General features: G+C 38.2%; 1 long non-coding RNA gene across 1 annotated transcript; it reads left to right on the top strand.

Moving 5' to 3' along the window:
* The first annotated feature begins 18,093 nt into the window (after positions 1–18,093).
* On the top strand, positions 18,094–60,039 carry LOC145522838 (uncharacterized). The gene is made up of 4 exons (XR_014066187.1): positions 18,094–18,151; positions 39,003–39,085; positions 58,601–58,689; positions 59,422–60,039. It is a non-coding gene; the product is annotated as an uncharacterized LOC145522838 (long non-coding RNA).
* The last annotated feature ends 12,050 nt before the right edge of the window (positions 60,040–72,089 follow it).

The raw sequence follows: 72,089 nt of genomic DNA, 5'->3' as shown, positions 1-72,089 counted from the left end.
AGGGAGTAGTCAACAGTGTTGGAGGGTCATGGAGAGATCAAGCCATATAATCAATGGAAAGGCTTTGAGATTTTCTACTTCAATATATATGAGAATCTAGGAAGTAGATTCAGAGATTAGAAAACAGAATTTTCTCAGAACTGAATGTGTCAGCTCAATTCAATCCATATCAGACAGCCCTGTATTCAAATCCAGTTTTGTCACCTTCAGTGTATGACATTGGTCAAATTCACTGAACCTCTGAAAGCCTTAGAGTTTCTCATCTGTGAAGTGGAGGTAACAGTACCTGCCCCCACAATGTTTAGGGAAGAATTAAATATGATACTTAGTACAATGTCTTTCACATTGTATAAATGCCAAATATAGCATTGAGGAGGAGGACAGTGGTGACAGCCATCCAATGGTGACAAACCATCCTGTGTTTATGAGGGCCAGGAAAATAGAAGAGAAAAGAGGAAAAGAGATTTTGATTCAACATAGAGATGACATTTTAAAAGACCAAGTTGTCTAGATGGAGAGGTGAACTGTAGGAAGGGTAAATTTCCCATCACGAGAAGGAAGGATTAGATGTTCATTTGGTGGCAAGCTGACAATGAAGTTTCAAGCATGAGATATAAGTTGACATTCTAGATCTATGACTTTATTATATCTCTATATTCTGTCAGATCAAATTGCCAACATCCGTTGGATCATTGAAAAAGCAAGAGAAAGTTCCAGAAAAACATCTACTTCTGCTTTTTTGACTATGCCAAAGCCTTTGACTGTATGGATCACAACAAACTGGAAAATGCTTCAAGAGATGGGAATACCAGACCACCTTACCTGCCTCCTGAGAAATCTGTATGCAGGTCAAGAAGAAACTGAACCAGACATGGAACAATGGACTGGTTCCAAATTGGGAAAGGAGTACGTCAAGGCTGTATATTGTCACCATGCTTATTTAACTTATATGCAGAGTACATCATGTGAAATGCTGAGCTGGATGGGGCATAAGCTGAAATCAAGGTTGCTGGGAGAAATATAAAAAAACCTCAAATATGCCACCCTTATGGCAGAAAGCAAAGAACTAAAGAGCCTCTTGATGAAAGTGAAAGAGGAGAGGGAAAAAGTTGGCTTAAAGCTCAACATTCAGAAAACTAAGATCATGGCATCCAGTCCTATCACTTCATGGCAGATAGATGGGGAAACAGTTGGAAACAGTAGCTGACTTTATTTTTCTGGGCTCCAAAATCACTGCAGATGGTAACTGCAGCCATGAAATTAAGAGACGTTTGCTCCTTGGTAGAAAAACTATGACCAACCTACACAGAGTATTAAAAAGCAGAGGTATTCTTTGCCGACAGAGGTCCGTCTAGTCATAGCTATGGTCTTTCCAGTAGTCATGTACTGATGTGAGAGTTGGACCATAAAGAGAGCTGAGCACCGAAGAATTAATGCTTTTGAACAGTGGTGTTGGAAAAGACTCTTTGAGAGACCCATGGACAGCAAGGAGATCCAACGAGTCAATTCTAAAGGAAATCATTCCTGAATATTCATTGGAAGGACTGATTCTGAAGCTGAAACTCCAATACTTTGGTCACCTGATGCGAAGAACTGACTTATTGGAAAAGACCCTGATGCTGGGAAAGATTGAGAGCAGGAGGAGAAGGGGACGACAGAGGATGAGATGGTTGGATGGCATCACCAACTCAATGGACATGAGTTTGAGTAAGCTCCGGGAGTTGGTGATGGACAGGGAAGCCTGGCGTGCTGCAGTCTATGGGGTTACAAAGAGTCAGACATGACTGAGTGACTGAACTGAACTGAATCTGTTTGCTCTATGATTATATTGGTTCCAAAGGAATAGGACATGTAGTGGGCATAATTTGGGGGGAGAGGGGAAAACAGACAACTTTCTTATCAGATTAATAGAAAAGTTGATATGTTATTTCACCAAAAAATCAAATCATCCCCCAGCTGGATAATGACAATTTTGTTCTCAAAAGCAGAGTGGAAACTATTACAGTTGACCCTTGAACAATGCATGGGTCAAGGGCACCCGAACTGCCCAGTGGAAAATCCTAGGATAACTTACAATTGGCTTACTATATCCGTGGTTACTCTGTATCCAAGTCTCCAAATCTACAGATTCAAGCAACTATGAATCATGTGGCACTGCAGTGTTTACTCTTGAAAAAATCCATATATAAGTGGATGTGTGTGTGTGTGGATGTGTGTGTGTGTGTGTCTGAAAGTCGCTCAGTCATGTCGGCTCTTTGTAACCCCATGGACTGTGGCAAGAATACTGGAGTGGGTAGCCTATCCCTTCTCCAGGGGATCTTCCCAACCCAGGGATCGAACCCGGGTCTCCCACATTGCAGGTAGATTCTTTACCATCTGAGCCACCAAGGAAGCCCCATAAGTCAATCTATGCAGTTCAAACCTGATGTTGTTCAAGGGTCAACTGTGTACTCAAACACATCCTTATGCCACTTCTGCCCACACCTTCAGTTTAACTAATAGCAGCCTCATTTCTTTCACTGTAATGTCAAAACTTTAGGAAAAATAAAAAGAATTTTATCTTCAAAAAATGTTAGGACCCCAGATTTGTGGAAATAACAGTATGTATTTTCCTAAAAATAAAACCCTGGATTTTGAAAACAGGCTCTTCGGTGGGTGATTAGTAGCATTACCCAAGATTTATTCAATTAAGAAAATCATTACCTAGAGAAATCTTTTAAGTGGCAACTCTCCAAAAGCATTTCACTTTACTCTAAATGCGTGAACTCCACATAGGATGAAATGCTTATTAATGTAGCCATTTATGAAGACTGTGTTCTTTTTGTTGTTTTTAGAGTATGGTCATGAGTGATGAAGCCATCCTCACTTGTTCTTGTGACGGTTCATATTTACTCTCAAGAAGACTGACTAGGACTACAACTATAAATTCTAGCTCAAAGCCTAAATGACAGTCACAATCCTGGACTCACTCTCACAAGCTCAAACAAAGAACTCAGGGACTCTAAACATTAGGATAAGATTTAACATGACATTATCCTTCTGAGGAAAGTATTTCAGGTAAATCTTCCTAGTCTCTAGGTGACAGAGAATATAGGCTGCTTTGTGCAATAATCCCTCAGAGGAGAAACTTTGAAGGAGTCCTATTTTTCCTTAGGGCATATGGAATCTGAACGTGTGAATTGTTCTTATACACACATCAGCTCTAAATTCTCCAGGGTAAGAGCTCTTTCTAGTTTTAAACATACTAAAGAGACCCGTTCTGGATCTGATTCTCTCCCAGGCTAGCCGACTTAGATATAAAGTGGATTTATAGTTCACTCGCATACATCCTGAGTGCAGTGTTATATGGAGGACAACACTCCTTTGTTCTGAATAAGAAATAAAATCACCAGGATAGCTAGGGTCTTCTAGGGTTATCTCAATCACACCCTGTATCTTGAGTCGTAATTATGAGAAATGCATCCAAGCAACTCCTCATTTGTGTATGGATGAAGAGAAGGAACAGGTCTCTTTTATCCTTGAAGAGTAAATAAGAGGTATAGAGCAACATGTAAGCAGTTTGGCATTCTTGGATTTCACAGTCATGGTTCTACCTAATCTTTTGTGATATTATTAGACCCTGACTGGCAGTGTTTTATACTTCTACTGAGGCATAAATGTCACTTGAACATGCAGCAAGGCCAGAAAGTTTGGATTAGCTAGTGAGCAAATTGTTTGCTGTTGTTTAGTCGCTAAGCCGTGTCTCTTTGCAACATCATAGACTGTAGCCCATCAGTCTCCTTGCTCTATCCATGGGATTTCCCAGGCAAGAATCCTGGAATGAGTTGTCATTTCCTTCTCCAGGGCATCTTCCCGACCCAGGGATTGAACCCACGTCTCCTGCGTTGGCAGGCAGATTGTTTACCACGGAGCCAACAGTGAGAAATGGATGAGTCCAATTGACTACTCAGCATCCACATCTCAAGGCACCTTTGTTGTCTTCCTTCTGGGACATATTTACAATAACTGGAATAAAGTTATTTTATAATAAACCTTTGTTACTTATGAAATCTGGTCATGAAGTAGGAAAGGAGACAGTTGAACTTGAAACTGTGTATAATGCATGCTCACTGTAATGGAAGCATGATTGGATCACATTTTGAATTTTGTCCAAACTTTTTTCAGGCTTCCCTTGTGGCTCAGCTGTAAAGAATCCACCTGCCATTTTTTTTCATACCTATGAATTTAGGGGATTCCCAGGCCTACATTTTCAGAAATATCTTTCATGGAAGCAAGGAGTTAACTGTATCTATAAAAAAGGTGTGAAATATATCAAGGCACGTAGAAAGACATTTGCAGATAAGAAATAAAATTTAATTTCTGCCTTTCAGGAAAAGGCTTCAAAGCAATCTCTCCTTTTTCCAACGTTTGATCTCTTAAAAGATTTATTTGGAGGACATAAAAATTATAAAAAAATATTTTGTAGGATCATCTTAAATGTTACCCTTGTTGTTGTTCAGTCACCAAGTCATGTCTGACTCTTTGCGACCCCAAGGACTGTAGCATGCCAGGCTTCCCTGTCCCTCACCAACTCCAGGGGTTTGCCTAAGTTCATGTCCATTGAGTCAGTGATGCCACCCAACCATCTCATCCTCTGTCCCCTTCTCCTCCTGCCTTCATTCTTTCCCAGTGTCAGTGTCTTTTCTAATGAGTCAGTTCTTCACGTCAGGTGGCCAAAGTATTGGAGCTTTAGCTTCAGCATCAGTCCTTCAAAAAGAGTACCTTGCAGAGAGAAAATATCTAAAACAATTCCCCATTTCAGTCAATAAAACTCAGTTAAATTTAGTAATATAAATTCATCCTGAAGATTCATTTCTAATAAAAATTTTAGTATAAAATACAGATATCATTTGACAAATAATTATTTTACCACTTCATAATATAGAAAATATAATAAATTTTTCCTATGAAAGTAACTTCTGATTTGTTGTGAAATCCTTTGGTGGTTCCTCATTGTCTTCAGGATAAAGTCTGTATTCCTTCACTTGGTCCATCAGCCCCTTTATTGCCAACCAAAGGAGCCTCACCTTGAACCACACACCCCAACTTATATTTCTCCAAGCACCAGTCACACTGAACTATTTGCACTTCCTGGACCTTTTGGGCCTTTGTTTATGATGCCTTCTCTGTCTGAAACTCTATCCTCAGTCTTTTGACCTTTACAACTTGTCTCGGGAACATGTCTTCTAAAAGGCCCAAGAACTTCCCAGTCTGCCCTCAGTGTCCATCAAACCCTTTCCCAAGGACCCCGTGTTTCTGTGTATCAGAGCAGTATTGATACTACATCCTAATTGTCTACTTGTCAGTTTTTATCATTCATTCATTCAAGCATTGCACAAATATTGAATGAATATTAACCACACGACAATCACTCTTTGAGGCACTGAGGACAAACAATGAACAGGAAAACTACCAGCTATCATGGAACTTAGCTTCTAGTGGGGACACAAAAAACAATAACACATAAACATACAATAAAATGCCAGGCAATCTTAAATGCTATGGAAAAAAAAAAACAACTCAACAGGGTAAGGTAAACAGGGAGTAAGTTAGTTCTGGTGAGGAAAGTAGTTGCTTTTACAAACAAAGTGGTTTATTTTTAGAAAGATTGTCCTGAGGGTCCCTTTAATGAGATGGCAGGGTTTTTTTTATTGTTTATTTTTTACATAGATTTGAAGTAAGCAAGAAAGCAAGCAATGCTGCTGCTGCTGCTGCTGCTGCTAAGTCACTTCAGTCGTGGCCGACTCTGTGCGACCCCATAGACGGAAGCCCACCAGGCTCCCCCGTCCCTGGGATTCTCCAGGCAAGAACACTGGAATGGGTTGCCATTTCCTTCTCCAATGCATGAAAATGAAAAGTGAAAGTGAAGTCGCTCAGTCGTGTCCGACTCTCAGCGACCCCATGGACTGCAGCCTACCAGGCTCCTCCGTCCATGGGATTTTCCAGGCAAGAAAAAATTGGAGTGGGGTGCCATTACTGGCGTTTAAATGAAGCTGTGTTCTAGGCAGAGGCAGAGCTGTGAAACAAAAATATTCCTGGCACATTTGGGGGAATAGCAAGGAGGACAGAATGGCTATCGTACATACACTCTGTGAGGGAGAGAGGAGTAGAAGATGACATTAGAGAAGTGTCATAGGATGTTCAAGTAGAACAATGGTTCTCAATAAGGCTGTACTTTAGAGACAACTGGTGAACTTTAAAAAATGTAGGACAGCCCAGTCTCATCCCAAAAGAGTGTAAATTTGATAACTTGGAGTAGAGCCCAGGCATTGATATTTGTTGTTGTTGGTTTCTCTATCATTTTTTTTCAAGGTTTAATAAACTTTTAATTTTAGAATAGTTAGGGGGTGGATTTAAGGTCCACGTTTTGGAGGGGATGGGCACAGATAGTTTTAAACAGATCCTGTGATAATTCTAATGTATAGTTTATTTGGGGCATTTTAGGGCAATTTAGGATTTTGACCAGCATTCTGACTAAGATGGGAAGGCATTGAAGAACTGTGAACAACTGAGTAATATGATCTGACTTGTGATTTCAAAGACTTTCTCTAGCTTTTTAGTGGACTAGGAGGGAAAGGACAGGAGCAGTGAGATCAGTTGAGAGATTCTTACCGTAATTCAGGTGAAGAGTCTGTGGATTTTGGGACCAGGGCTGGCTATGTGCTACCTGTATGGAAAAGGATCATGATTTCTTTATATTTTCAGAGCCTAGTACATATAACAGATGCCCAATCAATATTGCCTGAATGATTGTGAAACAGATGGTTTATATATTGCTCTTTGGGAGACAGCACAGCTCAAAGGGTAATAAGATAAGAAATCTGGGAAGGTTCTAGGCCATAACATGGCCTGGATCGTTTACAACCAATTGAACAACTGAAAACTTATATTTGTTATCTATAAAATGGGAATAACAATCCTTCATGGGGTTGTTAGTAGACTAATAAAAAGAGTCAAATATACGGAGTAAGTTTATACTGCTAGCAATCTGCCATAATTACTCAAACCTTACATACACCTTGTGATACAGCAGTGATAAAGAGTGTGAGATCTGGGGTCCTACAGACTTGGTTCTTATCCCAGCCTTAGTACTTATTACTTTGGCCAAATGATATCACCTCTGTAAGTCTCATTTCTTCGCCTTGGAAATGAAGATAATAGTTCCTATCTCATAAGCTGCTGTGAACATCAAAAAATACCATATTAAAAGTACTTTGATTCCTGGCATATAATAAGCTCTCAACATGTAAGCTACTACTATTGCTATATCATCTCTAGAGTATGTGTTATATGTTCTCAAAACATTTTCTCATTTAATAACAGTGTGCTGGATACTCTCTGTTTGCCCCTCCAGATCCATTCTCCATGCTGCTCTGAGCCTGGGCAGCTGACCTTTATGGGCTATGTGAGGATAGTGCCCAGTTGAAAGGCAATCAGAGGACATCATAGGGTAAAAGGAGAATGATGGTAGAATATCAGTCCCCCTCAGAAACCTCCCCCCTGATATCGAGTTGATGTTGGCTATGTTTTCCTGTGGTAACCCTCAGCTCTGGGCCAGAAGCCCTCTCTACACTCTCCACTTCCATAAATCATTGTCTTTTCTGCCCTTGAAGGCCATGAGGTGGCAAAGGGTCTCCCTTATTCCTAGCCAAGGTACTGTCCCTTTTTCTATGTGTGTACTCACCCTCTAGTAAATAGTCCCTTTATTGGAATCTTCAATTATTTAATTTGGGTGTATATCAGTTTCCTGTTGAAATCCTGACTAATACATCTGGAAATATGTGTCATTCCCATTTTGAAGGTGATGATACTGAATCTTTAAAAGATAATACTCAAGATAGTGAAAACAGAAGAAATTTCAAATTAGATAGCCATGAGTTCAAATACTGTGGGAATTTGAGCAAATTACTTGAACTCTTTTGTTGCTATGTAAATCATGTAAACTTATTTTTAGCTGTGTGAGTTTGGCCAAGTTATCTAAACTCTCCAAGCTTAGTGTTTCCTACTACCACATAGAATTTCTGTATTATAAGTAATACTGCTTTTAAAATAATTATCATAGTATCAACCAGAGTGGTTAATAAAAAAAAAACATGTTAGGTTTATGTCCCAAGAAGTCCCTACAAGTCATAGTCTTTGGCAACTCCTCTGTCCATGGCATTTTCCAGGCGAGAATACTGGAGTGGGTTACCATTGCCTCCTCCAGGGGATTTTTCTGACCCAGGGATCGAACCCACATCTCCTGCATTGGCAGATAGATTCTTTACCTCTAGCACCACTTGTTGTTGTTCAGTTGCTCAGACATGTCCAACTCTTTGGAACCCCATGGACTGCAGCACACCAGGTTTCCCTGTCCTTCACCATCTCCTAGAATTTGCTCAAACTCATGTCCGTTGAGTCAGCGAGGCCATCCAACCATCTCATCCTCTGTCGTCTCCTTCTCCTCCTGCCTTCAATCTTTCCCAGCATCAGGGTCTTTTCTAATAAGTCTGCTCTTTGCAATCAGGTGGCCAAAGTATTGGAACTTCAGTTTCAGCATCAGTCCTTCCAATGGATATTCAGGATTGATTTCCTTTTGGTTTGATTTCCTTGCAGTCCAAGGGATTCTCAAGAGTTTTCTCCAACACCACAGTTCAAAAGCATCAATTCTTTGGGTCCAGCTGTCACATCCATACATGACTACTGGAAAAACCATAGCTTTGACTAGATGGACCTTTGTTGGCAAAGTAATGTCTCTGCTTTTTAATATGCTATCTATGTTTGTCATAGCTTTTCTACTAAGGAGCAAGCGTCTTTTAATTTCATGACTGCAGTTACCATCTGCAGTGATTTTGAAGCTTTACTTGGAAAGATCATAAAATTTTGGATATAGTTTGGTAATTTCTGATTCAATATCAGTGGTCTCTTTGAAGGCTAATTTTTCTCTTTGTATTATCTTGTAAGTACAGCTGTGGATGTAAAAAGTGTCTTGGCCTAGTGTAGAAAGTTTTCATCAAAATGACATTTACTAATGATAGCAATCATCAATACCAAATCTCCCTTTTAGATATTAGCTTTTTCCTATTGGTGTATTTGATAGTTGCTTATCTTACACAGTGGGACAGATTTAATTCAAAGCTATTTCTGAAAGCTTCTCAGGAGATGGAAAACAACTTTTTTCAACAGCATTTGGCTTAGAATAACTGTTTCCACATTGGGGATTTTCAGTGATTATCAGAAATCATTTACAATCCTATTGGCAATGCAGTGGCATTGAACGGCTTTATTGAATCTGATGTTTTGTCCAACAGGTATGTTGACTGGAATATGTCAGCTCTAGGCATATTACCACTTTGTAACACAATGTAGCTGTCACTTGGAAATTTCATTATAGAGTGGTGCACTGGGCTTGATCCTACCAGGAAAAATATAAATTGCTTATTAAAAAAAATTAGGCTCTCAGACTGCCAATTCAAAAAAAGAAGTCTTTTTATTTTAAAGAATTCATTCCCATGGATTTTAGAGGTGAAAAATAGGGCAGAAAGCAAACTAATTGGCTATCCATGTGCACCAAATACGCTTCATAATTTATTTAAACATCCCAACAGTCTTGCAAGGCAGGAATTACCTCCAGTTCACTGAAGTTCAGACGGGTGTCTAACCATGAATAATCCATCTTGGAAGTGATGGATGTGGGTCTCAAGTGTAGACTTTTCTGATTTCCATGCTCAACCCACCCCATCTAATGACCTATGTTGTCAGTACAGAAATTTATTAGAAAATAGCTCTTTAAAAATTACTAAAAATCTCATTTTACTTGATATTTAGGTAATTTTCTCAACTAACTAATCTCAAAGCTTTCCCTCCCATTCTATTGCTCCATTCTCAAGTTAAGACCTCTTAACTGGATTGCTATAATATCATTTTAACTTATTTTCCTGAGTATTGTTTTGTCCACCCCAGTACATTATTTATATTAATATTTTAAGCACAGAGACCTGATTATTAATTCCTATTGATACCTTTCTATGACTCCTGCCTACAGTTCAGGAGACCTGGGTTCAATCCCTGGGCTGGAAAGATCCCCTGGAGGAGGACATGGCAACTCACTCCAGTATTCTTGCCTGGAAGATCCTATGACAGAGGAGCCTGGTGGGCTAAAGTCCATAGGGTCGCAAAGAGTCAGACACAACTGAGCAACTAATACTTTCATGGCTCCTTATCACCAATGAGGTAAAGTCAGGATTCCTCAGTACCATGTTTGGCATTCCTGACTACGTGTTCAGCAATCAGGGTAACTTTTCATATGACCCTTAGTTCCAAGAATATGGAATTTTCCTAAATCTACCACACTTTTCCATGCCTCCCAGTTTGGACATGTTTCCCTCAATACTCACCCCCACCTTACCTAGAGAACGTTTATTTATCTTTTAAGAATTTGGTCAAAATTCCCCTTTCAATGAAGTCTTCCCTGTCCTTTCTGAATGATTTTATGCCCATATTATTATTTCTCTTTGTAAGAACAACACTCTGCTGAAGGCTTTTTGTTATGATTTGTTGTTTCCTTTTTGCCATTTTGTTTCCTCCTAGCAAATTTCGAGCTCTTTGCAAGCAGGGACTATGTCTAGATGTTCAATAATTATTTGGGAATTAACAAATCTGTTGAAAACTTTAGAGTTAGTTTCATGCTTTCAAGCAAATATCTTTCAAAATAGCAACTTCAGGGACCTAATTCATTATATTGATGCTTCTGAGAGAGTTCCAACAGACTTGACTCTTGAAATCTAAATGGGCCCCGGGTATGCCTAGAAAGTGATAACTCCTCACACTGTTAAAAGTTGGGAGGAGGGCTCAAGAAGAAAGAGAAAGATAATGTAAGAAGCAGAGAGCAAAAAGAAAAAGCAGCACCCAGAGAATAACCTGGATGTCACAGAATTGAAAGAGATAGAAGCTGCATTAAAAAGTACAATCTATAGATTCAGTGCAATCCCTATCAAGCTACCAACAGTATTTTTCAGAGAACTAGAGCAAATAATTTCACAATTTGTATGGAAATACAAAAAAAACTCAAATAGCCAAAGCAATCTTGAGAAAGAAGAATGGAACTGGAGGAATCAACCTGCCTGACCTTAGACTATACTACAAAGCTACAGTCATCAAGAGAGTATGGTACTGGCACAAAGACAGAAATATAGATCAACGGAACAAAATAGAAAGCCCAGAGATAAATCCATGCACCTATAGACACCTTATCTTTGACAAAGGAGACAAGAATATACAATGGAGAAAAGACAATCTCTTCAAAAAGTGGTGCTGGGAAAACTGGTCAACCACTTGTAAAAGAATGAAACTAGAACACTTTCTAACACTATACACAAAAATAAACTCAAAATGGATTAAAGATCTAAACGTAAGACCAGAAATTATAAAACTCCTAGAGGAAAACATAGGCAAAACACTCTCTGACATAAACCACAGCAAGATCCTCTATGACCCACCTCCCAGAGTAATGGAAATAAAAGCAAAAATAAACAAGTGGAACCTAATTAAACTTAAAAGCTTTTGCACAACAAAGGAAACTGTAAACAAGGTGAAAAGACAGCCTTCAGAATGGGAGAAAATAATAGCAAATGAAGCAACAGACAAAGAATTAATCTCAAAAATATACAAGCAGCTCCTACAGCTCAATTCCAAAAAAAGGAAACAACCCAATCAAAAATGGGTGAAAAAACTAAACAGACATTTCTCCAAAGAAGACATACAGATGACTGACAAACACACGAAAAGATGCTCAACATCACTCATTATCAGAGAAATGCAAATCAAAACCACAATGAAGTACCATCTCACACACCAGTCAGAATGGCTGCTATCAAAAAGTCTACAAATAATAAATGTTGGAGAGGGTGCAGAGAAAAGGGAACCCTCTCACATTATTGGTGGGAATGCAAACTAGTACAGCCACTATGGAGAACAGTGTGGAGATTCCTTAAAAAACTGGAACTAGAACTGCCATATGACCCAGCAATCCTACTGCTGGGCATATACACCGAGGAAACCAGAATTGAAAGAGACACGTGTCCTCCAATATTCATCGCAGCACTGTTTACAATAGCTAGAACATTGAAGCAACCTAGATGTCCATCGGCAGATGAATGGATAAGAAAGCTGTGGTATATATACACAATGGAATATTACTCAGCCATTAAAAAGAACACATTTGAATCCGTTTGAATGAGGTGGATGAAACTGGAGCCTATTATACAGAGTGAAGTAAGTCGGAAAGAAAAACACCAATACAGTACATTAACGCATATATATGGAATTTAGAAAGATGGTAATGATGACCCTATATGCAAGACAGCAAAAGAGACACAGATGTAAGGAATAGACTTTTGAACTCTGTGGGAGAAGGCAAGGGTGGGATGATTTGAGAGAATAGCATTGAAACATGTATATTACCATATGTGAAATAGATCGTCAGTCCAGGTTCAATGCATGAGACAAGGTGCTCAGGGCCAGTGCGCTGGGATGATCCTGAGGGATGGGATGGGGAGGGAAGTGGGAAGGGGGTTCAGGATGGGGAACACATGTACACCCATGGCTGATTCATGTCAGTGTATGCCAAAAGCCACCACAATATTGTAAAGTAGTTAGCCTCCAATTAAAATAAATAAATTAATTTTTTTTTAAAAGTACAGATGTAGCTTCAGAGTAACTCAGATGGGTTGTGGCTTCCTGAGCATGGAGTAGTCAAGGAAGGGTTATGAAATAAGAAAGGGGAACAATAGGCTGGGCTAAATAAGCCAGAGCAAAAGTTACAGCCTGCTGAGGCTCACAACCATGTTCTTCCATCTCTCCATCCAGTATTGGGAAGCTAAACAAACCCTACTAATTATAATCAAGGGCATATCACTCCCATCTTACCTGTCACTTGTGTAAACAGATTACTTGTAAAAGGAAAAAATAATGAATTTTGGGAGCAAGAGACATCTGTAATTGACTGTATAAACCCAAACAAAAAGTTCAGATAGACAAATAATATCTTTTTTCCTTTACCAGTTAGATCCCTTGTGACAAAACTTGGTCTTTGTTGATACTCTGGCAAGTGATAGTGACAGGCCAAGGAACATCAATAGCAAAATGGAAAGGAAAGAAAAGCAAGCAATGGGCATAAGCGTTAGAAGGGATAATTAGATCCTTTATAGTTGAAAGTGGAATGTAGGCACAATTAAACAATCATTAACAAATTTCTTTATTCAACAGAAAATTGGATTGCCTGGTTTTTTTTTCCCCTGAGCGCATATGAAAATGGTGTGAGAACTAACATGATGTATGACAGTGTCATACCCACAGGTGCAACCAAAGCATCCTCTGGCTGCTGATTGCTCCTAACTAGTCTTAGCCTCCAAGCTTGTATTATCTAATGTAATTGCTGTACGTGTGGCAGTTTAAATGTAAATTAATTAAAATCATAAAAAATAAAAAGTTCAGCTTCTCTGTCGCAGCAGCCACATTTCAAGTGCTCAGTAGCCACATGTGCCTAATGTATTGAACAGTGCAGATGCAGGACATTTCCATCATTACAAAAGTTTTTATGGGAAAGCTCTGCAAGCTTCCCAGTTTACCCTAAACATCCCCACTAAGCTAAGACTACTCATGCATAATTTTAACATATCACTTCCTGGCTCATAAACTTCTGATGGATTTCTTACTGCCACCAGGACAGTGCTTCTCAACATAAAATGCACATTCGTATTATCTGGAGATCTTGTTAAAACGCAGTGTCTGATTCAGTAAGACTGCAGTGATCCCATGGTTCTGCATTTCAACTCAGCTACCAGGAGACACTGATGGTGTTCCTTCAACTATATTTTATCACCTTGCATTCCAAGTTCTCTATTCCCTCACCAGCCATACCTGATATCCATCAGGTTCTAGAAATGGCCCTTCTTTGCTCCAGGGGTTAAGTTTATCAACAGTTCCTTCTGATGACAGTATTCACTCATGCTCCCTTCCTAGGTTCCTCCAATTTCTTCGTCTTTAGGGAGGTTGTCCCCAGTGACTCAAGCCAGCTCAATCACCTCTACAGAAATGGCTTTCAAACTTCAGTGTGCATAGAGATCACCTCAAGGAAGCTTGAGAACTTATGCTACTCAGGTCCTGTGTACTTGGTCACTTCAGTCGTGTCTGACTCTTTGTGACCCCATGGACTTCCAGGCTCCTCTGTCCATGGGATTCTCCAGGCAAGAATACTGGAGTGGGTAGCCATTCCTTTTTCCAGGGGATCTGCCTGACCCAGGGATCAAACCTGGGTCTCCTGCATTGCAGGCAGATTTTTTTTTTTTTTTTTTACATCCAAGCCACCAGGGAAGCCTGTTCTCAGGCCCTGCCTCGGGAGAATCTAGTCCTTAGGTTTGAGATGAGACCCAGAACCCACTTGATTCAGACTGTAGGTGATTCTAAGGGTTTCCCTAACCAAATTCTGAGAAATACTGTCCTTAGTTTACTTCCTAGCTATATAACTGATTTTGATACTTAAAAAACTTATACATAACCTTATACTGATATTCCACTGCTTGTAGTATTTTTTTTATCTATTGTGAGATTAAGTATAAACAATGTTGGAATCCCTTGACGAAGATTTTAAGAGCCTTCATTCAGAGGCCCCATCCCCAGAGACTGATTTAATTGGTAAGGAACTCATCATTGTCAGTGTGTGAGCTCAGTTGTATCCAACTCTTTGTGACCCCATGGACTGTAGCCCACCAGGCTCCTCTGGCCATGGGATTTCCCAGGCAAGAATACTGGAGGGGGTTGTCATTTCCTCCTCCAGGAGATCTTCCTGGCCCAGGGATTGAACCTACATCTCTTACGTCTCTATCTCCTGTATTCACAGGAAGATTCTTTACCACTAGTGCCACCTGGTAAGACTCTGATAAGGGAATATATTTTTGTTTGTTTTCTAAAGCTCTGTAATTCCTTTCCTGTGGCTGCCATAACAGAGTACTATAAATTTGGTGACTTAAGATGACAGATATTCCTTCTCTCAGTGTCCTGGAGGTTAGAAATATGCAATCAAGGGGCTGGCAGGGCCATGCTTCCTCTGAGGGCTCTGGGAGAGAATCTGTTGCATGCTTCTCTCCTAACCTCTGCCGGTTGCAGGTTATTATTGACATTTCCTGGCTGTTAGCTTCATCTCTCTAATTTCTGCCTCTTCCCTTGCATAGCCTTCTCTCCTGTGTCCATGTCTCCAAATCCCACTCTTCTCATACAGACTGGTCATAGGATTTGTTTGTGTGTGAATGTGTGTGTGCTCAGTCGTGTCCGACTCTGCGACCCCATGGACTGTAGCCCGCCAGGCTCCTCTGTCCTTGGGATTCTCCAGGCAAGAATACTGGAGTGGGTTGCTTTTTCCTCCTCCAGGGGATCTTCATGACCCAGGAATGGAACCTGTGTCTAAGTCTCCTACATTGGCAAGCGAATTCTTTACCACTGAGCCACCTGGGAAGCCCCCATGGGATTTGGGACCCACACATATCAAGTCTGACCTCATCTTAACTTGATTCCATCTGCAAAGACTATCTCCAAATAAGGTCATAGTGAGGGGTATCTTGGGCTAGGACCTCAGTCTCTCTTTTTTTGTGGGAAACAATTCAACCTGAAAGCTCCTCAAGTGATTCTAATACACAGGCCAGTTTTAAGAACAATGGTTCCGAAACTTGAGCATACAACAGAATCACCTTGGGGCTCGAAAACTGAAAGCTTGCTGAATCCAAACTCAGATTTGGATTCTTGGGCCTAAGAATTTGCATTTTTTCACAACTTTGAAAACCACTGGTGTAGGGGAATGGAAAGTAAAATGAATGTACATTTTGACCCTTAAACAAAGCAGGTTTGAACTGGGTCCACTTCTATGAGATTTTTTCAATAGTAAGTACTACCATACTATACAACTTGTGGTTGGTTAAATCCACAGAATCACAGATGTAGAGGAACCTCATGAGCAAAGGGCCGAGAATAACTTATACACACAGAGTTTTGACTGTGCAGAGGGTTGACACCGGCAACCCCTTTGCTGTTCAAGAGTCAACTTTCTTTCTTTCCTACCCTTGGAGGAACAATGTAGGTATCACCTGGGAGCTGAGGAGAAATGCAGAACTTTGAGCACACTCCAGATTCCTGAATCCAAGACTATATTTTAACAAGATTCCCAAGTAATTTGCACTTCCATTAAATTTTTAAAAGCATTGTTGTATACTATTCAAAATAAAGTTGATTTTAAATCACTGGTTGAATTAGTTAGTAAAGGGATGGCTGGATAAAGAAATAAATGTGTGCTAAGTTGTTTCAGTCATGTCCAACTCTTTGCTACCCTGTGGACTGTAGCTCCCAGGCTTCTCTTCCATGGGATTCTCTAGGCAAGAATACTGGAATGGGTTGTCATACCCTTCACCAGGGGATCTTCCTGACCCAGGGTCAAACCCGCAGCTCTTATGTCTCCTGCGTTGGCAGGCGGGTTCTTTAATATTAGGGCAGCCTATGAATGAATAATCAAAAAGATTCCCTAACTGCCTTTCTCCCAGGAGACAGAAAAGGGGTCCTTCTAAATCCATTGATCAAGTTGTCTCAGCACCTGTGAAGACAGTGGCTCATCATCACAGTGGATCCAAGGGAATCTGTCTGCTGGTTCTTCAGCAATGGAGTATTCTTGCTTATTTGGCCTTTCTCAGGCTTTAACCAAGAAATCCCATACCTTCCTCTCCCTGCCTCTTCCCAATGACCTCATCTTAACATTTTGTGGCTTCTCTATCAGCACTTTGTCATTTGTGCCAAAATCTGAAATAGGAGGCTGGCTGGAATACAGAGAAGTAGAGCACAATGTAGATTTAGTGATGAACTGGCTTTGGGCCAGAAGGGTAGCAGGTAGGTTTCAGAGTTTCAGCTGAAGAAGAAAGAAAAGCTTTTAGAAAGCTTAGAGCCAAGTCAAAACATGCCATATATGATTTTTTTTTTTTTTGGCAGATATGGTGTAAAATAAGAGTAGACCAAATTCCCCAGGTAATAGTAATTGACCTATAAATGTCATTATTGATAGATTGTGTTTCTGGAAACATTGTTCTAGAGCTAATGTACTCATGTGAATCTCAAAAAGGAATTTAGAGACAAGCTTTGAAAGTCTTTCTTTTCCTCTCTCCACTACTGATTTCCATTTTCCTCTTGGAGAGCTGTGCTTTTTTTTTCTCTCTTAAGCAAGCCACACACCCAAGCTGTCACAAACAGTTGTCTTCTCGAAGGCCAATGTTTTCTTGGAAAAAAAAGTTGTTTTTCAAAGGCCATTACCTTTCATTCCTTCATGGAGCCATTTCACATCGACAATGAATCATTTAATAGAAAGATTGATAGAGTTCACATTAAAGTTTGCTTTTTTTAACTTGACAGTTTGAGGAAGAGTTGATATTTCATTTTAATAAAATGGGTATTGTCTGGAGAGGCACAGTCTGATTTCAGGAAGCCGTGCTATACATGCGGCACCTCCTGTCACATCACTTAAGGAGTATTCCTTTAATGTTTTGTTGCTTCCTCTTCCTCTTCTGTAAAACAGGATCAACAAAGTTACCAGATGTCTGTTAGAAATAAAGAGAACACACATCTCATAACTAAGAAAAAAATCTCTCATATCTTTAGCCATATAATATAAGTACATTTCTGAAATCACCACTTAATTTAACTTCAATTTTCTTTTCTTTTTGGTATGAGCTTATAAAAATCAGCTTCCACATTCTAAATGTTCAGTTAAAGCATATGAGGTTTTTTTCTTTTTTTTCTTGTCTGAAATTAACCAGTTATACACATTAGCAGCTTTGAAATAAAGAGCACATTAACAACTCTAGATATTTCTTTATTTGTCCACAATGAGAAATGTTGCCTACCTAAATCCAGGATGAAAAAATCCTCCTTCTTCTCTCTGTCATATATTCTGCTAGTAAATTGCTGAATCACTGTGTGTGGCAGCCGAGTTCAGCTCTTGGGCATGCCTCTTAGAGAACTGTCAGGGGCACCCAAGGTCCCTCTGCTATTTCTAGATGACAGGAATAGCAAAGCAGCCTGATGCCATACTCTCAGCAGCTATGTGAGTATGTGTGTGTATGAGAGAGAAATTATTTCCTTCCTCTTTATTAAAGCTGGTAGAGACTGTATCCCTGCATGTTTATGCAAATCAAAGTTTGTACAATTTGAGCATAAGGTAAGGATCTTAAGAAATCTTGTAATATGACTCTAAATGGTAGTGTGGTAAAATGTAGGCAGCCCTGGACAGGAGTCAGGGGAGTTGGGTCCTGTCTCAATGAGGTACATAAACTATACGTCACTTTCCAAGACTAAGGTGAATAAAAATTTGATACTTAAAATTTTCCTTCTCTCACTGTAAAAATAAACCACAATCTGCAGGTTAACTCTACTTTTAAAAATTCTTGTTGGGAGTAGTACAACATTCTGGTAATAATGTTTTATTGATTTCTAGTTCTATTACCATTTTTGTCTTCTTCAAATTGAAACAAGTCTCTTTAATCCATCCTTGAAAAAGTCTCCTGTAACCCCTTAATTATTATCCTTTAGAGCGAGACATAATAACATAGTAAAGAGCTGATGAGCACTCAATAAAACTATAGATTATTTTATAGGTCAAGAGTATTAGCTCTACAAGAGAAGAAACCAACTTAAATACTGGAAAAGGCCTGCCTGGATTTGACCAAATATTTTACTAGTAATGTGATACTGAGCATGTTACATAAACTCTTGGAGTATTAGTTTCCTCTTCCCTAATAGACCCTACACTACAGGGTCACTGTGAGAATGAAATGTTATAAAACATGTAAAGTTTTTAGCATAGTGCTTGATCTGTAGTAAATGTTTGTGACTTACACTGAAATATTATCTAATTAAATATTTCTTAAAATGTTTGCCAGCTGGGTCCTAAAATCTCTGGATTATACAGAAAATTATTTTTTGTATTTTATTTGTTATGATGGATTTTATTAACACCTATTTGAATTTACAGTATTGGGTTCTATTTTAGTTGCTGTTTAGTACTGACTGATTCTTTCAAATAATGTGTTACAATCCTTAAGCCTTTTTAGTTTCACTGATATGTCATCAACCTTCCCCAATCCTCCAATTCTTTGTCAGAAGATATGACTGGTTTTTTTTTTAAACACAAAATTATCTTAAAAAATTTTTTAAAGATTTATTTATATATATATATTTTTTGGCAATGCTGAGTCTTCATTGCTACACATGGGCTTTCTCTAGTTGCAGAGAGTGTGGGCTACTCTTTGTTGCGGTGTGTGGTCATCTCATTGCAGTGGCTTCTCTTCTTGCAGAGCAGGGAGTCTAGGGCCTGTGGGCTTCAGTAGCTGTAACACATAGGCTTCAGTAGTTGCAACACTTGGGCTCAGCAGTTGTGGCTCCTGGGCTCTAGAGCACAGGCTTGATAGTTGTGGTGCATGGGCTTAGTTGCTCTATAGCATGTGGCATCTTCCTGGAGCAGGGATCCAACTCATGTCCCCTGCATTGTCAGGCAGACTCTCAACTACTGGACCACCAGGGAGGCCCATGACTGCTTTTGAAAAAACAAATTCCAGAAGAAGGTCTATTTCTAACAATCAACCCTTCTAGCTGAGTAAATAGAATTCAGATGTGGAAAATTCATTTTTAAAAAAGATAAGAGAACATTGTAAGAAAAGTTTCACAGTAGGAAGACAAGGCAATTTTCTGAATTATTTAGGGAGAAAATCTACTTTTTATTAAGTTATATGAAGATGTCATGTTTAAATACCCTTCATCTGATGGCTTTGAATATCCAATTTACTTACTGAATTAAAAAGAAAATATTCTTTGATGATGGGGAAATTTTGCAAATGCTAGAACAATTGAAAGACATGTTCTCATTATTTTCTGTTTTCTTCTGCTGTCTCTATAGAGTATATCTCAATACGCTATGGTTAGTTATCTAGAATATCTCTTAAAATCTCCAGAGGCTGTTGTAGATAATGGGCTGATTATGTATTGTGAAAATTCATAGGTTTTTTTTTTTTTTATCTTTGGAAGGAATTATTGTTTCCGTTAATCCGAACTGCAGTTTATAATCTAAAAACATAGTCTTGCTACTTATATACTCTAAGATGGGCTTCTCTGGTGGCTCAGACATAAAGAATCTGCCTGCAGTGCAGGAGAGACCCAGGGTCAGTCCCTGGGTTGGGAAGATCCCCTGGAGAAGGGAATGGCTACCCATTCCAGTATTCTTGCCTGGAGAATTCCATGGACAGAGGAGCCTGGTGGGCTACAGTCCATGGGGTCACAAAGAATTGGACACGACTGAGTGACCAACACTTTCACTTTCATACTCTGAAATGAATAAAAATTTATTATTTTCATGATAATGGTAACTGTTAAGCTATTAAAACTCAAGAATAACACACGTGGAAAATTAATAAGGTTTTTCATTATGGGGTTTCAAAGCATTTGTTGAAATAAGAAGAAACAACTTTTCATATCTAGAATTTAAATGGAAAATTCCTAATTCAAGTTAAATCTATAATGATTTTCAAGATAGTATGATGATTGCAGAGAAAAATTGAAGATGACTACAACAGGAAACTTAAACCAGGATGACCACTCGTGATGTAATGCCTCTAAATAAAACTTATTAGAAACAGTAAAATGGAGAAAAAAAAGGAACAGTAAAATGGAAGACTGATGGAAAATAGACAAATGAATTTATCATTAGGAGTATAACTGTCAAAGGGACTAGATATTTGTTTTGTCTGGGTAATTTTTTTCTTTTCTAATACAAGGATTTAATGCTGTAAATGTCCTCAGCTCTGATTTAGCTGCATTCCATGAATTTTGGTATGTTTCATACTCGCTTTCATTCAGTTCTACGTGTTTTTAAGTTTCCTTGGAGATTTCTTTTCTGACCTATGGGTTGTTGAGAACCATGTTGTTTAATTTCCAAGTGTTTGTTAAGAGGGCAGATCTCATGTCAAGTGTTCTTAACACACACACACACACACACACACACACACACACACACACACACACACGCACACAGCCAAAGGAACACAAGGAAACTTAGGGAGGTGTTGGATATGTCCTTTACCTTGATTGTAGTGGTGGTGTCAGGGGTCTTTGCCTATGTGAAACTTATCAAACTGAGCACATTAAATTGGTATAATTCTTTGTATATGAATTATACTTTAATAAAGCTATTAAAACGATTTCATTTGAGTCTAATCTACTCCATTCTGTAATGATTCTACTAATTAGTTTCATTTTGATGTTGTTTTACATAATCTTATTTGCTCATCAGCAATACTGGCATAGTAAAAAATGACAAAAAATTAAAAGAGCACAACTATTTCTAGGTATTAAACTGACAGATTAATATTAAAGACAAGAGCATTTGCTTCAGATTACTTATAGGAATAATAGATTTAAGTGATTAGATTTGTTGTTATGCCAAAAAACAGGAAAAATTATTGTTCCAATAATATAGCTCTGCCAACTTTTACTTGTTCACCCTTCAGATTAGTTTAACTATTAAGACCATTATTGATTACAGAACAACTTGACCAAATAATTTATTCAGTAAATATCAATTCAACAAATATTGACAGATACCCGGCCACTCAATAGGTTCTAATCTGCTGTAAGAAAAATTCCTTTTTATGGAATGAATCTTACTATCTGCATTGTTTTTCTGAATCGCTTTCTGATTTGTTCCATTAGTAGAGTAATAGCCCATGTAGCCTCAGTCAAGCCTCTATAGACTATGAGATCTCAGTTTCTTTCCTGGCAGAAAACTGAAGTCTACTGTCATAGCATTGGTGCCAAAGTGGCAGGTATGTGATCAGGAAGCCTCCCTGACAGCTGGAAGAGCTGTGGGTAATAAACACAGTCAAGCCTTCCCTCTTGAGATCAATGAATTAAGGAAGCTGGAGGGTGTATCATAACAATTACCCAGCCACACCAGCATTTATGCATTGTTATTTCATTACCATGCCCCTCAGCCTCTTAAACTTTACCTAAAGCAATTATTATTTAATCTGAATTATTACTTATACAATTGACAAGATTAATTTTTCAGAGGCAGCATCCATACTTGTATTATATTTATGAGAAAGTTCTAAGGGTGGCTTTAAAATACCACGCATTTCTTAACATTGGGGAACCTTGTTCAATTGAAATACAGTTGCCTTTAATGTATTTAAAAACAGTCCAGATTTTTACATCTATTTGATACAGAAATTTTATAGTTACTATATAATAGATCATTATACAGTATTTATCCCTGGAGTGGGGCATGGTAACCCACTCCAATATTCTTGCCTGGAGAATCCCATGGACAGAGGATCCTGGTGGGCTATGGTTCATAGGGTTGCAAAAAGTTGGACAAGACTGAAGTGACTTAGGACAGCACAGCACAGTATTCATATTTCAAAAAGTGGAACTGATTGGAGGTGGAGGAATTACTTATCAGTCCAGATGCAAATGTCATAGGTTTAATAAATCTCTCAGACTATCTGAAGCTGGAGAATTCTGGAACCCTAACAAACTATTTCATTTTGTTCTCTTGTGGCTCATAAACCAAGACTGGCGTCTCTTTGGGAAGGTTTTGGAATACTATGCAATCAGAGCTTCACAAGGACAACACACTGAACTTCATACTGTGGCAGCCCTGGCACCCAAGGGTGGCCCTTGATTGCCAGTGTCCAAGCTGATTCTTTAGGTCCAGGGTTCTAAGGAAAAACTTGGCCCAATTAATTGCATCTATATTTCTCATTTCTTTCTTTCTCACTGCCCTTAAACTCAACCAGTCCTGCTGTTGGAGGTTGATTCCAACCACAATAGGGAACCCAAGATTTACTCCCTACTAGGTCTATCCACAAGAAGCTAAGGACTTGAGGTAAGCCATCATTGAGCTTAGACCTTAGTGCATAATGAATGAATGGGTTAGAAACTGACAAGCTGTGTTGTGGTGTAGACTGTGGACATTGATCTTCTATTAGCATTCATCTACATAGATTACTTTTCTTTCTATGCTCCTCTAAGATTCTTTAAGTAGGTCAGCCACTCTCCTATTGGGAGATAGTGCCAAGAAGTGGGAGGATTTCAGCTGTTCATAAACTTTTGATGAGCCAAAACCTAGAAAACTCAGAGACTTACAGGAACCAGCCAGATAATTACTGTGCTCTGGTAGTGACTCTGGTGAACCCCAAACCACACTGCATCAATCTAAAAAGAGTGGCTCCTCCTAGGGTTTCCAACAGGCTTTATAGATTAAGGGAGTTTTCAAGATGTGGGATTCTCAGTACTAAAACTGGAAATTCCTGGGCAACTGGCATGAGTTGGCCACCCTAGCTTCTACTCAACATAGCCAGCTGTTACTATATTTGAACTTCCTTCTTTCTAATTTTCCTTTCTTCATTATGCAAAATCTTCTAATGTTGGGAATTAAATCTGAACAATAACCTATGGATAAAAACAATGACCAAACTCGGTCCAGGAACCTCCCAGTTTGTAATCTCTGAGGGAGGGAGAGTTAAGTAGATGACTTTGGTTTGCTTTTAGTCTGTATCTTAAACCAGAGTCAAAAATTAATCATTGTGGCTCACGTATCCATAATATCTTACTAACCCTGGGGCTTACCTGGTGGCTCAGACGGTAAAGAATCTGCCTGCCAATGCAGGAGACCTGGGTTTGATCCATGGGTCAGGAAGATCCCCTGGAGAAGGGAATGGCTACACACTCCAGTATTCTTGCCTAGAGAATTTTATGGACAGAGGAGCCTGGCAGACTACAGTCCATGGAGTCCCAAAGAGCCAGACAAGACTGAGCGACTATAAATGTTCCATGTAAGCCTTAAGGCTGAAACCTAAACTAGTTATAAATTGTGTCATTTTAATCTTTTTTTTTTTAATCCTTGTATCTGTATATACCCTCTTTGGGAATCCACCAGAGGTATCAGTGAGAAAACAGAATTCAGAGACTCTGTTTATGCCCAAGACTATCATCACAACTAATATTCTAATTATCACAATGCTCTGCATGTTCTTCTGTCCTTTCACCACTGACCCTGTCACTCTTTTCTTTTTGCCATTTTTAATTTGCTTATTTCATCAAAAACAAACACCTTTACATCCTCAGCTTTTTCTTTTTCATAGATCATCCCCTCCGCCCACTAGACATAAATAATAAATGTAAAAATACTTAGAGCAGTGCCTAGAATATAATGTGTCAATAAACATTTTAATCACAATCACAATAATTATTAACTGAAACCTGCCTCTGCTGAGAGGACACACTATTTTGCAATTCTCTCAAAGGGAAGCTTCCTGTTTTCTATAATGCCTCAGGTGTCCTCACAGGGACAAAATGATTGTATTCTCCCAGCTACCCACTGTTGTTGATAGATCATTATTTTTCTTTCTTCCTGTGAAAACTTATGTTTTCAGATTCTTACCATTGACCCAAACGCTGTTTTCCTCATCTTTGTCGCTTAATCACAACCCTATTGTCACTGAGGACTGGTGATGCCTCTGCATTTTCCTCCACCCTGAATCCTGTCAGAATCTCAACAGACTTCATGTCCATGTGAACGAGCCATGCATTATAGCTTCCTGCTTTCTGTGCCTTCATTTTTACTGTGTGCCTCTTCAGTGTCATCAAGAGGAGCTCTGAAATCCTAAGTGTCAATATACCACTCTCAGACTACATCCTCCTTTAAAAACCTCTTTTATAGAAGGCACTAGAGCCTTTGCCTTTGCAGTACCACCCCCTTTCTCAGCATCATCCTTCATAGAAGAAACAAAAACTACCATGTGGAAATAGCCTTACTTCCCCTCCATTGAACTGTGACAGTTAGGTATCTGTCTTTCTACTACCTGACTCAGAGGAAAAGGACCCTGGCACCATCTTGATCAAGCTAAACTTGCCACTTGTGTTTTTAATCTAATCCACGCTGTCTAGAACATTTCCAGATCACTTCTCTCTATCCTTTCATTCTGTGTTAGTTCTGGATCCTTGCTGCTTGCCTGTCAATCCATTTAAGTCTCTTAAGTCTTGCATCTTAAAAAAAAAAACCAAAACCCAACAGAAACACCTCTCTTTATCCTCCAGCTATTACCCCACCTCTTCTCATTCCTTCATACATTAAGTTTTCAAATGCTCTTGTCCAGCATCTTTACTTCCCACACCCTCTTAAGCATTTCACACCTGGGCATTTTCCAGTCACTCTAATGAATAACTTCTGTTTAGCTCACTTAACACACTTGACCCTAGGAGAATCATTTTATTTTCTAATGCACTTGCTACTAAGGAGTATTTGACTAACCTTCATTCACTTTTTCCTCCATTACTTTATGTAGAGAATTTCATGTGTGTGCATGAGTTTTTGTCATTTTTCTGGCCATTTTTCAGCATCCCTCATTGTATCCTCCATGATTTTTCTCAGTTTTATACTTCTCATACTAACCAATATCCTTGTTATTCTCATTCATAACTACAGCACAGACCACCACTGACACATGATAACTCTCAAACCTATACCTGTGTCTCTGACCTCTCTTCTGAATTCTTGACTCATAATATGCAGTTCTCTGCAGGGCTTCCCAGGTCGCACCAGTGGTAAAAAGGAAATCCACCTGCTAATGCAGGAGATGCAAGAGACATGGGTTCGATCTCTGGGTCAGGAAGATCCCCTGGAGGAGGAAATGTCAACCTACTCCAGTAGTTTTGCCTGGAGCCTAGCAGGAAGCAGTCCATGAAGTTGCAAATAGTCACACACAACTGAGCACAGAGGTGGGAGTGTGGGAAATCTGTCCCTCAGTGTCCTAGGATCCTGCAAGACAACATATACAAAACTGACCTGGTGTTTCCCAGACTCTCATCATAGTCCTTATAATTGTCACCAGAATTGATTATTTTTTTCTACTATTGACCTGAGAATCCTTTAGAATCTGCCTCTTCCAATTTCCCTACATTTAATTAGTGCTATGTTACTGTGAACTAGGAGTCTTGCCCTCTATAGGAATGGCCTGCATGGGTGGCCCAGCCAAGCTCATTCATTGGTTGGGAGCAGCCCATGGGAAGCACGACCTTGTCATGAATAAAGTGGTGGACCTAGTGGGATGGACACTGGGGCCATTATACTCTACACACTGCAGGAGATCTGAGAAATACATTTTCATGGCTGCCATTTTCCAAAGCTTCTCCATTTAACCTCCTAATTATCTACATACATCTTTCTGATCCATTCATCTGAACATGGCCCCATCATCTTTTGGGGGGGGGGGGTTGGAACACTAACTCTTCTCTCTGCCACCACTCTTGCCTGCTTTTCTCTCTAGTCCATTCTCCAAGGTTCTGACAAAATGCTCCTTTACATATACAAATCCAACTTGGTAACTCCCAGCAACTAGATTATAATATTCCAGTGGACACTCAGGGATAAAAGCCAAGCCTCTTAGCATGGGAACAGTTCAGTTCAGTTCAGTCACTCAGTTGTGTCTGACTCTTTGCGACCCCATGAACCGCAGCACGCCAGGCCTCCCTGTCCATCACTAACTCCCGGAGTCTACCCAAACCCATGTCCATCAAGTCAGTGATGCCATCCAACCATCTCATCCTCTGTCGTCCCCTTCTCCTCCTGCCCTCAATCCTTCCCAGCATTAGGGTCTTTTCCAATGAGTCAACTCTTCGCATGAGGTGGCCAGAGTATTGGAGTTTCAGCTTCAACATCAGTCCTTCCAATGAATACCCAGGATTGATCTCCTTTAGGATGGATTGATTGGATCTCCTTGCAGTCCAAGGGACTCTCAAGAGTCTTCTCCAACACCACAGTTCAAAAGCATCAATTCTTCGGCGCTCAGCTTTCTTCACCGTCCAACTCTCACATCCATACATGACCACTGGAAAAACCATAGCCTTGACTAGACGGACCTTTGTTGGCAAAGTAATGTCTCTGCTTTTAAATATGCTATCTAGGTTGGCCATAACCTTCCTTCCAAGGAGTAAGCGTCTTTTAATTTCATGGCTGCAATCACCATCAGCAGTGATTTTGGAGCCCAAAAAAATAAAGTCTGACACTGTTTCCACTGTTTCCCCATCTATTTCCCATGAAGCATGGGAACAAGGATGTACCAAAATTCTACTGGGCTGGTCCAACTGCATCTGTCAATGTGACTTCTCCAGAAATTCATGGTACAATCCACTAACTGAATTTGTAGTCCCTCCAAAGCATTTTCCTCAGTTCCATGCCTCACGCCTTTACACACACAGTTTCTGCCTAGTGTCAACTCTTCACTCTCCTGCCTCCCCCCGCCTCACGGCCTCGTTATTCACTGGCACATGGCTTAGTATATTCTTCTAAGCTCACAGTTCTTGCCTTGGCTGTGCAACGGCTGGAAAGCTTTCAAAGTAAAACAAAACTGAGGCATAAGTACCTAAGATTCTTATTTAGTTAGCCTGGCTTCTTTTCCTCAGCAGAGCATTTTTGAGATTCATCCATGTTTTATGTATTAGTAGGCTGCTTAAGTAATTACTGAATTGGTGGTAACTGAAGAGACATGATTTTTTTGAATGATTAGTGAACATATATGCTGTTGAGTTAGAGTAGTTGCTAGAGTTCTTTTGCCAATGACCTTACATTGAAAACAATTTGAAAATTAAGTATTTAGATGGATCATTTGAAATAAAAATTTGGCAGCTGTTTAGTGGATAAAGCTGGTTGTTTGAATTCAACTAATTTTTTTAAAAAGCTGATTGTTTCTCTGAAATTTTTTTTTCAAAACATTTTGGAAATTTCTGTGAAAAGGTCATGTACACAAGACAACTAATGACTACTGATTCTATTTCCTTCACAAAGGGAAAAAGAAATAAACCATATATTGGCGAAAGTTGACTCTTAGGAGTGTCTGAATTCTTGTTCTGAATAAGAAAGTTCTGACGCAGTAGACTTGGCTTTGCCTCCCAGGGGCCTGCTTTCAGCTAGATTTGGGCACTGGAACCAAGAAAAAGATGGCAAACAAGGTGGCCCCTCCAGCAGAATGTAGGCAGCCTGCTTCACTGAAGCATAGGTTGCCAGGGCCTAAGCAGAGAGTCAGGACCAGGTATGTTTGTGAGGAAAGGGAGAGCAGCATAAGCCATGTCAGAATGGAGGAAAAAGGAGAGCCCCTGGGGCCATGGCTACAGGCTCTTCATAGACAACTGTGTTTTGACTGTGAATGGGTTGTGAGTTGGGCATAGCTTCAAACCGGTTCAGCTATTCCTGTGGAAATAATTTTTTAAAAACTGAAATGGTAGCGACAACCAAAAACATAACTAAATGTCACTTTCTTGACTTGAACACAAGGACTACTCATATCTGAAACGTTTAGTAGACCATCAGAGAAATGTTTGAACCACAAGGGGAAGTAGTCTTAAAAGCAGCCACAGAGAAAATGCAGGTTACCTGCAAAAGAAAGAAACTATCCTGCTTCAGTTTTCTCTTTGTAAAAATGAAGGGCAACAGGAACAGAGCAGCATCCACGTCATCGTGAAGGAAGAGGCTGTACCCAGCACAGTTCTTGTTTATGTATGACACCAGGAGAGATTTTCAAATATGCAAAGATTCCAGAAACATTTCACTCACTTATACTAATGCAAAGAAAATTACTTGAAGATGCATGTAGCCAACTGAAAGATGTCTCAAATGTAAAACTTTCTGAGAAAGTTATGCTATAAAAGATTGATGATAAGCATCAGTGTCAGTTAAATATAGAAGTAGGTCAACAAATCTATAGTAGACCACACAAGAAGAGATAATTTGTATAGGTTACACCCTTTCTACAGTGCAAAAAATCAAGCCATAACAAAAAATCTTTGCATAAAGAGCCTCCCCTGCAATGTGTCAAATGCCTTATAAAAATGACATCCTATCACCCAATAATCCTTTCCCTGAGCTAGCCTAAGAAACGATCTGAGATACAGACGATATATACACAAGGATGTTCCTCACATCGTTACTTATTATAGTGAAAATCTGAAATGAAATAGTCAGCTGTCATTGAATGGATACCCAATTACATGTGCATTTGAAATAAGTAGAGAAAAACTTAGAAGGCAGAGTATGGTGCGATTTAGGCAGGCATTAGGTCACAAAGGATATTGACAGTGGATATTTCCAGGCTTGCAAACTGCTGAGCCAGCTTACATGCTTCCCTGGGCAAGGCCACCCCTCTTTCATACCTAAACTCTCTACTCTGGAAAGGAGTATGCAACAATCATTTCTGTTTTTCCTAATGGTTAATTTAAACCCTACTTGTAAAGTTCTCCCCCAAAATGAATTCAGATTTGTTCCAGTGCTCATTATTTTCCACCCAGTTATATACATCCAATCCATCTGGAAGGAAATCCAAAGAAATTGTTATGAGTTCTTCAATCCCAAAGTTTTCACAGAGAGTTCCAGAAACAAGGGATGGAAGAGTGCTGGCACATAAGTATTTATTTATGTCCAAAAAAGTATTTATTGAAAATTATTTGAATATATCTGATGAAGAGAATGCAGTGTCAGTAAAGTTTTGAGAAGTTCCAGAACTGGTATGGAAAACTAAATGATTGTTCAGCAAATGTTCACTCACTGCCTAGTGCTCCCACCTCTTTTGGGAGGAATGTCTTCTCTGTACTGGGGATAATGGGTTTGGCTGTGTAACATGTTTTGGCTGATTGGATGTTGGTGAGATGACTGGCAGAGATTTGAAATATGCTTGTGAGAATGGCTGTAGCCTTTTGACTTTTGCCACAAAAATACAATGCTTGGGTAGCAGCCCAGGAGAAATGAGAGATCCATAAAGTAGATCTGGATCAATCCTATAGTTTGGCACCCAGCACAGCGAACCCAGTCCAGACCAACAAAATTCTAACAACTTGAAGATATGTGAGCAGAAAATACACACTTGTTGCTGTAGGTCACTGAATTTTGGAACTCAGTGATTTCTTATGCAGCATACAGTGGCAGCAGCAAACTGATAAAGTTCTGTCTGTAAATTTGGAGACAAATCAGGGAATTAAACAATATGTTGTGAAAAATGTTAGTACTTGTCAAAGGTGAATGTAAAATATGAAAGACTGTAATGTTACTCAGGAAAAAAAATACAAAAGTAATAGTTAAGTATATTCAGAAGCTAAGCTCATGAGAGAAGGAGAATAGAGGAAATTAAAAAAAAAGAGAGATTATTCAGAATCTTAGAACCATCAGCAGCTGAGGGCTAAAACACTTGGACCAAAACCTTCTAAAAATTGGAAGGAAGTGAAGTAATACACATGGTCTATATTTTGACCCAGTTATTTAATTTATTTGGGCCTCTGCTTTATCTTCTAGAAAAGAAGAGAATAGCAGTGGGTAAGCTGTTTCAGCATTAAAGCTTGATAAGCCTTTGAGATCATTTTAAATCTCTTTAGCAAAATAAGCTTAGAAAAGTATGCATCAGAGATTTTAAGGAAATTAAATTTTCATTATTTTGGTAAACCTGACTTTTTATAGTTATTCCTTATTCAGATTATTAAATGGGGCACTCATAATTCAACAAGAAATCAATTCAATAAGTAAATAACATTCCAGCTTAATGTAAAAACTGATTTGAACAGATTGCAGTTTTTGAGTTAGCTATGTTTAATGCAGTCACATCCATTTTCTTTTAATTTACTTCTCTGCTAAATGTTATTTCAATATTTTAAGATACCTTTTACATATTTCTAATTTCCCATATTAAGGAAACAATTTCTCTTTCAACATTCTCTAAGTGAAAATACACTCTATAAGACATTTTCATTCTGAAAAATCATAAAAGCAGCTGAGAAACAAATTTTTATCAGTTTTTATCCAAATGATCACTCAGTCACAAATTTTTGTTAATTTTGTGCTGGTACACAAGTAAGGGGGTTTCCCTTGTGGATCAGCTGGTAAAGAATCTGCCTGCAATGCGGAAGATCTGGGTTCGACCCCTGGGTTGGGAAGATCTCCTGGAGAAGGGAAAGGCTACCCACTCCAGTATTCTGGCCTGGAGAATTCCATGGACTGTATAGTCATGGGCTCACAAAGAGTTGGACATGACTGAGCAACTTTCACTTTCACGCAAGTAAGAGTTTAGGGATAATAAAGATTCTAACAGATTTGGAAAGTCACCTAGTTGATAAGACTGAAACTATCTAATCTATTGAAGAGTAGTATCAATATAAGCTTGAGAAATTTATAACACAACATAAATCATATTCAGTTCAGTTAAGTTCAGTTCAGTCACTCAGTCCTGTCCGACTCTTTGCGACCCCATGAAGAGCAGCACGCCAGTCCTCCCTGTCCATCACCAAATCCCTGAGTCCACCCAAACCCATGTCCATCGAGTCGGTGATGCCATCCAGCCATCTCATCCTCTGTCATCCCCTTCTCCTCCTGCCCTCAATCTTTCCCAGCATCAGGGTCTTTTCCAACGAGTCAGCTCTTCACATCAAGTGGCCAAAGTATTGGAGTTTCAGCTTCGACATCAGTCCTTCCAATGAGCACCCAGGACTGATCTCCTTTAGGACAGACTGGTTGGATCTCCTTGCAGTCCAGGGGACTCCCAAGAGTCTTCTCCAGCACCACAGTTCAAAAGCATCAATTCTTTGATGCTCAGCTTTCTTTATAGTCCAACTCTCACATCCATATGTGACTACTGGAAAAACCATAGCCTTGACTAGATGGACCTTTGTTGACAAAGTAATGTCTCTGCTTTAATATGCTGTCTAGTTTGGTCATAACTTTCCTTCCAAGGGATAAGCATCTTTTAATTTCATGACTGCAATCACCATCTGCAGTCATTTTAGAGACCAGAAAAATAAAGTCAGCCACTGTTTCCAACTGTTTCCCCATCTATCTGCCATGAAGTGATGGGACTGGATGCCATGATCTTAGTTTTCTGAATGTTATCTTTAAGCCAACTTTTTCACTCTCCTCTTTCACTTTCATCAAGAGGCTCTTTAGTTCTTCTTCACTTTCTGCCATAAGGGTGGTGCCATATGCATATTTGAGGTTATTGATATTTCTCCCGGCAATCTTGATTCCAGCTTGTGTTTCTTCCAGCCCAGCATTTCTCATGATGTACTCTGCATATAAGTTAAATAAGCAGGATGACAAAATACACCCTTGACATGCTCCTTTTCCTATTTGGAACCAGTCTGTTGTTCCATGTCCAGTTCTAACTGTTGCTTCCTGACCTGCATACAGGTTTCTCAAGAGACAGGTCAGATGGTCTGGTATCCCGTCTCTTTCAGAATTTTCCACAGTTTACTGTGATCCACACAGTCAAAGGCTTTGGCATAGTCAATAAAGCAGAAATAGATGTTTTTCTGGAGCTCTCTTGCTTTTTCGATGATCCAGCGGATATTGGCAATTTGATCTCTGGTTCCTCTGCCTTTTCTAAAACCAGCTTGAACATCTGGAAGTTCATGGTTCATGTATTGTTGAAGCCTGGCTTGGAGAATTTTGAGCATTACTTTACTAGCGTGTGAGATGAGTGCAAGTGTGTGGTAGTTTGAGCATTCTTTGGCATTGCCTTTCTTTGGCATTGGAATGAAAACTGGCCTTTTCCAGTCCTGTGGCCACTGCTGAGTTTTTCAGATTTGCTGGCATATTAAGTGCAGCACTTTCACAGCATCATCTTTCAGGATTTGAAATAGCTCAACTGGAATTCCATCACCTCTACTAGGTTTGTTCGTAGTGATGCTTTCTAAGGCCCACTTGACTTCACATTCCAGGATGTCTGGCTCACATCATCATGATTATCTGGGTCGTGAAGTTCTTTTTTGTACCGGTCTTCTGTGTATTCTTGCCACCTCTTCTTAATATCTTCTGCTTCTGTTAGGTCCATACCATTTCTGTCCTTTATCGAGCCCATCTTTGCATGAAATGTTCCCTTGGTATCTCTAATTTTCTTGAAGACATTTCTAGTTTTTCCCATTCTGTTGTTTTCCTTTATTTCTTTGCATTGATCACTGAGGAAGGCTTTCTTATGTCTCCTTGCTATTCTTTGGAACTCTGCATTCAAATGGGAATATCTTTCCTTTTCTCCTTTGCTTTTCACTTCTCTTCATTCACAGCTATTTGTAAGGCCTCTTCAGAGAGCCATTTTGCTTTTTTGCATTTCCTTTTCTTGGGGATGGTCTTGATTCCTGTCTCCTGTACAATGTCACAAACCTCCATCCATAGTTCATCAGGCATTCTGTCTATCAGATCTAGTCTTTTAAATCTATTTCTGACTTCTACTGTATAGTCATGAGGGATTTGATTTAGGTCATACCTGAATGGTCTATTGGTTTTCTCCACTTTCTTCAATTTCAGTCTGAATTTGGCAATAAGGAGTTCGACAAAAGTGCCTTGCATTCTAATAGCCATTTGCTTTCAAATGCTACCTGATAGATGGATAGGGCTTTCTCCATATGCAATTACCTGTTGTGAAGAATACGTACGAGAAATGCAAAGCCCAAGTAAGACAGATCTATGAACCATTAATTGGATTTTACAAAAGTACTGATAAACATCAAAGTTTATTACATTCTGCTGAGATTAAAATTTAATTAACAATGATAAATAATTTTAAGTATTTAAGTATTGCCCAAACCCCAAACTAAAATTCTTGTTTGATGTTTAAGTGTATTTTTCATAGCAGAGAATATCAGATAGATCATTGAACTCATCCAATGATGCTTATCCATAACTTCAATCTTATTCATAGCCTCACACTATTTCTGTTTTGCTGACCTATGTATAAGAAACATGACTTTTAATTTTTATTTCTATAAGCATAATTTTCATTTTTTAAAACATTTGGTTAATCCCATTTACTCTTTATATTTAAAGAGGTTCATCAGTTACAAACTATTTTGTGGTTATTGTATTTCACAGTTTATTTATGTACTGTTCCAAGACGGAAAACCAAGAATAATTTTTAATCATAAATTAGGAAAAAAAGTATTCAACACAGTTTCATGATTCAGAATCACTTGGTATTTTAAAGAGAAAAATGATGACTTTAGTGTGGGCAATACAAATGAGATCTATGCATTTACATAATAGAAATTAAAATTGTAAAATAAAATTTAGAAGGAAAAACAAAACTCATGGCTAGGCAAAGAACTCTATTTCACCAAAAATCTTTCAACAAGTAAGTTTTATATGGGTGAACAGCAGACAGTTGTTAGCAGTTACATAGGAAAACTAAATAAAACCACATGAAGTATGCTCTCCTCTCAAGTCTTAAGGAGCTAAAATTGTAGCTCTAATGTCAGAGCATTGTAATCTATGGGAATGTAAAATGATATACCATGTGTTTTAGCAATGTTCACAACATTATTTTTAAAGAAAACTAAAATTTTATTTGTTTTGTTCTCAATCCTCCAGGGGATATTTGACTTCATAGAAAATTATCGCAAAGTAAGCATGGGAGAAGAAAAGCAGCAAGATAGTTGCTCTTCTTAAGTGTATATTGATTGCTTAGTATTTGGGGAAGAGAGGAAGGAGAATAAAAAATGTATATAAGTAACTACAATAAAAGACTAGTAAAATGTGCCATCAGAATCAAAAATAATTCCATCCATGTTAAAAAGGGGGAAGGAGTGGGGAGGAGAAAGAGGATAGATAAATTCACTGATTAAGTATTTATTGATAGTCTCCCATATACCAGATGTTGTGCAAGGCTCTTAACCAACCGTAAAGATAAAGAAATACAATTTCTGCTTCTCAGGGCTCAAAATCCAGAAGGAACGATAAGATAGGAAATGTGCCCACAGCAGTCTGTGAGTTCAAGAATGGCAGGGACTGTATTTTGTTTGTTGCGGCATTCTAAGCAGTGAGTGAATGCTCACTGGATGCTTAATTCACATTTCTAAAGAATCAGTTAGTCATCTGCACACACACAACTTAAAGCTAAGCATGACATTTTTTTTTTCCTATTTAATCCTCACAACTCTGAGGAAGCAACTGTCAAATGATGAAAATGAGGGTTGGAGAAGCTAGGGAAGTTGCCCAAAGTTACACAGCTAGTATATGGTAGTGTGTATCTAGAAGGCTTTTAATCATTTATTTTCTTATTATCTTATTGAGTGATACAAGTTGTATAAAGATATAGCTAAATTGTTGTATGGGTTAAAGAAGGAATTATTCCAACTAGGGAAATCAATAGAGGTATGAGAGTATAGATGGTTGCCCTGGACACCGTGGAATGGAGAGAATTCTGAGAGATGGTAGCAAAATCCAGACCCACATTTTCTGGCAACCATGAAAACATGAGAAAATTTAAATTTAAATTCATTAGCATCAAATAAAATTAAGAATTCAGTTCCTCAGTTGCACTAGCCACATGCCAAGGGTTCCATAACTACGTGTGGCTTCTAGCTATCATATTCGTCAGCACAGACTTATAGAGCATTTCTATTCTTACAGAAAGTTCTATTAAAGAGAGCTAGATGCAGAGAAAGCGTTTAACAAAATTCAACATCCATTTATGATAAAAACCCTCCAAAAAGCCGGAATAGAAGGAACATACCTCAACATAATAAAAGCTATATATGACAAACCCACAGCAAACATTATCCTAAATGGCGAAAAATTGAAAGCATTTCCCCTAAAAGTCAGGAACAAGACAAGGGTGCCCACTCTCACCACTACTATTCAACATAGTTTTGGAAGTTTTGGCCACAGCAATCAGAGCAGAAAAAGAAATAAAATGAATCCAGATTGGAGAAGAAGTAAAACTCTCACTGTTTGCAGATGACATGATCTTCTACATAGAAAACCCTAAAGACTCCACCAGAAAATTACTAGAGCTAATCAAGAATATAGTAAAGTTGCAGGATATAAAATCAACACACAGAAATCCCTTGCATTCCTACACACTAACAATGAGAAAACAGAAAGAGAAATTAAGGAAACAATTCAATTCACCATCGCAACGAAAAGAATAAAATACTTAGAAATATATCTACATAAAGAAACAAAAGACCTATATATAGAAAACTATAAAACACTGGTGAAAGAAATCAAGAGGACACAAATAGATGGAGAAATATACCATGTTCATGGATCAGAAGAATCAATATAGTGAAAATGAGTATACTACCCAAAGCAATCTATAGATTCAGTGCAATCTCTATCAAGCTACCAACAGTATTTTTCAGGGAACTGGAACAAATAATTTCACAATTTGTATGGAAATACAAAAAACCTCGAATAGCCAAAGCAATCTTGAGAAAGAAGAATGGAACTGGAAGAATCAACCTGCCTGACTTCAGGCTCTACTACAAAGGCACAGTCATCAAGACAGTATGGTACTGGCACAAAGGCAGAAATGAAGATCAGTGGAACAAAATAGAAAGCCCAGAGATAAATCCACGCACCTATGGACACCTCATCTTTGACAAAGGAGGCAAGAATATACAATGGAGAAAAGACAATCTCTTTAAAAAGTGGTGCTGGGAAAACTGGTCAACCATTTGTAAAAGAATGAAACTAGAACACTTTCTAACACCATACGCAAAAATAAACTCAAAATGGATTGAAGATCTAAATGTAAGACCAGAAACTTTAAAACTCTTGGAGGAAAACATAGGCAAAACACTCTCCAACATCAACCACAGCAGGATCCTCTATGACCCACCTCCCGGAATATTGGAAATAAAAGCAAAAATAAACAAATGGGACCTAATTAAAATCAAAAGCCTCTGCACAACAAAGAAAACTATAAGCAATGTGAAAAGACAGCCTTCAGAATGGGAGAAAATAATAGCAAACGAAGCAACTGACAAAGAATTAATCTCAAAAATATACAAGCAACTCCTACAGCTCAATTCCAGAAAAATAAATGACCCACTCAAAAAGTGGGCCAAAGAACTAAACAGACATTTCTCCAAAGAAGACATACAGATGGCTAACAAACACGTGAAAAGATGCTCAACATCAGAGAAATGCAAATCAAAACCACAATGAGGTACCACTTCATGCCAGTCAAAATGGCTGCTATCCAAAAGTCTACAAGCAATAAATGCTGGAGAGGGTGTGGAGAAAAGGGAACCCTCTTACACTGTGGTGGGAATGCAAACTAGTACAGCCACTATGGAGAACAGTGTGGAGATTCCTCAAAAAACTGGAAATAGAACTTCCATATGATCCAGCAATCCCACTGCTGGGCATACACACTGAGGAAACCAGAATTGAAAGAGACACATGTACCCCAATGTTCATCGCAGCACTGTTTCTAATAGCCAGGACATGGAAGCAACCAAGATGTCCATCAGCAGACAAATGGATAAGGAATCTGTGGTGCATATACACAATGGAATATTACTCAGCCATTAAAAAGAATACATTTGAATCAGTTCTAATGAGGTGAATGAAACTGGAGCCTATTATACAGAGTAAGCCAGAAAGAAAAACACCAATACAGTATACTAATGCATATATATGGAATTTAGTAAATCGGTAAAGATAACCGTGTATGCGAGACAGCAAAAGAGACACAGATGTATAGAACTGTATTTTGGAGTCTATTGGAGAGGGTGAGGGCGGGATGATATGGGAGAATGGCACTGAAGCATGTAAATTATCATATGTGAAACGAATCACCAGTCCAGGTTTGATGCATGATTCAGGGTGCTCAGGGCTGGTGCACCGGGATGACCCAGAGGGATGGGATGGGGAGGGAGTTGGGAGGGGAGTTCTGGAAGGAGAACACATGTACACCCATGGGAGATTCATGTCACTGTATGGCAAAAACAATACAATATTGTAAAGTAAAAAAATAGATAAATAAATTTTTTAAAAATAAAAAAAATAATAAAGAGAGCTATTCTGGACAGAGTAAGTAAGTAAGTGTTAGTCGCCCAGTCGTGCCCAACTCTGCAACCCCATGGACTACAGTCCGCCAAGCTCTTCTGTCCATGAGATTTTCCAGGCGAGGATACTGGAGTGGGTTGCCATTTCCTTCTCCAGGGGATCTTCCAGACCCAGAGATCGAACCCAGATCTCCTGCACTGCAGGCAGATTCTTTACCAACTGAGCTACAAGGGAAACCATTCTGAACAGAAGGGACAATGAAAACAGGGAAAGCAGCAAGGAAACAAAGTTCAGGTCTGTTCAGAGAAGATCAGGGTGTTGAACTTGGTGATAGCATAAAGTCCTTGTTACTATGTAGGACATGATAAGTAAGTGCCAGATATATTTTTGATGATGTTAAATGCCAGCAAGTAGAATTTATGTGAACATGGAATGCATTGAGAAACATAGAGGGTTTCTCATTAAGGAATTATGTTGTTGGATGGGCTTCCCAGGTGGTGCTAGTGGTAAAGAACATGTCTGCCAATGCAGGAGGCATAAGAGATGGTGGTTTGATCCTTCCCCTGGAGGAGGGCATGGCAACCCACTCCACTATTCTTGCCTGGAGAATCCCATGGACAGAGGAGCCTGGAGGGCTACAGTCCATGGGCTTGCAAAGAATCGGACACAACTGATGCGGCAGCACCCATGCGCCATCTGTTCTGGAAGTCGTTCACAGGACTAATGAAATAGTGAGAGATAATGGTGGGAAAGCTGGCCATGAGGTTGTTGAGCTTGGGAAAGGAAAAGCTGAAAAGGATGTGAGAAATTCAAGTTAGAACCTCTATGACTTGATATCCTGAGGAGAAAGAGAAAAAGAATGTTGAATAACTAGGAGAATGGTGTCATAACTGGGAGAATAGTGTCAGAATGGGAGAATATTGTCAGAAATGCAGAAGTCAGGAGAAGGATGGGATTTGTTTCAAAGGGAAAAAAATAAGTGTAGTTTTGAACATGTTGAATTTAAGGTTCTTTTGAGACATTTATTTGGAAACTTCCATGAAGCACTAGAGAAATTTTCCAAATCCTTTCTTTATTTTCACAGAAAAATCAATGGCTGGTCTGTGATGATGAGATAGATGGGGAGACAAGGAAGTCATCACCAGCAAGAGGACCAACATCCAGAAGGTGAGGAGTGAAGTCCAAAAAGGTGCCAAAGTCAAGAATAGCAGATATGAAAGTTGAAGTAAAGGGCCAAGAGTTGGGGCTATGACTGATGTAGTCTAATTTGTCTCTTACAGCTTTGGAATATTGTACACTTTCTTAGCCCTATTGGTTTTACATCATCCCCCAGAGAGACTACTACTAGAAAAGTTCCTGAAAGTTTCAATTTCACATTGTTTGCTAACATCTTAGATGTTTATGATAGTATGACAGTGACTTTGCTGTATATGAAATGTTATCAGAAATTTGTGTGGTATTCTAAATTTTTTCTATGGACTTTCATACATAATACAAACTGTGGTTGTGTTTCATTGAAGCAGAAAGCCTTGTAAGAGTTGTAAACTATCAATCCTGTTGTTTAAATATCACAGAGAATCGTGAGGATTTCTTTCACCTTAATATTAATAGATTCCAAGATCCCGGGAGTGATTCTCTTTCACAAGAATTTTTCTATTCACCATTTAGATTGTGTTAGTGTAATTGGTGGTAGAAGGAAAGAAGCAGCTGTGTAATTTAAAAGGGAAAACAGAACACAGATGGTAAGATAAAGTTCTAGGTATTTGTCTAACTTCATGAATAGAGACAGGAAGAGATAAAGATCTTTATATCTTTCAAAAGATAATTAAGTCTTTGTCACAAACGAAGACAAGGTACTTTTGACAACCAAGATTTCAGGGAAAAAATAATGTAACATAAAAGGATGGGTACTAACCCGGAATTTTGAAGTTTTACACAGTGGATTCCTGAACATAAGGCAAGTGCTCTACCAGACCTCACTGTGTATCACTGAATACATAAATGCTGATTTTGTTCATTGAGTTAGTTGTTTAAAAAGGTTAAATGCTTGTAATTTGTATACTTCCCAAGGCTGAAATTACTAAAAAGTCATTGAAAGTCCTTCAGTTAGGGAATTTTTAATGAGTTAATGCTTGATTCTCCTTGAGATATCTTGAATTCAAAAGGAAGCATGCAGGTGCAAGAAACCACGAGAGAGGTGAACTGAATAACCTCTAGCAGAATCACTATTGAAATGCAGACCTCCCAAATCTCAGTGGTGGTGTACATTAGTCAGAAAAGCAAGGTGGACTTGACAGCAAAGGGAAGAGAATTAATATGAAGAGGAAACTGTGATGGTGTTGAGAAGTTAGTCATTAGCTATAGCAATTAACTGCAATTACCATTACTTACAAAAGCATAAGATATTTTACCCAAGCAAATATTATTCAGTAAAAGATAATTATTTCTCATGATTATGGTTGTGTGACAGGTTGTGTGCCATAGATCAGCTAAGACAAAGTGAGAGTAATTGTCTCAGCAGCTGTATTTCAAAACACATACCTTCTGCCTCAAGACTAATGTTGACAGCATCTATCCAATCCCAAACATCCAAAGGAAAAGTGAATGCATTTTACGCTCATCCCAATATGCTGCATACACAATGTCAAAGATATAGGTGTCTGAAAAGACTGTTTTTCACTTAAATAATGGAGAAACTGGAATTCTACCATTAATATTTTGATCTGAATTTGGATTTTTCACTTCTAACCTTAATTCTAGCAATACAGTTAAGACAGGAAACAAGAACTTACAGAATTTCTCTAATGTGAACTGTATTTTTCCATTAGCACATGTATTTGAAAGTTTTTCTTAACTGCATATGGTTACCTTTGAATATGCCGTAAAAGCAAAGATGAACAAAACAATAGCAAGGTGGAGTTAGTTGAGAGTTTCTGTGTGATGTAGCAAATTATGGAGAATATATTGCAAGCTTTCTACAAAAAAATTCAGAAACAATTTTTGGACTTGTATTATCTATTTTACCTGCTTTAAGTAAATAAGTGAATTATGCATCAATTGACACATCTTAAAATGCTTGTACAGAATTTTGTGTACTTTGTTGAAAGGTAATCAGGTAAATCAACTTTGAGTTCTTCTGATTTATGATTTCAGCTGTTTACAAATTAAAATTCATTAGAATGGGATGAATTTGTGTATTGTACAATCAGATTTAACTCTCTAAATGCCAGTTGCATAATATTAATCTTTATAAAAGACTTGTCTGGTGGTGAAGAGAACATTATTTGGAAGAAGGCTGTCTGGGTTTGAATCCCTGCTCCTCTTATATTAACAGTGTAATCTTGGCCAAGTCATGCCTAATATGCCTCTGCTTTTTCCATCTGTAAAATGAGCATATTAAAAGTACTTGCTTCACAAAATATTGTACCAAATAGTTAATGTATGTAAGACCCTTAAAACAGTACCCATTACAAGGTAAGAGCTATAAAGTCTCACCTTACATTATTATAGGTCTGCCTCATATTACACACAGCTGGAGGCCAATACGTGTGCAGTAAATGCAGGGAAAAAGCTTGCAAGAAGTTAAAGTTTGATAGTAATAAAATAAAAATCTTATAAGATATACTTAAAAAAAAAAACCCTAAGATTTCAAGAAAGCGCTTGGCTACCAAAAGAGTACTATATCTAATAACCCAAATAACTTTTTTTATTAAGACTAAAAATTCCTTCCCTCAACTGTTTATTCATTAAAAAGCTTTCCTTTAAGTTGTTAATGTTTTTGCACTTGAAATTCATGAAGACTAAGTTAAACTGACTGGAGAGTTTCTATCATTTTATAAGGCCAGTCATATGAAAAATAATTGAGAGGACTTTAAATAAAGCAGTGGATAATATCCAAACTTTTAATTAGCTGTGATAATTGGGAAGTGTACCCTGGATAATTAATGTTCACAGAAAATTCTAAAAGTTTATATTTAAGTCTCTCCTGTTTCCAAGTTTTAAAATTTATTTTTGGTTGGAACTGCAAACTAAAAACAAAGATACAGATTTTCTCTGTTTTATAAGTTTCTACCGTAATTTTTATTAGCAAAGATAAATATGGCCAGGAATTAATGACTTTGTAGTCTACTGGCTAAGATTCTGCCCTCTCAGTTTTGTGGGATCCCTGGGTTGGATCCCTAGTTGGGGAACTAGACCCCAGATGTCACAACTAAGACCTGGAGCAGACAAGTAAATAAATAGATAAAAATATGTATAAAAAAAGAAATGACCAGGAAGTAAAGCTATGTGAGGTTTCAGTGGTCTGTAATGGTTGAATTATCTGTGAAATAAATTCAAATTGTTTCTGAAAACAAAGTTTGGGCTGATACAGATCTTCGTATGAGTCTCGGCTATGTCATTTATAAATTATTTCATTTGGACAAATTATTTAAACATTGTCAGCCTCAGTTTCCTCCTCTGTCAAATAGAGGTAGGAGTATTTATGTCTTATGATTTTTGAGATTTAAATTAGATGACACAGAAGAATACACAGTACATTTCTTGGCATAAATAGTTTGATAAATGTGAGCTGCTAATGGTGGTGGTGATGATGATGATGGTAATGATGGCTCCGCTTATATTTGTTTTGCTCCACTTACATTTTGGTCTTTAATCACTGACAGGTTTCCTTATTCTGATGTTTCTTTTCTACTTCTGTAAGTATTCTTTCTCCTTTATAGGATTTTTCTTTATGTACCTCTTTCTTTAAGGGTCATGATTGTTTATTAAGATCTTTACCCAGGAATTGAGATATGGGTAAACATACAGTAGTTGCTCAACAACTTGTTTCAAATTTTGTAGTGTTTTACACACCTTTATACCTATCAAATATATAGAACCTGTGTAGGAATTTGAGGAAGACACAAAATATTTCTGAGACATAGTTTCCTCTGACGTTAAAGTCTCATAGAATTTGGAATCTGTGACACAGGAGAACTTCTGGCCAGAGGTCTCTTATGACACACAGCTGTAAATACATCTGGTAGGGGTGAGGTAGGTAGTCTTCGTGAGTAGACAGAAGGTAACTGCAATTTATTGGATGCCACTCTATGTACCTGGATGACTCAGCGGGTAAAGAATCTGCCTGCAATACAGGAGACACAAGAGACATGGGTTCAATATCTGGGTTGGGAAGATCCCCTGAAGGAGGGCATGGCAACCCACTCCGATATTCTTTCCTGAAAAATCCCATGGACAGAGAAGCCTGCTAAGCTACAGTCCATAGGGTAGCAAAGAGTCAGACTGGACTAAGCACAAACACTCTATGTACCTCTTTTAAGTAAATATGCCTCAAAGATCTACCTGGTTTCTATTTAGCTTCTCACGATACAATCTCTCCCATGCATGCATTCATGCTCAGTTGCTACAGTCTTGTGCGACTCTTTGCAACCCAATAGACCATAGCCCTCCAGGCTCCTCTGTTCATGGGATTCTCCAGGCACAAAAAAGATACCTAAAATTTTTTACATCTTTAGGTATATATTTTTTTTCAGATGGTTCAAAGGCCCTCTCTCTGGCCCTGACTTATCTCCAAGTCCCCAGTCTGACAGGCAAACTTCAGGGAGATGTCCCACCATTACTCCTACTTAGCCAGTAGACTACAAAGTCGTTAATTCCTGGCCATCTTTATCTGAAGTGCTGGTAAACTGGCTCTCAGAAACGTTATTTATGGGCTTCTCTGGTGGTCCCGTAGTTAAGAATCCACCTGACAACGCAGGGACACAGGTTTGATTCCTGATCTGTGAAAATCCCACATGCCTCAAGGTAACAAAGCCTACGTGCCACAACTACTGAGCCTGTGCTCTAAAGTTCGTGCTCTGCAACAAGAGAAGCCATTGCAATGAGAAGCCCACACAACTGCAACAAAAGAGTAGACCCCGCTCTCCAAAACTAGAGCAAGCACACACAGAGCAACGAAGACCCAGCAGCGAAGACCCAGTGCTGCCGAAAATAAATAAATAAATAAAAAATTTAAAAAGTTATTTGTAAGCGTTTGTCAGTTTCTATAGTGTGAATACTTTCAACATGGCCTGGTTCCTAGCTACCATCTTAACATCGCTGAATGCAGACTTGGAAGGAGACGTGCACACTTGCTAAAGCACAGCGCAGCACCGGACTTTCCCCAACTTGTAACGCCCCAAACCAAATTCATCATCTCTGCTCCAATCCTGGTTAATAGCACTTCACTCGCCAGTATATCCAGGCTAGAAACATAAGAGGCAGCCTCAGTGGAATATGAGGTATTCCTCAGTTGTCTCCTGCTTACCCCTGTGCCTTTGCTGGTGCTCCTGCCTCAGACTACACTGTCCCATGTGTCCATAGCGGAAAAGCTTCTTCAAGTCTGAGCTCAAACGTGGAATCTGTTGATAAGCCTTCCTTACTTGACTCTCCAGTTGGAAGTAGTCACTTTTTCCTCTGTAATCATACTAAGTAGTTTTTCTTTAAATAGAAACATCTAAAGTTGATACATTAAAAGCAAACCCAGATTTCTCAACATGAGTAAAGAAAGAAGAGCTCCGCCTGTAGGGTGTGAAGATGGATCTGAAGTTGTGAGCTCTGGTCTGCAGTCATTCACCTTCCTCCCAGGAGGATTTCATATGGGTCTTCTTTCCTTAATTCTGTCATCACAGTCTAATCAAGATTGGAACTTTAAAACAAAGCCTTCAAACAAACTCAAGAGAGACAGGAAGGAAACAAAGGACTTTGCATGGATCAGATCAGTGGCCCACTCCAGCATGAAGGTTTGAGTTTGTAAATAAAGCTGATCTTTCAAAAGCATTTACTTATTTTTTAATGCTAATTATAGTCTTCACCAAATATAAACTTCTATCTGCTAGGATGGTGTTTTACTCATCTCTAAACCACTCATGCAGACTGGCACTGTATTATGTGTAATACATAACTCAAAACTTGTGAACACAATTCATGAATGCATGACATGAGAACTTTGATTTCAAAGTTTAGCTTGAGAAGATTGTGACAGGTAACAGAATATAAATATGCCATTATCCTGTGAGCATACATAAGAGAACTTTTGTGACCCCGTTTGACCTTAAATGGCATATAATAATTTTATTTTTACTTATTTCTATGTTTCTTCTGAAGAAAATATAGATAGAAATACACTATTCAAAACGCACAATAATCCATTAAAGGGATATAACTGTTAGCCTTTCTTTCTCCTTCAGAAACATTAAGAGCCGTGACTTTGTTTTCCCCTCCTTAATTTGCAGGCAATTGCTTCTAAAGAATCCAACTTCAAATTGACATGAGGATTGCAGAATAAGTATCTGTCCTTTGAACTTTATTTCAAAAGATCTGAAAACTTAGATGGTATATTTTTCTTAACTGAAGAGCCTTTAACTTCTGGGACAAAAGAAAAAGAGGAGTTGTAGAAAAGACTGTGATTAAACCTTAACCTGAAAGGCAAACTGGCCAGACATGGATGCATGAGCTGGTTTAGCTGGTTCAGACTTGCTACCCCTTGCGTAAACATTCTCATCAGACCCTCCCATCTCTGTCTAGTAGGGATCAGTGAATCATGCTGAATCCAGATCTTTACCTTTTCAAGGTCTATCTATTTCTTTTGCCTCTAATCACCTTTTCTTTGCCTCCTGACTGTTTGCTTGACATCACTGTTTACCAGGCATCTGGAAAAGGAAATAGGTTTAGAAGGAGATTTGGAATAGAGTGATATATGGAAATAATTAGGCAAGAATTCAGAAGACCTGGTTTGGTTCTAGTTCCAGCTGATTTTGAGTAGCTATTGACCTTGAATAAACCCCATTGTGTTTCTGGAGAGAATTTATAAAAATTATTGACCTGGAATAAATAGTATTAATGAATTTGTAATATTATCATAAGTTTAGGTATTATGTTTGCATTTTTAAAAAACAGACTTTTAGTGATATATGCAATGCACTAAAAAGCACAGAAAAAAAGCAAAATGGCTGTCTGAGAGGCCTTAAAAACAGCTGGGAAAAGAAGAGAAGCGAAAAGCAAAGGAGAAAAGGAAAGATATTCCCATCTCAATGCAGAGTTCCAAAGAATAGCAAGGAGAGATAAGAAAGCCTTCCTCAGTGATCAATGCAAAGAAATAGAGGAAAACAACATGATGGGAAAGACTAGAGATCTCTTCAAGAAAATTAGAGATACCAAGGGAACATTTCATGCAAAGATGGGCTCAAAAAAGGACAGAAATGGTATGGACCTAACAGAAGCAGAAGAAATTAAGAAGAGGTGGCAAGGATACACAGAAGAACTCTACAAAAAAGATCTTCATGACCCAGATAATCATGATGGTGTGACCACTCACCTAGAGCCAGACATCCTGGAATGTGAAGTCAAGCGGGCCTTAGAAAGCATCCCTATGAACAAAGCTAGTAGAGGTGATGGAATTCCAGTTGAGCTATTTCAAATCCTGAAAAATGATGCCGTGAAAGTGCTGCACTCAATATGCCAGCAAATCAGGAAAACTCAGCAGTGGCCACAGGACTGGAAAAGGTCAGTTTTCATTCCAATCCCAAAGAAAGGCAATGCCAAAGAATGCTCAAACTACCGCACAATTGCACTCATCTCACACGCTAGTAAAGTAATACTCAAAATTCTCCAAGCCAGGCCTCAGCAATAGGTGAACCGTGAAATTCCAGATGTTCAAGCTGGTTTTAGAAAAGGCAGAGGAACCAGAGATCAAATTGCCAACATCTGTTGAATCATTGAAAAAGCAAGAGTACCAGAAAAACATCTGTTTCCGCTTTATTGACTATGCCAAAGCCTTTACTGTGTGGATCACAGTAAACTATAGAAAATTCTGAAAGAGATGGGAATACCAGACCATCTGACCTGTCTCTTGAGAAACCTGTATGCAGGTCAGGAAGCAACAGTTAGAACTGGACATGGAACAACAGACTGGTTCCAAATAGGAAAAGGAGTACGTCAAGGCTGTATATTGTCACCCTGCTTATTTAACTTATATACAGAGTACATAATGAGAAATGCTGGGCTGGAAGAAACACAAGCTGGAATCAAGATTGCCGGGAGAAATATCAGTAACCTCAGATATGCAGATGACACCACCCTTATGGCAGAAAGTGAAGAAGAACTAAAGAGCCTCTTGATGACAGTGAAAGAGGAGAGTGAGAAAGTTGGCTTAAAGCTCAACATTCAGAAAACTAAGATCATGGCATCTGGTCCCATCACTTCATGGGAAATAGATTGGGAAACAGTGGAAACAGTGTCAGACTTTATTTTTTGGGGCTCCAAAATCACTGCAGATGGTGATTGCAGCCATGAAATTAAAAGACGCTTACTCCTTGGAAGGAAGGTTATGACCAACCTAGATAGCATATTTAAAAGTAGAGACATTACTTTGCCAACAAAGGTCCGTCTAGTCAAGGCTATGGTTTTTCCAGTGGTCATGTATGGATGTGAAAGTTGGACTATAAAGAAAGCTAAGTGCCGAAGAATTGATGCTTTTGAACTGTGGTGTTGGAGAAGACTCTTGAGAGTCCCTTGGACTGCAAGGAGATCCAACCTGTCCATCCTAAAGGAGATCAGTCTTGGGTATTCATTGGAAGGACTGATGTTGAAGCTGAAACTCCAATACTTTGGCCACCTCATGCGAAGATTTGACTCATTGGAAAAGACCCTGATGCCTGGAAGGATTGGGGGCAAGAGGAGAAGAGGACGACAGAGGATGAGATGGTTGGATGGCATCACCGACTCAATGGACATGGGTTTGGGTAGACTCCAGGAGTTGGTGATGAACAGGGAGGCGTGGCATGCTGTGATTCACGGGGTCACAAACAGTCAGACACGACTGAGCAACTGAACTGAACTGAACTGAACTGAGATATAGTACTATAATGAGAAATTAATGGGATCAAAATAGTTGATATGGGAAGAGAAGAAAATAGGGAAGAAAATATAGACCTAGGTACAGTAATGAGTAGCCTTGACCTCCAGATTTGTTATATAAAATAAATTTACACAAAGGAATTAGTTTTAAGGGGCAGAATGTACTGACAATTTATAGTTTTATTTAGTTATAGACATTGGTTGCTATTTTACACTGATAATGTCTGCTCCTTTTTTTACTTTTAGTCTGTATCTTTTGTTTTGCTTCTTATTTATACTTTTTCTTTACAATTAAAAAGTGAAAGCATACCTTAAAGAAAATAATTAATAATAATTAAATAAATAAATAAATAATAATTAATAAAATATTTATACTCATTACCCAGAATCATTGAGTCACAGTTTTGGAATTCTAGTGTTTGTTTTTATTATTTGTACATAATGTATATATTAGTCTGTATTCTTCCAGAAGAAGATCCTCCAACAATTATTTGAGTGCAAATAGTTTATGTCAGCTGAGCAGGGGACACTAGAAGGGCAGCTGGAGAGTGAGAGAAGGGGAAGAAGCTAAGGAAGAGTACTTTAGTCAACCCACATCTCTGGTGGGTAACTGGAGTTCGTCCCTTGGAAAGACTCTGGGAAATAGTATGAAAAAAAAAATCAAACAAATACCAGGTCTTGATAATCCCATCTAAAGTTCAAGAGGGCTGGCTTTAGGGCTGCTGATGTGCATACATGCTAAGTTGCTTCAGTCATGTCCGACTCTGCAACCCCATGGACTGTAGCCTGTCAGGCTCCTCTGTCCATGGGATGCTCCAGGCAAGAAAACCGGAGTGAGTTGCTATGCCCTCCTCCAGGGGATCTTCCCAGGAATTGAACCTGCATCTCCTGCATCTTGAACTGCCAGAGGATTCTTTACTGCTGAGTCACCAGGAAGCCCTAGGGCTGCTGTGGCGGGTGTTTGTGTATGTTAATCCCTCAGCACCTGTAGATCATTTTCCATGTATAGAGGGCACAGCAGCCTTCCACGGGCTGGAGGATGGCACTTGAGCACAGAAATGTGGATAGTGGCAGCAGAGAGTCAACTGGAACACACAGAAGAGTTAGAGAGATTTGGGTGTAGCACCAACACTGTCTACCTCAATGTATCACTGAATTTTTTAGGTAAATCAATTATTTTATAAAGATGAAACATGTTTACCTTGAGCAAGTTGGAAAAGTTAAAATGATATATTTTAAAATCATTTTAAATTTGACCATCTTATAGTAGTCATCAATATGTTTAGGTGAACACCATTCCCATTAAGTAAATGTGTGTGTGTGTCCATGTGTCTGTGTAGACATGTGTATGCACGTGTGTAGAGAGACAAATTTTGTGAATTCCTCATTTTAGGAAGAAATTTGTATGTCGACTGAAAGAAAAACACACAATAGAAAAACTGCAAGTTAAGTTTCATTGGGACCTTATTGAAGACTATAGCCTGGGAGTCAGCCACTCAGATAGCTCTGAGGAATGGCTCCAAAGAAGTAAGGGAGGGGCCGGAATGTATATCAATTTTCTGCTGGAAGAAAAAAAAAAACACAACATGTAGTCTAATCACAAAGAATAGACATCTCAAGTTAATGATTTTAGTGCTGTTCTAAGTATGGGAAGATGCAAGAATCTGAGGTCATTGAAATTTGCCTTAGATATGCATCTTAACCATCTAGGGGCCAGTGTATCCAAAGCACAGAAGGCTTTCTGTTTTTCTTCATTGCAAATTCCTCTCAGGGTGCACTTGTCCCTAGGCGACTGCAGTATCTCATGGCTTTGATTCTTGTAGAACTGAAATGGCAGCAACATTCTTTTCTTTACAGATACATCTGCTTTTCTTTGGTCAGATTCCTTATTTAAGGAGTGCTGAATATGCTCATGTTGGATTTTCCTTGTATTCAATATCTATTAGCCATTCTGTTGTTCAAAACATTTTTTCCCTCTTTTATATGCATTTATTAAAATTATCTTAAACTCTTCTTCTATGTCAGTATTTTGATTTTTAGTGGTTTACTTTTTATTCTGCTTTCTTTAATTTAGCTATTTTTGTGATTATATTTTAGCCTTCTTTTATTTTCTTAAATCTACACTTCCCTTTTTCATCTATTTTTATTGTTCTGTCATCTTTGACTTTCATATTCAAAGTTTCATCTTTGAATTCATATTCTTACTAAGTTATTCTCTAAGTTAAGATTATTATGATGAATTTTCTTGTGCTTTGAAGTATGTTTTCTTTCACCTTTAGGTCCTTATCTTCCTTTGAAAGTCACATTTCTTTCTTGCTTGCTGTTCTCTTCTCTGCATATTTTGTTTTGCTGCAATATGTTTGCATTTTTGCCGTGGCACTTTATTTCACTTGTTCAAAATTGAGTGGTTCTGTTCAGACATTTTTTTGTGATATTATGTGAGTACACTCATGATTCTTCCTGGTACAGTTGAACCAAGTTTCTTTTGCCCTTCTAGCTACTGTTTAAGAGATATTTTGCTTTCTGTTCGTTTAAGAACCCAGTTGAAGTGCTATGCAGCCTATAATACCATGGCTCTGGTCTCTTTGGAGATGTTAATTATCGGATTGTGTTCTGTGTGTTATTTGTGCTTGTGCTCAGTCATGTCCAACTCTTTGCGACCCCATTGACTGTAGCCCACCAGGCTGTCCCTGGAAATGTCCAGGCAAGAATAACTGGCGTGGGCTGCCATTTTCTCCTCTCGGGTATCTTCTGGACCCAGGGATCAAATCCACAACTCTTGATCTTCTGCATTGGCGGGCAGATTCTTTTACGACTGTGCCACCTGAGAAACTGTATAGAAGGAGTAAAACCATTTAGTTTGGTAAGTCACATACTTATAGGGGGATTATACCTGGGATTCGCACTATTTTCTCAATTCAGTGTATTTGTTTCACTTTTCTAGGACAGTAATAATTCAACTTCTTAGCTTCAGGACAAAAAGAAAAACTTAATCTACTAGTTTACTCTCCCTTATATTAAAAAAAAAATGCTTAGCTACTTATATTTTTCAAACTACATCTTTAGGTGGAAAAATACCCAAGAATTGAATGGGATAATTTACTTACCATGAGATTATACATATATGGTTACATGCCAACCATGACGATACCTATAATTGGGTGAGCCAGTTTTTGGTTTCTTTTAACCTTCATGACAAGGCAAAAGAGTCTGCTACACTCTCATTTTAAATAAATGCTTGTTTATATTCTGGAATTGTTTTTAATCAATCAATAGTCAGGCCTGTTTTATTGCAATATAGATTATTTACAATATTATATTAGTTTCAGGTGTACAACACAGTGATGCAATATTTTTATAGATTATACTCCATTTAAAGTTATTACAGAATAATAACTATGTTTTCCTGTATTATGCAATATATTTTTGTTGCTTATTTATTGTATACATAGTAGTTTGTACCTCCTAGCCCCTTAACCCTCTTCTGTTCCTCTCCCCTTCCCTCTCCCCAGTGGTAAACACTAATTTGTTCTCTATATCTGTAATTCTGTTTCTATTGTTATACTCATTTGTTTGTTTTATATTTTAAATTCTATATGTAAGTAATAACAGAGGGTATTTGTCTTTGTCTGACTTATTTCACTTAGTATGATACCACCTAGGTCCATTCATGTTCCAAATGACAGAAATGTTGCTCTTCTTTTATGACTGAATAGTATTCCATTGTATGTATACACTATATCTTCTTTATCCATTTATACGTTGATGGACACTTAAGTTGTTTCCAACTCTTCATTATTGTAATTAATGCTGCTATAAATATTGGGGTGCATGTATCTTTTTGAATAACTATTTTCAGATTTATTCTTGAATGATATTAATACATTATGTAATTACAAATTTAAAAAATTCTTACAATACACAGAAAGAATTCTTACATTGGAGAAGTTAAACTATCTGAGCATGATGATAATTTCCAGTTGATTCATTTTATAATTCTAAATAGTATATTGTGATATGAAATATGTAACTTAGAAATAGGACAATCAAAGGTGACCTCTAAGAATACTATCAAACTCAACAAACATATAAGTAAACCAAAGGTATCTATTTTCAGTCAAAATCCATACCAGATGGAAAAAATAACTGAATAATATTTAATATAACATTTAATAAAAAGACAAGGGAATGAGAGATTATGAGCACCTTTACTCAGGGTCTAGAAACAATGGGATAGTGTTACCACCCCTAAATTGGAAGGGGCAGGAGAAGGAAGGCTTACAGACCAGGTGTTAGAAGTGCATAGGGGCTGCCCCTTACCTGAAGGAAGACATTCATAACTGAAACCTTGGAAACAGTGTTGCCACAGACTCTGATCCTTTTCTCCTTCCAACCTCAAATCTCCTATCAGTGCTTGTTATTGACCAAACCCATAGAATGCTGAAGGCAGGAGGCCAGGTGTGGAAGAGAGGAGAGGTTAATCTCCAAGGACTTAGTAAGGCAGGAAAGGGTAGAGGATGTATCTGGAGGGACAAATGGAGGCCAGCCAGCAGAGCATCTTACCTTAACATTGTCTTTAAACAGCATTTAAATAACAGGAATGAGCTCTTTAGCTATAGAAGTAAAGAGCATACCTTTCTGCATTTACATAAACATACAAAGCCAATCATGTATAATTTGTAAAATGGAATCGCTTCATGCATGTTCTATGTATGTAGGCACTCACATTCAGAGTTGTTTCTACTACTTGAATTAGCTCACACTTCTTGAGTGGTATATGCAAGGGACTTTTCCAATGGTGTTATGTGAATTTACTCATTTGCTCTTCAGTAGTAGGCACTATCATCCCCACTTTGCAGGTGAGGAAACAGAAGCTCAGCGAAGTTGCCTCAGGTTAATAACAAGAAGTGGGACTCTAAGCTGGGATGCTAACTGGGGCATCTGGCACCAGAGCATTTCCCCCTAACTACCATCCCTAAAGGAAGTCTATGCTATTAGCCCATAGGCTAGTCAATTGCCTAATTTTGGAGTCTCGTGAGTTTTTGTGTCATTTTTATTACACTTGAGTAATAACTACTGAATTGGCAAAGTAACTTAATCTGAAAGAAATGACCCACTTCCCAAATTTTGCACACAAAGTCTAAGAATCAGATTCCAAGATGTTCTGGGTCTAAAAGGACCTCAGCCAATCCTTCCTTTAGTTGTGACCACACCAGTCCCCTCTCTAACCTCATTAGCATCTTGCTGATTCACTTACTGGAACAGATGTAACTCCTGTTTCGTAAGCTTAAAAACCATCCTCCTGAAATACTGCATAGCTCCTGAACAATGATGGTATGAAGATATTTTGCATCAGATATGATTCTAATAGCAATGTGTGGCAAATGTGTCAAAGGGAAAGAAATCTAACTAAGTTTCTTCTTGTGAAACAGAATAAAGAAATGGAGATTTTTGTAAAAGAAGTAATGAGTTCAGTAGCTTCTGAAAGTGAAACTAGGAATTAAATGCAATCACATAGAAGTCCTCTCTTTAAAATGAAGGTCAATTTGGGAAATATCTTAGGTAACCCAACCTACATAACAAAATATCATACATTACATGGCTTAAACAACAGAAATGAGAAACAGAAATATTCTCACCATTCTAGAGGCTACAAGTTCAAGATCAGTGTGCACGGTTGGGTTCTGAAGAGAGTTCTCTTCCTGGTTAGCAGATGGCCTTCTTCTCACTATGTGTGCACATGGCCCTTCCTCAATGTGCATCTGGTTTTGAAAACAAAGACAGCTCTTCCTCTTCTCACCAGATCAACAATTCCATTCAACAACTCCTTCCTTTCACTAATTCCTAGAAGCCCTATATCCAAATACTGGCACCTGGAGTTTAGGACTTCAACACATGAATTTAGGAGGACACATTCAGTCCATAGTAGGAAACTACTTTTCTCCTGACTAGATTAGTAAAATGGAGAAGGAAATGGCAACCCACTCCAGTGTTCTTGCCTGGAGAATCCCAGGGATGGAGGAGCCTGGTGGGCTGCCATCTATGGGGTCGCACAGAATCGGACACGACTGAAGCGACTTAGCAGCAGCAGCAGCAGATTAGTAAAATAAAATTATTCTAAACTTTATTCAAGAATAATTTTATCACAGCACATTTATATTTAAAATAAGAATAACCCATGATAGTTTATTAAAAAATAAACCAGCAATTACTGCTTTATGAATTGCTAAATGCAGGCCATAACATGGAATTCTATTAGCATTCTTAGCTTACTTCAAATTAAACTGATATATATAATTTCTAAAATAGATTGGGCTTGAAATTTTAAAGATAATCAGAGTTTCCCTAAATGTGGCCTCCTTCCATTGTCATTGTAAATGCAGATGACTATGGTAATTGGAATTGGGGAGGGGGCGGTGAAGATTATATTGGGTCCCCTCCTTTGGAACTTCTGTTTGTTTAGGGCAGTGAACCAAAGTGGCTGTTAATTGGGAAAAAATGATATGTCAATGCATTTTTGTCAAAAAGACACAAATACAATCAACCCACAATTCCCACCATCCCTCAAATGAGTTATTTCATTTGTCCACCTATAAGAGGCTTGGTGTTGTTCTTGTATTACCTCTTTCCACTCTGAGTTTCTTTAGATATGGCACTTAACTGCATTTCTTAGGAATACTAATACCTGGGATTAGTTGGGTATAGTGGTTTAGGGGCATAATTGCTCTGCTGCTGCCGCTAAGTCGCTTCAGTCGTGTCCGACTCTGTGCGACCCCATAGAGGGCAGCCCACCAGGCTCCTCTGTCCCTGGGATTCTCCAGGCAAGAATACTGGAGTGGCTTGCCATTTCCTTCTCCAAGCATGCATGCATGCTAAGTCGCTTCAGTCGTGTCCGATTCTGTGTGACCCCATGGACAGCAGCCCACCAGGCTCCTCTGTCCACAGGATTCTCTAGGCAAGAATACTGGAATGGGTTGCCATTTCCTTGGGTCCTGTGCAATTTCAAAAACAGCTGTACTATTAATACCTCAGAAGGCTGGATAGTGAAGATATGTGTGAGCATGAATAGTTGAGACACATTTTTACATGACAGACTATGCCTTTCAACTTATATGACTTATCTGACTTTATACAACCTCCTAGACTTCAATTTATTTATTTATGATATAAGTCTAATAACAGTATATAACACATAGTGTTGTGAGATTTATATATAGTATTATAAATATTATATATGATGTATATTTGTATCCACATATGTATGTATGTGTGTATCTAGAGGGAAAGATCCTTTCAGTTGGGACCACTTGATAAATGTCAGTTGTTCTTACTACTTTTGATTTGGGATTATAATTTCTATTTGAATTTTTATAGGTAGATACTTTTATCACTGGTCCAATTTAACTCAATTTCTATGTATTTTTAAAGGGCAAAAGCAGAAATAATTTTGAAGTTATAAAAGAAATTATAAAATTAATTTATAAAATTGGATTGGGGTGGTAAATTAGCCAAGGTTGCAATATATGTCTTATCTGGCTCTGATTTCTTCAATGAGTAAAAATGACCTTTTGTGAACATAAGACTGCATATGAAAGAAAATCACATGCTTTCAACTTCAATACTGAAAATAAACTTATAATACTAAAACAAATTATCTTATTTTCTATTTAACAGTACACTTTATCACCAAGATGTTTCTTTTTTAAAATGGAGCAAGAATATGCTACATGACCATGAATACTAATAAAACCCCAATGACAATCTGTGCTGTCATCATCATCAAATGATCATATAAAATGCTTTACAATGCCCCTTGGATTATCTATTTAAACAATGTGATATATACAGCAACAATATGCATGATCCATTCTGAAGGATTGCCATTGACTGTCAAAGTAAATTCAAAATTGTGATTTTAAAACAATCAAGAACTGACAGAAAAGTTGGAGGTAACTGTACAAGAAACTTTTTATTTTTCTGAACTGTTTAGAAGAAGTTGCCAACCTGATATCCCATTATTCCAGAATACTATGATGTATATTTCTTACAAACAAGGACCTTTCCTGTACAACTGTAATAACACCATTGAAGTCAAGAAATCACCACAAAAACATCACTAACATTTAATCCTCAGAGTCCATTTAAATTTCACCAATTGTCCCAATGATGGTCTTTATAGCAATAGGATCTAGGTTTGAATCACAGGATACAGTCAGTTGTCAGGTCTTTTTAGTCTCCTTTTCCTGGAACAAACTCCTGCCTTTCTTTGACCATCATGACCTTGAAATTTAAAGGCCGGCTATTTTATAGAATGTTCTTCTGTCCTGTAGAATGTTTGGGTTTGTCTGATGTTTCCTCGTGATTAGGTTCAAGTTGTATATCTTTGGCAGAAATATCACACGTGAAATGCTGTGTTCTTTTTTGTTGTAACCTATCAGAGAGCACACAATTTTGATCAGTTTCATCACTAAAGAAGTTCACTTTAGCCACTAAATTAAGGTGGAGTCTGCAAAACTTCTCTGCTATAGTTTTCCTTGTAGTAACCAATAAGTATTTTGTAGGCTGCTACTTTGAAACTGGGTTGCTATTTTATTCCTCAGTGAATCCTCAATTTATTCACTTATTTGTATCTGAATGGACTTACAGTTTTCTGTATTATTCAGCGGGTTATAGTCGTTCTTTGCCATTCCTATTTATTTTGACATCCATACTGATCCTCATTGGGCATGCAGGGACAACCAGTCCTATGGACACCCTCCTCACTTTCCTTAAACTTTTACACCCCACGCCTGACTGCCTTCCTACACAGATGCTCTCTCCATCTACTGGGGTTCTGGTACCCTGATCTTGACCACTGCAACTCCCCCAGACTGGCACAAATGCCTACCTCACTCTGTTCCACCTAATGGCTTTAGAACTAAATTGTTCAGGAAGGAGAGATGAGGGGAGTAGAGGAAAAGAGAGGGAAAATGAGCCAAAGTTACAATTTGACAATAAATTATGTAGCCTTAAAATTCTGCAACTTAAATTTTTTTTTCTCTGATATTTTCTCAATTTCATATGAGAAAACCATCAAGTCACTCTCAAGCAATTCATATCTATTTGAGCTTGTGTGTGTGTGTGTGTGTGTGTGCTCACGCGCGTGCATGTGCACAGTCGCTCAGTTGTGTCTGACCCTGTGACTCCATGGACTGTAGCCCTCCAGCTCCTCTATCCAGGGAGTTCTCCAGCAAGAAAACTGGAGTGGGTTACCATTTCCTACTCCAGGGGATCTTCCCAACCCAGGGATTGAACTCATGTCTCTTGCATTTCCTGCATTGGCAGGCAGGTTCTTTACCACTGCCTCACCTGGGAAGCCCCTATTTGAGCTTACTGGTCAGAAATTAATTTAAATTTTCTTTTAAATAAATCCTAATGCTTGTCTATGTCTGCCTCCTGAGTCTGCATTAAAGAACACTGAGGGAGGATCTGGTCCTTTGAAGGAGAGAAGACTAATGATGGATTACTGAAAGGCTTCTTTCAGAAGCTTCATAAGTATGCAATTTAAAGTGTCTGTTCACTAAAGAAAATAATAGAGTATGGAATATATGAAAGATCTTTTTGATTATGCGTGAAAAACATTCCCTTTTAAGGATATAGAACTGTTATGGTGAAACTGACTTGGGACCTGTACCTTTTCTGCCATTCAGATGTAAACTTTAACCCCATTCTGACCTCAGTCATGTGTATACTGTTGAAGAAATCTGTCTGCATGCTTTGAGAAAATGTCCAGACAGGAAAAAGCCCAGTAGAGTGAACTCAGCTCTCTAAAGGCTCCAACTGCCCAAATGATCTATAGGGCTATTTGGTACGCAAAACCTGCACTGCCTAGTGATATCTCTTCTTCTGTTGTTTCACATTAATTCTCCTGCACGTACACATTTTATATGTTTCTGTTTTGCTTCATCAGGTTGGCTGTAAACAATGTGATTATACAAATGATACATTTAATGATTTTTTTCCTGGATATCATCCAAAATAGCAGTAGATATGTAACTGTTTGTAGAATGAATCAATGAATCAATGTGCGTGCTTTCAGTGGTTAGTGGCTCAGTCATGTCTAACTCTTTGTGACTCTATGGACTATAGCCCATCAGGCTCCTCTGTCCATGGGATTCTCCAGGAAAGAATACTAGAGTAGGTAGCCATTCCCTTCTGCAGATCTTCCCAACCCAGGGATCGAATTCAGCTCTCCTGCATTGCAGGCAGATTCTTTACTATCTGAGCCACCAGGGAAGCCCGAATCAATGGTCCAATTAATCAGTTAATAGACTCAAGTACATGGCATTAACCATAGCTTAAAAACATCTTTTCCACCCTAAAAGTTCTTAGGTTTGGGTTTTCAAGAGAGAAAATAAATTTTTTGTTATTAATGATCCCGTTTTTATTGTTATAGATTCTGCAACATAAAAAAAATTAAAAAACACTCCCCCCCCAATATATTGGGAAGTGACAATATATGTCACTTCCATATATTTTCCCTATATTGTTTAAGAAAATCATCATGATGTTCTTAGGCTATTCACCTCTCTAGTTGTACACATAATCAGAAATTGCTAGAGCAAATGAGAGATTTCCCCATATTTGTAAAAAAGTCAAGGAATAATTTTAAAATGGAGTCTTCCTATGCTGCCCCAAAGAAAATGCTTCAACATCATCAGATATTTGGTAACGTTAATGAATTAAGGCAAATGCATGGTTTCACCAATCATAGGGTCTGTTTTTTTTTTTTTTAACTTCCCTTAGATCTATACCAGTTATCTTTAACAAGGAGTTCCACAAATCTTAAGTGTATTGTTATCACTAAGGTGACAAACAGAACATCTCTCCAGAATGTAAGTACACTTTTCAGTGTAAGTAAATACCATTTTGAGACAATGCTATACTCCTCCTCCTAGACACTAGCACTTTACACAAATTTGGAAGGTGTTAATGATAAGCAGTAATATGGCTTATCTCTTAGATGATATTTGCCTGAAGAAGGCAAGTATTTTACATAAAAATGTATAAAATAAAACAACAAATATTTTCCCTTTTCCCTTCTAAATGTACTGTTTTTCTCTCAGTGTATCCTAAAAACAGTAACTGTACCAGATGATGACTTGAGGATTTAATATATAAAACAGAACCTACACCCCCATCAATCACTTCCCTGCTCAGACCCTCTAATCCTCTTACTAGTGTCTGCTGGCCCCGGCGTGGGCCCTCCCCACCCACTGCTTTCTGAGCTCATCTCTTACTACTCATGCCTCTGTTTCTTTACCTGTTCCAGCTCCTGGGAGAGCCAGACTAGTTTCTGCTTTTGTGTCTTTTTCTTGTGCTCTTTGCTCTGCTTGGAACTGCTGGTAACCCAAAGTACTACTCTGTAGGTGTGAATAGAGGTTTTGTTTTTGTATCAGCTTCCTCCGTCTCAAATACATATGCACTATAAGTAAACAGAGTATGTTTTCTGTGCAAATGTCACTTCCCAGAAAGGTCCTCTCAAACTTCTTCCAACCAGATCGCTGCTTCAGTATAGGAACTCTGGGATCCGTGTCTAAAAGTTCTTCCCCTCTTTCTCTTCACAGCTGACTCTGCATCATTCAAGGCTCAGGTCAAATGCCAGCCCTTCAGAAAGACGTAACACCATGTTCTTCTTCCTCACTCCAGTCACTCTTTTCTTACTGTGCTCTCTACTAGTTTTATATTCTTCACAGCACATGTAACTCTCAGAGATCAATTTATCTTAGTGTCCACTCATCATTTCTGTTTTTGGAGTGGATTGTAAACACAATGAGAGCTGGAGTTGTGTCTTTTTTCCCTCTACTATATCCCCAGTTCTCAGCGGTGCTTGATACACGGTGCACTCAAAATCTATCTGTTGAGTGTAAACAGACATAGAGAACAGACTTATGGACATGGGGAGAGGGGAGGAGAGGGTGAGATGTATGGAAAGGGTAACATGGACACTTACATTCCCATCTGTAAAATAGATAGCCAACGGGAATTTGCTGTATGGCTCAGGAAACTCAAACAGGGGCTCTGTATCAACCTGGAGGGGTGGGATGGGGAGGGAGATGGGAGGGAGGTTCAGAAGGGAGGGGATATATGCATACCTATGGCTGATTCATGTTGAGGTTTGACAGAGAACAACAAAATTCTGTAAGGCAATTATCCTTCAATAAACAAATAAATTTTAAAAAGTCTTATGTGTTGAATGTAGAAAAAATGATTTCTTTCCTTGACAAAGTTGGATACTTGACCCAGTTCTAAACCAGATGACTCTACAGTCACATTTAGCAATCCTATAACAATTTCAACTGCCCTCTCACCAGTATTTCTTCAGAATATTTAAATCTTGCTCTGTTTATAACAAGACACTTGCAAACAAAAGCAAATGAGTAGGCTGGGAAACACAAAATGATATTTATTAGAGCACCACTTTTGGACCCAAGTAATCAAAAGAGGAATCAGTCAGTTCATCCCTTTTCTCAGGCTTGATGAGTGGCTCTACCTTTTGCCTTATTCACCCAAGCTAGAAATTTGAGAGTCATATGTGGTCTATACTGCTGCCTCTCCCTCATGAAATACATTTGTGTTCAGAGAATTTGATCAATTTTTTCCCTAAGTGGTATCAAATATATTGCCAAAAAGTTTAAATTTATGCTTTTATTTGTTATAGATTTGGAAACTCTGAAGTTGCTTCAGTTTATAATTTGTACTGAAGAACATACTCTTCTATTAGATGACAATATAGTATTTTAAGAATCATTGTCTAATATTTGTAAAATAAACAGTTGAAAGAGAAAATTACTTGAAAGTACATTTATTTATGAAGGCAGACTTAATTTTAGGTAATATTAGAAGAAATAATAGTAGCAATATGGAGCTAAATGCATTCCTGGAAATTAACATTGTTCAAGTGGTGTAATTAGGTGGTTTTATAGTATTATCACTTGCATATAATTAGGACCAACTCTAGTTTTTTTTTTTCAAAAAAAGCAATTTTGAAATTTCTAGATATTTGTGATATTAAATATTATCATTATTTTTATTGACTTGCTCTTTTAGCAGACCAAAAGTGATACTCGAACACTTCTGATGTGAAATCTATAGAAGACAATGCACTAGTTGAAATATTTTACAAATGTATAGGAAATGAGTTTTAAAAATCCACTATTGTCATTTCAATTTTATTTTAGTTTACAAGGACAGTTTACTTTTTAAATTGCTAAATAACTGATAAAGTGAAAATTTTCTTATTATGGAGAAAAACTTCAATATAAGAACACAAAAAGATTAATACTACTTTTAGCAGTTGATTTTAAAACTGAGGAGATGTGAAAAGAAACACTACAATCTACAAGTTAAGATTTGCTGTGCCATATAATGGAATTTGACAAGGCTGAAAAGATTTCAAGTCCTAATGAGTACTGTATGAATGCTAACAGGAATACCATGGGGAGTGGCTGCGCTTGCCAGAATTGGATTTGGAGGCAGTAGGAAGAATATATCCTGGCAACCGGGGTCTGCTTGTTCTTCTAGAGTTTGAGATTTGAACAACAACAGCAGATATAAACAAAGACTCACATCACACTTAAGAATCAATACATTTTGCTACTTGACCTTTCAGAGTTCTCTTGATCCATCCCTGAGAACACAATGTTTCTTAATATTTACTTCTTGACCCTCTGCCCTCTGGCTTAAATTCCTCCCCTCCCCTCTAACCATTTCTTTATTGCTAAGCCCATTTCTCTGGTCTCCCTCCACACTCATTCTCGTTTCTCATTTACCCCTGCCTATCACTACTTCCTTCTGGGTTTCTTCAATTTTATATTTCTTCCTTCCCCTCTTTGCTTCCCTGGATATTCTGTCCTGGTCTCTTGAGCTGAGTCTTTTTAGATCGATACCAAGTCTCTCAATTTTCCCTCTCCCTGCAGCTAATTCCATTGACCATCTCAGGCATCCTGTGCCCAACTCCACTTCCTAGGTTTCCAGCCTCAGACCACTCTTCACTGAGCACTTACTAAGTGCCAGGCAGTTGTATAGAGTTTGAAATAAATAATCTCATTCATACCTCATAACAACCCAATGAGTTAGGCACCACTCACCCTATTTTTGGATGAGAAAACTGAGGCTCAGAACGGTTAAGTATCTTGCCCAGTTTCTCATGCTTAATAATTGTCTGTGCCAGGATTTGAACCCAATTGAGTCTCATTCTTTTTTTTTTTTTTGGCTGAGCTGGATCTTAGTTGAGGCACTCAGGATCTTTTTATTTTTTAGTTGCAGCATGCAGGATCTAATTCCCTGAGAGGGATTGAATCCTGGCCCCCTGCATTGGAAGTGTAGAGTCTTAACCACTGGACCACCAGGGAAGTCCCAAGTCTCACAGTTAAACACCATAGAATATTAGCTTCCAACTTTGTTAAGCATTCATATTATGAGACTTGCCCTGACCTTATGCTGTGATTTCCTTCATTCTCACTTCACTCAAAACGCACAATTTACATCTTGTACTGGTGTCTGGTACGACTCTACATCTGAGTTTCTGCATTGTAACTCCTCTTCCTCTTAGTCTGGCCAAGGGAGGCCAGGGAAAGCTGGGAAAGAGAAATACATGTAAAGTCTAGTCTTTCTTTGCTCATCAGACACTTGGAAGGTGCAGAGTCCTGTCTTGTAATGACATTTCAAGGTCTGGAGACCCAGGTATGCAGTGACAGGTATTGCCTCACACATCAACCTAGTAAAGTGGACAGACAGTCTGCCTGATGCAAAACTGACTGGGAAATTGGGGAGAGGTCAGTGTTAGACTCTCAAAAAGGACAGCTTCAGTCTCCACACAGATGTACCCACAGAGTTTTGTGACAGAATATGGCAGCATGGATTCTGTTATAATCTGCTCTTCTTCCTGACCTTCTCTAACTCTCTCCTGATCTAGTCTGTTGGTGTCTCATGAGCCAGACATCTCCTCTAGTGTCACTTGTTAGTTCAGACCTTACTCACCTTCCTGGCTAGCTCCCTCGCTCTGGTTACCTCTTCATCTCTCACTCCTGGCACATGCTTGACCTCACCATTCCAGTCCGCCCCTGGCTGGCTGTCCTCACAGGCTGTTATTGTCGTTTAGTTGCTAAGTCGTGTCCGACTCTTTGTGACCCCATGGACTGTAGCCTGCCAGACTCCTCTGTCCATGGAATTCTCCAGGCAAAAATAATGGAGTGGGTTGCCATTTCCTTCTTCAGGGGATCTTCCCAACCTAGGGATCGAACCTGTGTGTCCTGCATTTGCAGGCATATTCTTTACCACCGAACCACCAGGGAAGCCCCATCCTCACAGGTACCATGAGTTAAAATCCATCCATCCCACAGATAACGTGCCTACAGTTGTAACCATCAGCCTCGCTGGGCCTTGCTCTGGAGCTGCATGCCCTGCTCTCCCCACATCTTCCCCACCCATGGGCAACTATTTTAGCCCTCAGCCTCCCAGTCCACCCTTCACCCTAAGATTAACAGGCCTAGCTGTTAGAAGAAGAGCGGTCTCACTTCACTAGCCCTTGAAACGTGTATATTTGCTTAGATGTTACCTTTCAACTCCTCATTTGCACAGAACTTCTTAGCAATGCATTCTTTCTCATGCTTTTCTCATGGTGTTCTCATCACTTCCAAATCCATCTAGGTTTGAGTATCTGTTTTAAAAGCCTTTTCCTATTCTGAGCCTTGCCCCTCTGAAAAAACATTTCTGGCTATGTTCCTCTCTTGCTATAGCTTCTGATAATAATAATAAAAAAATCTCACAGTATCAGCTCTAATTTTTCAATTGCACTCATTATTTCTCTTTAAAATGAACTTTGTATTGACAAAGGTGGATACCTGTAACAATTACCTCAATCATGATATAAAACACCACATTCATCAGCCCTAAAATTCCTTTATGGAGCTTTGCTGTCATTCCTCTATGCCCCACAGTTCTGGCCCTAGGCAATTCATTTTGCCTGTTCCAGAACCTCGTGTAAATAATCTAGAATGATCTGTTGTGCCTGGCTTTTAGCACTTTTGAGATTCATCCATGTTGTATGCATCACTAGATTGCTCGATTTTGTTCTAAATAGCATTCCATTGTAGGGCTCTATCACAATTTATTTTGTTGTTCCTCTGTTGAGGGATGTTTGAGCTATTTCTGGATTTGACTATTTTCATTCTCTTTTTATTTAACTTTTTATTTGATAATTAAAGATTCACATATAGTTGTTAAAAAATAATACAGAGATCCCATGTACCTTTTACCCATTTTCCCCTAATGGTAACATTTCTATCACCGCAAGAATCCCTCTTGTTACCGTTCTATACTTACATCCACTTCCCAACCTCTCCTACTCTCTCTTTAACCCCTGGCAACTACTAATCTGTTCCCCAATACTATGATTTTCTCATCTCAAGAATTATATAAATGGATGAGCATCTGACCTTTAGAGGGTTTTTTTTTTTTTCACTCAGTCTATTTTTTTAGAGATTCACCAAGGTCATCGGCTATATAGTCTTTTTCCCCTTTTCTTGCTGAGAAGTATTGCATGAGATAGTTTGTACCACAGTTTATTTGACTAATAATCACCCACTGGGTTGTTTTCAATTTTTGTCTCTTATTAATAAAATTTGTATAACATTTTTTTACAGGTTTCGTTGTGAATACAGATTTTTATTTTTCTGGAAAAAATGTCCAGTGGACAATTTCTGGGTCATATGGTAGTTGCATGTATAGTTTTTTCAAAAAATTGCCAAACTATTTCTCAGAGTGGTTGTAACATTTTACATTTCCACCATCAATGTATGAGTGATCCAGTTTCACCATATCCTTACTAGTATTTGGTTTTGTCCCTATTTTTTATTTCACCCATTTTGATAGGTATGTACTGATATCTCACTGTAGTTTTAATCTGCTGATGATGTTCAACATACGTTTTGTGTTTGTGCTGATGATGTTCAACATACATTTCTATATCCTTATATTTTTGCCCACTTTCTGCTTGGATTATTTGTGTTTTTACTGTTGAATTTTGAGAGTTCTTTATATATTCCATTCCTTGTTCTTTGTCAGATACGAGGTTTGCAAACATTTTCCAAGAATGTCTTTTATCTTCTTAACAGGATCTTTTACAGAGCAAACATTTTAAGATTGGTAAAATCCAATTTATCAATTTTTCCTTCATGGATTATGCTTTTGATGTCATCTAGAACTCTTTTTCTAGACCTTTAAGATTTTCTCCTGTGACTTTTCTAAGTTTCATAGTTATATGTCTTTCATTTAAGTTTATGCTCCATTTTGAGTTAATTTTTCTATCAAGAATGAGGTTTACAGGGATGGCTTCTCCTTTCCTTCATTCGTCTGTTCCTTCTTTTATCCTTCCCTCTTTTTTTCTCTCTTCTTTCTTTCATCTTGGTCATGGATGTCCAGCTGTTTTGGCACTATTTGTTGAAAATATTATTTTTCTTCCATTTAATTGTTTTTGTATCTTAGCTAAAAAGCAACTGGATATTTTTCTCTGGATCTATATCAAGGTTCTCTGTTTGGGTCCATTAATCTGTTTATTCCTCTGCCAATACCAAACAGATTACTTTAACTATGTAAGTTTTGAAATCAGGAAGTTTTGATTTCTCCTGCTTTATTCTTCTTTCTCATAATTGTCTTAGCTATTCAAGATCCTTTGCTTTGCTATATAAATTTTAAGATAATCTTGTCTATAACTACAAAATGTCTTGCTGGAGTTTCAATAAAATTGTGTTAAACCTATATATCAGTTTGAGGAGTATGTATTTTCATTTATTTAGCTTGTTGTATTTTTCATCAACATTGTATAGTTTTAACATACAAGTCCTGTATATGTTTTGTTAGATTTCATTTCATTTTTTTAATTATTTTTTTATTGAAGTATAATTGCTTTACAGAATTTTGTTTTCTATCAAATCTCAACACAAATCAGCCATAGGTACACATATATGCCCTCCCTTTTGAAACTGCCTCTCATATCCTGCCCCATCCTAACCCTCTAGATTGATACAGAGTCCCTGTTTGAGTTTCCTGAGCCATACAGCAAATTCCTGTTGGCTATCTATTTTACATATGGTAATGTAAGTTTCTATGTTACTCTTTCCATACACCTCACCCTCTCCTCCCCTCTCCCCATGTCCATAAGTCTATTCTCTATGTCTGTTTCTCCACTGCTGCCCTATAAATAAATTCTTCAGTACCATTTTTCTAGATTCCGTATATATGCATTAGACTACGATATTTATTTTTCTCTTTCTGACTCACTTCACTCTGTGTAATAGGTTCTAGGTTCATCCACCTCATTAGAACTGACTCAGATGTGTTCCTTTAATGGCTGAGTAATATTCTATTGTGTATATGTACCACAACTTCTTTATCCATTCATCTGTTGATAGACATCTAGGTTGCTTCCATGTTCTAGCCATTGTAAATAGTGCTGCAATGAACAATGAGATACATGTGTCTTTTTAATTTTGGTTTTCTCAGGCAATATGCCTAGGAGTGGGATTGCTGGGTCATATTCTCAATGGTGAAAAACTGAAAGCATTCCCCCTATGATCAGGAACAAGACAAGAGGGTCCACTTTCACCACTATTATTCAGCATAGTTCTGGAAGTCCTAGCTACAGCAATCAGAGAAGAAAAAGAAATAAAAGGAATCCAGACTGAAAAAGAAGTAAAGCTCTCACTGTTTGCAGATGACATGATACTGTACATAGAAAACCCTAAAGATACTATCAGAAAATTACTAAAGCTAATCACTGAATTTAGCAAAGTTGCAGGATACAAAATCAATACACAGAGATCACTTGCATTTCTATATACTAACAATGAAAAATCAGAAAGAGAAATTAAGGAATAAACCCCATTCACCATTGTAACAAAAAGAATTAAATATCTAGGAATAAACTTACCTAAGGAGACAAAAGAACTGTACACAGAAAATTATAAGACAATAATGAAAGAAATCAAAGACAACATAAACAGATGGATAGATATTCCATGTTCCTGGGTAGGACGAATCGATATTGTGAAAATGACTATACTACCAAATGCAGTCTACAGATACAATGTGATCCCTATCATTTCATTTTTTTTAAAGTCAGATTTATTGGGGTGTGTCATTTTTTAAAAATTAATTTTTTTCTGTGCTGCTGGGCTTTCATTGCTGTGCAAGGGGCTTTCTCTAGCTGTCACAAGTGGGGGCTGCTTTTCATTGTGGGGTGAAGGCTTCTCATTGCAGTGGCTTTTCTCTTTTTGGGTAGCACAAGCTCTAGGCACAGACTTCAGTCCTTGCAGCACAGGGACTCGGCAGTTGTGGCACATGAGCTTAGTTGTCCCATGGCATGTGGAATCCTCCTGGACCAGGGATCGAACCCATGTCCCCTGCATTGGCAGGCAGATTCTCAGCCACTAGACTACCATGAAAGACCTAATTTCATTTTTTAGCTATTGTAAATGTTTATTGTTAATATATAGAAATACAATTGATATTTGTATGTTTGTTTCACCCTGTGACCTTGCCAAATTCACTTACATAGTTTTAGGACTTTTATTTTGGAGATTCCTAGGGCTTTTCTACAGAAGCAGTCATATCATATGCAAATAATTACTTCCTTTCTAATGTATATATCTTTTTATATTTGCTTTTCTCACCTTATTACACTGACTAGAACTTCATGTTCTGTGTTGAATAAGAGTGGTCAAGGCAGAACTCTGTGTTGTTCCTAGTCTTTGGAGAAAATCATTCAGTCTTTTACCATTAAATATAATGTTAGTTGTATAGTTAGAGTTTTTGTTTGGTTGGTTTTTTTTTTAAAGATGCTCTTTATCAAACTGAGAAAATTCCTCTCTTACTCTGTTTCTCTGAGAATTTTTTATCATGAATATATTGTTATATTTTGTCCATTGCTTTTTTTTCATCAATGGTATGATCATGTGATCTTTCTTCTTTTTCTGTTGTTTTTTGGGGGGGGCAGTGGAGGGGAGTAAGAAGTGGATTTATTCAGAAAGAAACACACTTCACAGATAGAGTGTGGGCTGTCTTGGAAGGTAAGAGGCCATGATCTTTCTTCTTTAGTCTATTAATCTAATGATTACATAGATGGATTTCTAACTATTAAATCAGTCTTGCATCACTGGTCCCATCTGGTGATGAAAATTCTTTTTATATATTCTTATATTATATTTGCTAATATTTTGTTAAAACTTTTTGTGACTATATTCATCAGGGATATTAGTCTATAGTTTATTTTTATCTTTAATTTTTGGTACTCTCTGTCTCACTTTGGTTATCAGGGTAATACTAGCCCCATATAATAAATTGGTAAGTGTTCCTTATGTTTTCTGGAGGAAAATGTATAGAATTGGTGTAAATTTTCTTTAAACATGTGGTTGAATTCTCCAACAAAGCCTACTAAGCCTGGAGATTTTTTTTCAGAGGGAGATTAAGTTACAAATTCACTTATTAATAGTTTCAAGATGACTCAAATTATATATTTCATATTGGGTGAATTGGATAAATTTGTATTTTTGGAGGAATTTTATCTAATGTCAATTTTTTTCCAATGTCAAATCTTTTTTTCTTTTTGGCTCTTCTTATTCTAGATTCTTGACATGGGAGCACAGATTATTGATTTGAGGTTTTTTCCCTTTTCTAATTAAATATTTAGTGCTATATATTCCCCTCTTATTACTGCTTTCATTGGATCATCAAAAAAGCAAGAAAGTTCTAGAAAAACATCTACTTCTACTTTATTGACTATGCCACAGCCTTTGACTGGATCACAACAAACTGTGGGAAATTATTAAAGGTATGGGAATACCAGACCACCCAACCTGCCTCCTGAAAAGTCTGTATGTAGGTCAAGAAGCAACAGTTAGAACTGGACATGGAACAACAGACTGGTTCCAAACTGGGAAAGGAGTACTTCAAGGCTGTATATTGTCACCCTGCTTATTTAACTTATATGCAGAGTACATCATGCAAAATGACAGGCTGGAGGAAGCACAAGCTGGAATCAAGATTGCCAGGAGAAATATCAATAACCTCAGATATGCAGATGACACCACCCTTATGGCAGAAAGTGAAGAAGAACTAAAGAGCCTCTTGATGAAAGTGAAAGAGGAGAGTTAAAAAGTTGGCTTAAAGCTCAACATTCAGAAAACTAAGATCATGGCATCTGGTCCCATCACTTCATGGGAAATAGATGGGGAAACAGTAGAAACAGTAGCTGACTTTATGTTTCTGGGCTCCAAAATCACTGCAGATGGTGACTGCAGCCATGAAATTAAAAGACACTTGCTCCTTGGAAGGAAAGTTATGACCAACCTAGACAGCATATTAAAAAGCAGAGACGTTAATTTGCCAACAAAGGTCCATCTAGTCAAGGCTATGGTTTTTCCAGTAGTCATGTATGGATGTGAGAGTTGGACTATAAAGAAAGCTGAGTGCCAAAGAATTGATGCTTTTGAACTGTGGTGTTGGAGAAAACTCTTGAGAGTCCCTTGGACAGCAAGGAGATCCAACCAGTCAATCCTAAAGGAAATCAGTCCTGAATATTCATTGGAAGGACTGACGCTGAAGCTGAAACTCCAATACTTTGGCCACCTGATGCAAAGAACTGACTCATTTGAAAAGACCCTGATGCTGCGAAAGATTGAAGGCAGGAGGAGAAGGGAATGACAGAGGATGAGATGGCTGGATGGCATCACCAACTCAATGAATATGAGTTTGAGCAAGTTAGGTGATGGACAGGGAAGCCTGATGTGCTATAGTCTATGGGGTCACAACGAGTTGGACATGACTGAGCAACTGAACTGAATTGATTACTCCTTTCACACCAGTTTTGCCTTGTTTCCCATCTTTGGGAGGGAAACATTGTCTATCACCACTGAATATGATGTTAACTGTAATTTTTTAAAGATATGTAAAGAATCCACCTGCAATGCAGGAGACCCAGGTTTGGGGACCTGGCCCAGGTCAGGAAGATCCCCTTCACTCTTTTACTTTCAATCTGCTATACTGCTATGTTTGAAGTTAGTTTCTTATAGAAAGATTAAAGTCAAGTTTTGTTTTTAAATCCAGTCAATCTGCATTTTACTTGCTATATTTAGACCCATTCACATTTATTGATATGTGAAGTGTTTAAATCATTTTTTTGTTTGGTGTTTATTCTGGGGTTTTTTTGTTTCTGTTTTCTTTTTTCTGCCTTTCCGTGGGTTATTTGAAAATTTTTAGAATTCCATTTTATCTATATTGTTTTCAAGTGCATCGCTTTGTATAACTACTTTTTATTTGTAGCTTTAGCTATTACATTATATGGATATAACTTTTCCTATTTACTGTTGACATTTTACCAGTTCAAGTGAAGAAATCTTAACTCCTCTTTATGTCTCTTTGTGTGTGTGTGTGTGTGCTTAGTCACTCAGTCGTGTCCTACTCTGCAACCTCATAGACTGTAGCCCCCCAGGCTCCTCTGTTCATGGAATTCTCCAGGCAAGAATACTGGAGTGGGTAGCCATTGCCTTCTCCAGGAGATCTTCCTGACCTGGGCCAGGTCCCCAAACCTGGGTCTGCTGCATTGCAGGTGGATTCTTTACTATCAGAGCACCAGAGAAGTGCTTACGTCTCTTTACTGTCCCTCATTTATAATTATCTTAAATATTTTCTCTACATATATTTAGAGCCAAATCAAATAGTATTTTAATATTGCTTCAATCATCAAACAATTTAGAAAACTGGAAAGGAGGAAAAATATATTTTTACATTGAAATACGGCTGATTTACAATGTTGTGTTAGCTTCAGGTGGACAGCAATGTGATTCAGGTATACATACACACACACGCACACATATATATATTATTGTTTTACATTCTTTTCCATTATAAGTTATTACTAGGCTATTCAGTAGGTTGTTTTTGGTTATATATTTCACATATAGTAGTGTGTATACTTTAATCTCAAATTTCTAATTTATTCCTCAGCCCCTTCCCCTTTGGTAACTCTAAATGTGTCTGTTTCTGTTCTGTTTTATAAACGGGGCTTCCCAGGTAGCTCAGTGGTAAAGAATTCGCCTGCCAATGCAGGAGATGAGGTTCAATTCCAGGATCAGGAAGATCCCCTGGAGGAGAGAACAGCAACCCACTCTAGTATCCTTCCCTGGAAAATTCCATGGACACAGGAGCCTGGTGGGCTTCAGTCCAGAGGGTCGCAAAGAGTTGGACATGACTGAGTGACTAACATTTCAAGGAGAAGGGTAGAGGAGCTGCATTTCTGCCAGACTAGCAGAAGAGGGACCTATAAAAACAAAGCTGTAGAATAGAAAAATAAATGGAGTGATATTTCTTGCACAGGGGACCTCAAGTCTTACACTCTATTTTCATGCTTTTTTAAGTACTCTTCTGCTTCACTTGCCAACATCCTACTTCCATCAGAATCACTACCATTATTCTTGATTCTCCAGGTGGAACCTCAGGGATTTTTGACTTTTCTTTTCTCTTCTCCATTTTATCCACATACCATTATTTCTTCATATGAAATAGTTTGTTCTTCCACCTCCTTTATTTATCACACCACCATTGTCTGAATGTCTTGCTTAGAGCAACAGTGTCTCTATTTCCCCTTGCAGAATTCCCTATGTCATCCCTTTGACTTAAAACTAGTCATGACTTTCTGTTGCCTTCCATAATGAATACAAACCTCTTTGCTTATTCCTTCACAGGGTGCTTTTATTCTTCCTATTTAACCTTAATTTTTCTCATCCCCTGAACCACAGTGAATCTGTCTCCCTTTCTACCACCTAAGTCCATCCTCTTTCTAATTTGCTGCCTTTGTTCATTTTTCTATTACACCCAAATACGTAGAAAGCCTGGCATACTTTCCCTTCTTCATCCTGAATATTAAATTCCATTCTACCTTTAAATCCAACTTTATAATGATTACCTCCATGAATATGCTTTCTCAGTCTACTCTAGTTAAACTGAAATTCTCTTCTTTGTGAAGTTCTTTTATACTCACATCTTCTTGATACAATTTACCTCTTAACTATTCTCCATAGAAGTTTTTTTTTGGTACCAATGTAAGTGCCTTCTAAATGCCTGGTACTCTTTTGGAAGCACGGATTATAATAACAGAAATATTTAGCCATAATTAAGCATTAACTTTAAACAATCTGAATGGGCATCTGGTCAACCATCCAGTTCTCTCTATATGTGC

Source organism: Giraffa tippelskirchi, chromosome 2 (assembly GCF_054371585.1).
Source record: "Giraffa tippelskirchi isolate mGirTip1 chromosome 2, T2T-mGirTip1v1.2.pri, whole genome shotgun sequence".
NCBI classification, from domain to species: Eukaryota; Metazoa; Chordata; class Mammalia; order Artiodactyla; family Giraffidae; genus Giraffa; species Giraffa tippelskirchi.
Note: the sequence above shows the minus strand (reverse complement) of the source record. Positions and strands in the feature narration are given on the sequence as shown.